General features: G+C 47.4%; 2 protein-coding genes across 9 annotated transcripts; both read left to right on the forward strand.

Moving 5' to 3' along the window:
- The first annotated feature begins 1484 nt into the window (after positions 1-1484).
- On the forward strand, positions 1485-16691 carry KCND1 (potassium voltage-gated channel subfamily D member 1). Of its 5 annotated transcripts, none has more exons than XM_084790614.1 (7): positions 1485-1534; positions 1640-4348; positions 9931-10093; positions 10191-10274; positions 10366-10464; positions 11069-11319; positions 15254-16691. In XM_084790614.1, the coding sequence occupies exons 2-7, from the start codon at positions 3228-3230 to the stop codon at positions 15495-15497; spliced, it is 1962 nt and encodes a 653-aa protein (XP_084646740.1). In that variant the 5' UTR covers positions 1485-1534; positions 1640-3227; the 3' UTR covers positions 15498-16691. The 5 variants fall into 5 exon arrangements, with proteins under 5 accessions (XP_084646740.1, XP_084646743.1, XP_084646741.1 ...); XM_084790617.1 differs by adding an exon at positions 11942-12071 and having other exon boundaries at positions 1496-4348; positions 15254-15389; XM_084790615.1 differs by having other exon boundaries at positions 1498-1771; positions 1985-4348.
- A 3322-nt stretch (positions 16692-20013) lies between these two features.
- Positions 20014-53737, forward strand: OTUD5 (OTU deubiquitinase 5). 4 transcript variants are annotated; one of them, XM_084790608.1, is made up of 10 exons: positions 20016-21064; positions 21194-21306; positions 34877-34970; positions 45608-45672; positions 45762-45918; positions 46017-46165; positions 50511-50714; positions 52011-52212; positions 52289-52402; positions 52674-53737. In XM_084790608.1, exons 1-10 carry the CDS (start codon positions 20713-20715, stop codon positions 52796-52798), a joined length of 1575 nt encoding a protein of 524 aa, XP_084646734.1. In that variant the 5' UTR covers positions 20016-20712; the 3' UTR covers positions 52799-53737. The 4 variants fall into 4 exon arrangements, with proteins under 4 accessions (XP_084646732.1, XP_084646734.1, XP_084646733.1 ...); XM_084790609.1 differs by having other exon boundaries at positions 20022-21064; positions 52677-53737; XM_084790606.1 differs by having other exon boundaries at positions 20014-21306.
- Positions 53738-54518: the final 781 nt, after the last annotated feature.

The raw sequence follows: 54518 nt of genomic DNA on the forward strand, positions 1-54518 counted from the left end.
AAGGGATGTGCTGGGAGCGGGGTGGTCACTGCACTGGATTGGGAAGGTGACCTCTGCCTGTCACTTTTCTCCTTCTACCCTCACCTCACCTGTTTCCTGACAGACCTCTCAAAGAGAGTAGAGCAGAAATATCTACAGATATGTATGGGGGTGGATATGGATTGAGGGTGTAGATGAATCAACAGATAGGAGGGTGGGTAAGTGGTTAGATGGACTGAGGGACAAATAAGTGGGTGGTTGTGCAGCTGGGAAATAAATGCATAGGTAGATGGATGCGGGGCTGGATGAAGAAATGCGTAGATGAATCAGTAAGTGGATAGAGTATGGAGAGATGGAGGGATAAATGCACAGATGGCTATCTAGAGGGGTGGACAAATGGATAAATGGATGAATTAGCTCTGTGGGTAGGTTGATGATTTATGGATAGGTTGGGAGGAAACTGAAAATGCCTAGAGTGGAATTATGCATGTATAAGGGACTGAAAGGGGAGGGGTCAAGTCAGGTGCATACATGATAGGCGACGCTAAGGAGGGGTTGGCAGAGCATAGATAGGGATAGGTTGGCAAAGGGTCAGAAGAAGAGATGGGTAGGTGAATAAATGGGCAGATGGACATGTAGAGGAACGGGTAGACTCATTGGGTATGTGGGTAGAAGGATGGGTACGTGACAGAATGAACAAATCAGGAGTATGAAAAGTAAGCAGGTGAACAGCACGTGTGGGTAAATGGCTCAAAAGGCTAGGCAGTTCTACTGCGCTGCACTCTCACCACACACCTTTAGTTACTTAAGACTAAGCACCCTTGGCTGCGCCAACCCCACTCGCATCACTTCGGTTAATGCTCGAAAGGACACTATCAAGTTGGGATAAGCCTATCTGACAACTGGGAAAACAAGTCACCTGATCAGCGACACAAGAAACCTGGCAAAACTGGGATTAGAACTCATAGACTTAACCCAGAGGCCGTCAGTACTCAGAAGCAAATTCCACTATGGAGAGAGGTGTGACTTGAGGGCATTGGATACAGGCAAATGAGAAGCCTGCTCTTTTTGGCAAGGGGCCCACGGGTAGGGGGTGGTGCCTGGTTTGTCCTCATCTGCACTACCCTTGCCCCAAACTGGAAGACTGTATACTGGAGCCGCACAAGCAAAGTCTGGTTTAGAAGTTAGTCTCTGACCTATGCCCTCCCTCCAGAGTAGATCTAGGAAGCCTGGTCATCCAGAGAAACATCTCCACCAGGCCCCCCCTCCCCCACATCTCCCCGCCCTTCCACAGTCTGGGGGCAGGGAGGGGACACAGCACTGCATCATTCCCCATGGCACTCCGCTCTGGGGCCATTAACAGACGCCTCCCCATCGATTGGTTCTGCTAAGTGCTGCTGATTCAGACGGGTGGGGGTGAGGGCCCCTGGGGGCAGTGGGGGTAGGAGCTGGGCAGAAAGAAGGGGGAGTCCAGGAAGCAGGAGGTGGGGAGAACTGGCAAAGTTCCCTGCCACCCCCATTTTCCAGATGACGCGACTGAGGCCCAACCAGCTTTGTAAGGAGGCGGAGTTTCCCCAGGGTCCCTCTCAAGCTGTCCTAGGGGAGGGGGCTCTGGGAACCACGTGGCCCCTCCCTACCTCCCGTTTCATCTCCCGACAAGCTCCAGAGGGGCGGGGAGAGAGCGCTGGAGGAGGAGGAACTCCGGCAGCTCTGCAGAAGGGGCCAGGAGCTCCCGGTGTTTGGTACCCCCAACCCTAACGCTGTTGCTGCTGCTGCTGCAGCGGGGACACAGGTGAGGGGACAGCCCTGTGGGGAGTGGGAGGGGACCATCAATAGCTCCGTCCTTGTCTTTTCCTGATCCGGTCCCCATGCCCTAGTCCATCCTGGAACAGTCCCCAGGGGTCCCACTGGACCTTGTCCTTCCAGAGCCTCCTTCCAAGGACCCAGCAGCCTCCTCCCTCTGTCTCCCACCCCGCCCCCCGCTTGTGCCACCTTTCCCTCCTAGGCCTGGCTGTGGCTGCTCTCTTCCTTCTCGTCCTGCTGCTGCCACTGCTGCTGTTGCTGCTGCTGCTCCCACTGCTGCTACTGCCGTTGCTGAGCGCACGCCGCCAGCTCCTCGGGGTGTGTTTTCCTCAGACCTGCCCCCAACGGTGGGACCCAGCGTTCTCCACGTCTTTCCTTCTAGCAAGGTTCACCAGCCCCTCTCCCGGAAGACACACCCAACTTTCTTCCAATACCCCGCCCCCTCTCCAACCTATTTTGAGGGAATCCCCTTCCTCTTAGCGTAGTCTTTTGAGTTTCCCTTGCGTGCTTAGGGGGCTATACCCAACTTTAGTACAGTTGAGTATCGGCCCTTTGGGATTCACCAGACTGCCTCTTTCTCACCCAGAACTCTTCAGATATGGACCAGGAGGCTTCTTAAGCCCCTTTAGGTAACCTCTTTGCCGGATATCTCCCAGCCTCTTTAAAAAAGTCAGTCCCGTATACCATTTCAGCTCCCCTCCTCCTTTTCAATCCTCACTAGAGCTCCCTCACCTCTCTGTCTTCCCCCAGAACTCCTGTAGATTGTAGACAGCATCCTCCAGGCTATTCTTGGCAGCGCTCGTCACTCCTGAGGTGCTTTGTAGCATCTTTACAACCTCCTGGCTCTTTAGCTACCTACCCTTGAAATGCTCCAGTCCCCTTTCCTGATCTCCACGGGGGCTCCAACCCAGGGATATTTTCCTGTAAGTCTTCTGGGTGTGGACAGCCCTTCAGCCTCTTTCAAAGAGCTCTGGTCCCATCCCCACCTCTCCGAATGCCCCTATCTGTCTATTCTCCAACCCAACTGAAGGCTTACAGGCTCTCCTTTCCTGGGAACTCTTGAGAGTGAACAAATCCCAACCTATTTCTTGGCCCCTCTGGACACCCTTAAACGTCTCTCAGGAATGTGCTGACTCCTCTAGAATCATCTCCGTCTTTCTAGACCTGAGGATCCTTCTTACTTCCTCTAGCACTTCAACCCCCGCTCAGTCCCTTAGAAAAATCCCCAAATACCCGTCAAGATCCTGTCTGTCTCTCTAATTCCTCCTCTTGGTTCCCCCCCTCTCTACACACACACACACACACACACACACACACACACACACACACACACACACACACACACACACTGGTTTCCTTGTCTGGGTAGCTCCACCATCCTAGAGGTAGCCACGTTCTCCTAAACACCACACCCCCAAGTCTCCGTGGGCCCAGGGAGCTGCAGGATGGCGGCAGGTGTGGCCACATGGCTACCATTTGCAAGGGCTGCAGCAGTGGGCTGGCTGCCCTTAGCCCAGCAGCCCCTGCCCCCTGCACCAGAAGTGAAGGCATCCAGAGGGGACGAGGTTCTGGTGGTGAACGTGAGTGGTCGGCGCTTTGAGACCTGGAAAAACACGCTGGATCGCTACCCAGACACATTGCTGGGCAGCTCAGAGAAGGAATTCTTCTATGATGCTGAATCAGGCGAGTACTTCTTTGATCGGGACCCAGACATGTTCCGGCACGTGCTGAACTTCTATCGCACAGGCCGGTTACACTGCCCCAGGCAGGAATGCATCCAAGCCTTTGATGAGGAGCTGGCCTTCTATGGCTTAGTCCCAGAGCTCGTGGGTGACTGCTGTCTTGAAGAGTACAGGGACCGCAAGAAGGAGAACGCAGAGCGCCTGGCAGAAGATGAGGAGGCTGAGCAGGCCGGGGAGGGTCCAGCCCTTCCATCAGGCAGCTCCCTGCGACAGCGACTCTGGAGGGCCTTTGAAAACCCACACACGAGCACCGCAGCACTCGTTTTCTACTATGTGACTGGTTTTTTCATAGCTGTCTCAGTCATCGCCAATGTAGTGGAGACCATCCCATGCCGAAGCCCTGCACGGCGGCCCACAAAAGAGCAGCCCTGCGGTGAACGCTTCCCGGTGGCCTTTTTCTGTATGGACACAGCCTGTGTACTCATATTCACCGGGGAATACCTTCTGCGGCTCTTTGCAGCTCCCAGCCGTTGCCGCTTCCTGCGCAGTGTGATGAGCCTCATCGATGTGGTGGCCATCTTGCCCTACTACATTGGGCTTTTTGTGCCCAGAAATGATGATGTCTCTGGTGCCTTTGTCACCCTACGTGTGTTTCGAGTTTTCCGAATCTTCAAGTTCTCCAGGCACTCCCAGGGTTTGCGGATTCTGGGCTACACCCTAAAGAGCTGTGCCTCTGAGCTGGGCTTTCTCCTCTTCTCCCTGACCATGGCCATCATCATCTTTGCCACTGTCATGTTCTATGCTGAGAAGGGCACCAGCAAGACCAACTTTACAAGCATCCCTGCTGCCTTCTGGTATACCATTGTCACCATGACCACACTTGGGTAAGTATAAACCTTGAATTGGGCAACAGAGCCTTTCTGAAACATCAGGAAAGTTAGAACATGGTCTCTATGTCTCTATGGTGATGGACATCGAACCCAGAGTCTCACATGGAGGCGTCACACAAGCAAAATACATGCCCTGCCTCTGCTGCTACTCCCCATTTTGAGACAAGGTTGTCATTCTACGTAGTATAGCCCAGGCTAGGTTCAAACACATTATCTGGCTGCCTCTACTTCCCCAGTGCTGGGATCACACATACATATCAGCAAGCTTGGCTTTTTTTTTTTTTTTTTGGTTTGTTTGTTGTTTTTTTGTTTGGTTGGATTTTCGAGACAGGGATTCTCTGTGTTAGCCTTGGCTATCCTGGACTCGCTTTGTAGACCAGGCTGGCTTCGAACTCACAGCCATCCGCCTGCCTCTGCCTCCTGAGTACCAGAATTAAAGGTGTGTGCCACCACGCCCAGCTTAGTTTTCAGTTTTTGGAAACAGAATTTCACCATGCAGTGGACCTAGACCCTCTGCTCAGATGTACTAGATAGGCAGCACAGTCTCTTTGTGGGTCCCCTCCCTCCCCCAAAAGAGAATTTCACCGTGCAACCTTGGCTGGCCTGGGACTTGTTATATAGACCAGGCTGGCCTTGAACCCATAGAAATCTGCCTGCCTCTGCTTCCAAAGTGCTGGGATTAAAGGTATGTGCCCCTATGCCTCTTAGAATAAAATCTAAATTAAATCTTTTAGAGTAAAATTTAGGGGTTATAGAGATGGCTCACTGGTTAAGAGCACTCGCTACTCTTGCAGAGGATCCAATTTTGGTTCCCAGCACCCACATGCCAAGCAACAGCTATCTGAAATTCCAGTTTCAGAGGATCCAAATGCCCTCTTTTGTCCTCCTCAGGCACTGAATGCATGTGGTGCACAAACGTGGATGCAGGCAAAACACTCACACATGTAAAGTAAAATAAATCAACATAAAAAATAAAATTTAGCTTGGTCGGTAGAGCACATCTTTAATCCCACCACTCCAGAAGCAGAAGCAGGTGGATCTCTGTAAGTTCAAGGCTAGCCCGGGCTACCTATCTAGTTCCAGGCCAACTAGAGCTATACAGTAAGACCCTGTCTAAAAAAAAAAATTAGAGAATTCAGATGTGGTGGCACGTCTTTAATCCCAGCATTTAGGAGGCAGAGACTGGCAGATCTCTGTCAGTTTGAGGCCAGCCTGGACTATATAGCAAGCACTAGAGCATGAATCTACATAGCATGACCCTACCTTAAAAAATATGTGGAGAGTTATACTTCAATTTTCTAATTAATCTCCCTCAGCTCTAAACATATCTTAACTTTTCTGGGTCAGATTTTAAGAGCTGTCTTTTAAAAATTTTTTTATTTATTTTTATTTTATGTGCATTGGTGCTTTGCCTGCATGTATATCTGTGGGTGTCAGATTTTGAAGTTACAGACAGTTGTGTGTTGCCATGTAGGTGCTGGGACTTGAACTTGGGTCGTCCAGAAGACCAGTCAGTGCTCCCAACCGCTGAGCCATCTCTCCAGCCCTCAAGAGCTGTCTTTGTTATGCTCTTTTTCTTCGTACTTTCTCAGGGTCCAAGTTTCCTTCTCTTTTCTTTAAGACAGTTTTATACTATGTAGCCCAGGCTTGCTTGGATTCACTGTATAGTTCAACTGGCCTCAGACTCAAAAGCAATCTTCTTACCTCAGCCTCCCAACTATTTGAATTATGGGCAGGGGCTAACATATTAGGCTTATTAGTTTCCCTCTTTTTTTTTCTGAGACAAGGTTTCTCTGTGTAAAAGTCCTGGCTGTTCTGGACTCGCTTTGCAGACCAGGCTGGCCTCGAACTCACAGCAATCCGCCTGCCTCTGCCTCCCGAGTGCTGGGATTACAGGTGTGCACCACCACCACCTGGCCAGTTTCCCTCTTTGTGAGGTGGGAACTGATCACTTAAGAGGATTCAGTGATGCCATGTGAGTTCTCTGAATGCTCCTTGGCACAGGGTACATAGGTATTGGCTTCCTATCACCATTTTTGTACATTCTGCGGATTCATGTCATGTCTCTCAACCTTCTAGAATTGTCTTCTGTGCGGGCACTGCCTCTGGGACTTTCTGATTCCTTGGTGTTTTCCAGAGGCTAGTGTCCACATTTTTTTTGAGATAGATTCTTACTAAGAAGGCCAAGCTGGCCTTGAACTTGCCATCCTCCTGCCTCTGCTTCCTGAATGCTGGGCCTCTGGGCCTATGGCACCCACCTGGCTATATCAGTATTAGTTTTTTACTGCCCATCCCTGAGAGGAAGCAGCAAATGGAATCACCAAGCTCTTGATGATCTTTTCTTGTTTGAGCAGGAGTATTATTGGAGACTGAACCTAGAGTCTGCCCAGCTCCCAGAGCATTTTGTTTTGTTGTGGAATCTCTTTTTGTCTTTTCTTTTCTTTCTTTCTTTCTTTCTTTTTTCTTTCTTTCTTTCTTTATTTTTGGCTTTTCAAGACAGGGTTTCTCTGTGTAGCCCTGGCTGTCCTGGATTCACTTTGTAGACCAGGCTGGCCTCGAACCCACATGGATCTGCCTGCTCCTGCCTCCTGAGTGCTGGGATTAAAGGCGTGTGCCACCACCGCCCGGCTTGTGTCAGAATCTCAATGTGTACACAAGCTAACCTCATATTTATAGTAATCTTTTTTTTTCCCTTTATCTCCCAAATGCTTGGAGTATAGGTTTGTGCCACAATTCAGTTTCCACTTTGTCTTTTTTTCATGATGTGATGTGTGTATGTGTGTGTCTGTGTACTTGTATATATTTGTACATTTTATTGTATGTGTGTCTGGTGTAATAGCATGTGTATGGAGGTTATAGGACAACTTTGTAGAGTTGGATCTCTTCTTTTCACCTCTACCTGGATTCCACAGATTCAATTCAGGTTGTCAACCTTGAATGACAACAGCTCTTTAAGGCTAGGACATTTTTTTTTATGTATACAGTGCTCTGTACTCATGTACACCTGCAGGCCAGAAGAGGGCATCAGATCACATAATAGATGGCTCGGAGCCACCATGTGGTTTCTGGGAATTGAACTCAGGACCTCTGTAAGAGCAGTCAGTGCTCTTATCCACTGAGCCGTCTCTCTAGCCCCCAAGGCCGGGACATCTTGTTGGCCTGGGTCGTAGGTATTTTTTTACATAAGTTCTCACTGGGTAGCCTTGACTGTGCTGGAACTTTCTATATAGACCATGCTGGTCTTGAACTTACAGAGATTCACATGCTTCCACCTAAGTGCTCCGATTAAAGGTGTGTGCCACCGCACTCTCACTGAGCCAGAGGCACATCCATTTACCTAGATTAGTGACAGGTAAGCTCCATGGCTATGCCTATCTCTGTCCTCCAGGGCCAGGATTATAAGCACATGCCACTGATACAGCTTTTTACGTGAGTCATGAAGATTTGAACTCAGGTCCTCACGCTTGCATGCACAGCAGGTATTTTACTGACTAAGCCATCACCCCAACCCCCTTACAGTATTTTTTGGGGGGTTTGTTTTTCAAGACAGGGATTCTCTGTGTAGCCTTGGCTGTCCTAGACTCGCTTTGTAAACCAGGCTGGCCTCAAACTCACAGCGATGCGTCTGCCTCTGCCTCCTGAGTGCTGGGATTAAAGGCGTGCGCCACCATGCCCAGTCCACCCCTTACAGTATTTTTAAGACATCGTGCAGGGCAGGTGCTATGATTCTTCTCTAAATTTCCATCACTAGAATTAGGTAGCCTGTTGCTAGTCAGTATCTGTCGAATGAATGGCTGAATTTGTTCAGTGCCTTAATAGGAGCACAACGGTTTCTAAGAGGTAGAGAATAATTCTGGTTGGAAGTTCATGATCGAATCAAATCAATAAATACTGAGTCCTAACAGTGAGTTAGCCGTAGATATCTTGATGCCTCTTGCCAAATACAGTGTTCAGAACAACTGGGGCAGTAGATGCTCATGCCTCCTAGTGACACATAGTCTGAGGTGACCTACCATGTAGCTGGAGATGGCTAAGTTATAGAGTCTCTGGAGCAGAGTCCCGAATGTGTAGAAGAAATGAAAAGGTCTGGAGAGAAAGCTCAACGGATGGTATTCATAGAGCTCTGGCTTCAATCTCCAGCACCACACAGTGGAGCAAGATTGTAGACACCTTTCTGTCTACAATCCTAGTACCTGGGAGGTAGAAGCAAGAGGGTCAGAAGTTCAAGGCCATCCTCAGATACATAGCAATAGCAAGTTTGAGATCTGCCTGGGATACACGCAAGGCCCTGTCTCACCAAAGCAAAAACAATAGCAACAGCGCTACAAAGCACAGGGATAAGAAACCGCCATCTTAGGGTACAGCCTAAGCCAAAGCCTAGAAGCTGCAGATCGCAGAGGGTGAATTTCTCAAAGGAGTTCCAAATGGTCTTGTGGTTAGAAAAAGAAAAAAAGTGTGCTGTAGGTTCCTGGGCAAATCAACTATGGTGACTCTCTGAGCTTTGTTTTCCCCCTTTGAGAAACAAGCCAGGAGTTGCTTCTGCACCATCTCCACAGGAGCGAGTGGCTTGGAGAAGGCAGGGTAATTTTGAGGCTCCTAATGTTTTATTGGAGGATGCTTTTAAGGCTTCTTCTGGGGGGCGGGGGGAATCAAAAGGGATCCTTCCTAGAGAGTGTAGAGAAGCCAGCAAAGCCAACAGAATACTCCCGGAGTTCGGAGCCTCTCAACTGCCCTGCGGTGGTGGGACTCTTCCCAGCAGCCTGTATTTATTCCTTGCCTTCCTTTCTGCTTGGTATTAGTAGACTTCCAGCTGACAGTGGTGCCCAATGCACAGCTTAGATGGGAGCAGCAGACATAGAAACTGAGGGCAGTCCCATTTCTCATTTGACCCCTATTGCTGGGGGCCAGAGAGGTCATTCTCCACAGTTTGTCCTTTGTTTGTTTTGGTTTTGTGTTTTGCTTTTGTTTATTTGAGACAGGGTTTCTCTGTGTAGCTTTGGCTGTCCTGGACTGGCTTTTGAGACCAGGCTGGCCTCGAACTCGCAGAGATCCGACTACCCCTGCCTTTTGAGTGCTGGGATTAAAGGCATGCACCACCATGTCTGGCCATTCTCCACATTTTTTTGTTGTTTTTTTGAGACAGGGTTTCTCTGTGTAGCCTTGGCTGTCCTGGACTCACTTTGTAGACCAGGCTGGCTTCAAACTCACAGCAATCCACCTGACTCTGCCTCCCAAGTGCTGGGATTAAAGGCGTGCGCCACCACGCTCAGCCATTCTCCACATTTTGAAGATTTATTTTTTATACTTTTAAAATGATAGGTCTAGTGTGTGTCTAGTGTCTAGCGTATTATGCATACAGTGTGTGGGTGTGTGCACATGAGTCCAGGTGTCCCTGGGGTCCAGCAGTGGGTGTTGGATCCTCTGGAGCTGGAGTTTCTAATAGTTGTGAACTGGCTGACAGGGGTGCTTGGCCAAGTTTGCAGAGCACATCAGGAGTCAGTGGGTAGAATGGAGGTGGGGGGGTGGGGATGACTAAACCCCTCTTCTAAGCCTGGCCTACTTTCTGTCTTTTTCAGGTATGGAGACATGGTGCCTAGCACCATTGCTGGCAAAATATTTGGGTCCATCTGTTCACTTAGTGGTGTCTTGGTCATTGCCTTGCCTGTGCCAGTCATTGTGTCCAACTTTAGCCGCATCTACCACCAGAACCAGCGTGCTGACAAGCGCCGAGCCCAGCAGGTAACCGTATCTCTCTTCTGCACCCCGGCACTCCTTCCACACTAAGCCTGTGTGCACCCGGACTCGCCTGTCTAACCATTTTGTCTCCTCTCTGTAGAAAGTGCGCCTGGCAAGAATCCGGTTGGCAAAGAGTGGCACCACCAACGCCTTCCTGCAGTATAAGCAAAACGGGGGCCTTGAGGTGGGGAGGGGCCTTTATTGGGGTGAAGGGGGAGCAGGGATAGGAGGGGGGAAGGGTGCTCATCATCTGTTTTCGGCTCCATCTGTTCCAGGACGGTGGCAGTGGAGACGGCCAGGCGTTGTGTATTAGGAGCCATTCTGCTTTTGAACAGCAGCATCACCATTTGCTACACTGTCTAGAAAAGACAACGGTGAGGCCAAACAAGATGCTATATTGGCAGGAGGGAGCGGGTCTTCCTGACACCAAGCTTCCTGCCCCCTCACTGAGATGGAAGCCTTATCATTTAATTGTAGAGATCACATGATGCTTGTGTGTGTGTGTGTGTGTATGTGTGTGTGTGTGTGTGTGTGTGTGTGTGTGTGTGTGTAGACAGAGTTTCTCTGGGTAGACAGGGTGTGTCTCTGTGTAGCCCTGGCCATCCTGGAACTTACTCTGTAAACCAGGCTGGCCTAGAACTCACAGAGATCCACCTGCCTCTGCCTCCCTGAGTGCTGGGATTACAGGTGTACGCCACCACGCCCAGCTCACACACATAATATTTCTTCTAAGAGGCTGAGTCTTGTGGCAGAGGTAGATAATGATCTCTCTATCTCTATGGGTTCCAGGCCAGCCCAATCTATAGAGTGAATTTCAGGCCATCCAAGGCTAAACAAGCTGCACTTTGTCTCAAAAGAAGAAAACAAAACAAAACAACAAAAAAGAGGCTTCTAGGATGAGCAAGGAAAAGGGGCGGAAAGTGGCTTTGCTTAAGCAAAGGCCCGGTAATTGTGACCCCACTTCCCTTCTGCCCCCAGTGTCATGAGTTCACAGATGAGCTAACCTTCAGTGAGGCCCTTGGAGCTGTCTCACTAGGTGGGCGTACCAGCCGGAGTACCTCAGTATCCTCCCAGCCAATGGGGCCTGGTAGCCTGCTGTCATCCTGTTGCCATAGAAGGGCCAAGCGCCGAGCCATCCGCCTTGCCAACTCTACTGCCTCCGTCAGCCGTGGCAGCATGCAGGAGCTAGACACGCTGGCAGGGCTTCGGAGGAGTCCTGCCCCTCAGAGGTAAGGACCTAGCTTGCCCGTTTGCCCGACGCTGTGAAGTGCAGAATTTGGACTGTGGGTTTGAGATTTCAGGATTGGAAGCCTAGCAAGACAAGCCCAACCCCAAATTCCTCTGGACAAGGAAACAAACTTTTAGTTTGTCTCGGAAACTCTTCCTTTTTCAAAAATGTAACCCAGGGTCTTGCTTTGTTTATAGATCAAGTTGGCCTCAAACTCATGATAATTCTGCCTTGTCCATCAAGTGCTAGAGTGCGCATAACACTGCTGCTCTTCATTTACTCTTTCAGAGACTGGGTAGCAATAGTGGCATATTCCTTCAGTCCTAGCCATTCATGAAACTAAGGCAGGGGATCACTTGAGCTGGGGATGTCGCTCAATGATGGAATATTTGCTTAGTATGCAGGAACACACACACACACACACACACACACACACACAGGCTTAGGGGTTGGGGTGGGGTGGGGTGGATCTTTGTGTCTTGAAACTTACATTCTAATAGGAAAAGACAATTGACAGAGAAGTACACAGACTATATGCTGGTTCAAACATTTGGGTTTGTTGTTGTTTTGTTTTGTTTTGTTTGTTTGTTGTTTTTCTGAGACAAGGTTTCTCTGTATAACAGAGCCTGGATGTCCTGGACTCGCTTTGCAGACCAGGCTGGCCTTGAACTCACAGAGATCTGCTTGCCTCTGCCTCCTGTGGGCTGGGACTAAAGGTGTGAACCACCACACCCGGCACTGGGTCAAACATTTGTAAGTAGCAAGATGAAAACTAAATCGGGAACAGTAGCCAGAACATACCCAGCAGATGATGATACTGCGTTATCTATTTTTATATTTATTTTAATTATGTATCTGTGTGTGTGTGTGTGTGTGTGTGTGTGCACACGCGCGCGCGCATGCGTGCAGGTGTCCATGGAAGCCCTAGGGTTCAGATCCCCAGGAGCTAAAGTTACAGCCTGGTGTGAATGCTAGGAACCAAATGTGCATTGTCTGGGAGAGCAGTACTCAACCACTGAGACATCCCTCTAGCCTCAGCTTTTTTCTCAAAAAAAAAAAAATATTTTCAGGTTGGGCATGGTGGCACAGACCTTTAGTCCAAGCCCTCAGGAGTCAGAGGCAACCTAATCTCTGTGAGTTAAAAGCCAGCCTGGTCCACATAGTGAGCTTCAGGCCAGCCAGAACTATATGGTGAGAGCCTGTCTCAAATAGATATATATATATGGCTGTAGAGATGGCTCAGAGGTTCAGAGCACTGTCTCCCCTTCCCGAGGTTCTGAGTTCAATTCCCAGCAATCACATAGTGGCTCACAAACATCTAAAATGAGATCTGCTGCCCTCTTCTTGCATGCAGGTGTACATGCAAATAAAGCATTCTTCTATATAAAATAAAATTTTAAAAAGAAACTCCAAAAAGTTAAAAATTTCCTTGTTAGCTGGCCATGGTGATGCTCGCCTTTAATTCCAGCACATGGGAGGCAGAGGCAGGTGGATTACTGTGACTTTGAGGCCAGCCGGGTCTACAAAGCTCTCCAAGACAGCCAGGGCTACACAGAGAAACCCTGTCTCGAAAAACAACAAAAAACAAACAAGCAAAAAAATTTCCCTTGTTTAGTACTGGGAACGGAGCCTAGGGTCTCACAAATGTTAGTTAAATACTGTGTAACTGAGCTATGTGCAGTCAGATGCAGTTTTAGTAGTGTGGTCGCGAAAAGCTTTTCTAACCAGGCAGTGGTGGTGCACACCTGTAATCCCAACACTCGGGAGGCAGAGGCAGGTGGATCGCTGTGAGTTCGAGGCCAGGCTGGTCTACAAAGAGAGTCTAGGACAGCCAAGACTAACACAGAGAGACCCTGTCTCGAAAAACCAAAAACAAACAAACAAACAAACAACAACCAAAAGAAGAAGAAGAAGAAGAAGAAGAAGAAGAAGAAGAAGAAGAAGAAGAAGAAGAAGAAGAAGAAAGAAAAGCTTTTCTGGGGCTGGAGAGATGGCTCAGTTGCTGAGAGCACTTGATGCTCTTGAAGAGGATCTGAGTTTGCTTCTCAGAACCCATGTATAGTAGTTCTCAACCACCCGTACCTCCGGCTCCATGGACTCCAATGCCCTCTTCTGACCTCCATGGGCACCAGGCATGCATGCGGTGCACATGCAGAAAAAACACATACAACAACTACAGGAAGAGCTTTTCAGGCAGTGTTGAGCCCACGCAAAGGCCATGAGGCCTTTGTACATTGGCCACCTGACAAGGAAACTGCTATGAGCAAGTGGGGGACAAACAAGGTAGACAATCAGAAAGGAATGAGGACTCAGTTTTATTCTCACTGGTGCTCCCCCATCCCCCCACCCTCCCCGCCAACCTCTGAGGCAAGGTTTCTCTGTGTAGCCCTGGCTGTCCTGGACTCACTTTGTAGACCAGGCTGGCCTCGAACTCACAGCGATCCACCTGCCTCTGCCTCTGCCTCCTGAGTGCTGGGATTAAAGTTGTTTTTTCTTTTTTCTTTTTGTTTTTTCGAGACAGGGTTTCTCTGTGTAGCTCTGGCTGTCCTAGACTCACTTTGTAGACCAGGCTGGCCTCGAACTCACAGCCATCCCTTGCCTCTGTCTCCCGAGTACTGGGATTAAAAGTGTGTGCCACCGTGCTGGGCTCTTCTTGTGTAGATTTTTAACTTTTTTGTTTTGTTTTGTTTTGTTTTTGAGACAGAGTTTCTCTGTGTAGCCTTGACTGTTCTAGACTCTGTAGACCAGGCTGGCCTCAACTCACAGATATCCACCTGCCTCTGCCTCCAAAGTGCTGGGATTAAAGGTGTGCGCCACCATGACTGACTGATTTTTAACTTTTTGTTTGGTTTGTTTTTGAAGTAGAGTCTCACTAGACTGGCCTCAGACTCATGGTCTGCCTGCCTTACCCTGGTGAGTGCCAGAATTACTGGCGTTTGCCACCAGTACCTGTTCCTAGTATAGACTCTTAAAGTAAGTTTGGCATCATTAAGGATAACAATAGAGGGACTGGGGAGATGTCTTTGTGCCTAACAGTACTTATTTCAAGGGGCAGTGGTGGTGCATGCCTCTGATCACAGTCACTATTTGGGAAGCAGAGGCAGGCAGATCTTTGTGAGTTTGAGGCCAGCCTGGTCTACAGAGTGAGTTTCAGAACAGCTAAGGCTACACAGAGAAACCCTGTCTAGAAAAAAAAAATAAACCGAAAACCAAAACCAAAACCAACAACAAAAGAGTACTTATTGCTCTTGCTGAGGCTCTGGGTTCAATTCCCAACACCCACAACCACCCATAACTACAGTTTCAGGTGATTTTATGCGCTGTCCTGGTATCCTTGGGGTACACAGACAAACATGACAAGGCTCTGGATTTAATCCCCAGCATCACACAAAAACTGAGTGTGTGTGTGTGTGTGTGTGTGTGTGTGTGTGTGTGTGTGTGTAATATGTTCAGGCACTTTGTATCATTTATTATTTCATTTGGTCTCTACCACAACCCTATGAGGTAAGGAATTTTTTTGTTTTGTTTTGTTTCGTTTTTCGAGACAAGGTTTCTCTGTGTAACGGCTCTGGCTATCCTGGAACTCACTTTGTAGCCCAGGCTGGCCTCAAACTCATGGAGATCCACCTGCCTCTGCCTCCCAAGTGCTGGGATTAAAGGCATGCGCCACCACCGCCCGGCAAGGTAAGGAATATTTTTATTTCCATGCTACAAATAAAAGAGGGTTTTAGTGTGGTAAAGATGGGATCATGGTTTGACCCTAAGACCAGCTGACTGCAGAATGCACCTCCCTTGCCATAACTGAGGATGCAGGGAGAGCTTATAGCACAGAGCAGGGGACCCAGGAAGTGCTTACTTAATGTGAGGACTGGCATGGCAATTATCGCGATGACTTTTTAAAGAGAGTATTCCATCTTTCCCACCCCTGTTCACAGCCGCTCGAGTCTCAATGCCAAGCCCCATGACAGCCTTGACCTGAACTGTGACAGCCGGGACTTTGTGGCTGCCTTCATCAGTATCCCCACCCCTCCTGTCAACACGCCAGATGAGAGTCAACCTTCCTCCCCTGGGGGCGGGGGTAGTGGCGGCACTGATGGTAGAACCAACACCACCCTCAGGAACTCCAGCTTGGGGACCCCCTGCCTCCTCCCTGAGACTGTCAAGATCTCTTCCCTGTGAGGAGGAATGGGCATGCCCACTCAGAGGGCCTTCTTTCTTCTTGGGAACTCCTTTCCAAAGCCATATTTTTGGGGAGGCAGAGAGGGGCAGACTTGGGGACCCCTTATGCCCCCTGCCAAGAACTATGCAATGGAGTCTCATGGCATGGCCCATCTGGTGGGGAAGAAGCTAGCCAATGGGAAACGTCCCCTGGTCCGGACGGTTTTCCTAATGGGAGCCGAAGCACTAAGATGCCAGAGGCTCCTGGTCTCCTTGCCCCAGCATGCTGGGACTGGCCTCTCTCTCCTAGCTGGCCTCTTGCATGCTTTTCCCCCTTGGGCCCTCAGAGGCAGGTTCAAGCTTTCTGTAGTCTGCCATTTGAGGTCTGGCCTGACATGAAGAGTTGAGAGTTGCTCTTCTCTTTTGGTCGTGCTGTGCTAGTTTGGGGGGGGGTGGTGGTGGTGGTTCAGAGACGAGACCCCCCTCAATTCTCATTTTGCCCTTCCACAGGGCCAGCAATTGCCAGATTTGGAAGCTTGGAATGCAACCATGGGCTGGCTTAATGGCCTGAGGCCTCTGTAATGACCTGCTTCCCTCAACGGCTGAGGGGAGGGGTCAGGCCGCTTCTCCTAACACAGAGATAGCACAAACATTACCACCCTCCTTCCCCTGGCTGCTGGGAGTCCCTGCCTCCTGTCCTCTGCTGGGCCTCCAGCAAACTCTAGCAATAGCAGCCGCTGCTGTTAACAATATGCAAAAGCCTCAGACCAATTTGCTGCAGCATCTACATCTGCTCTGACCAGATGGGCCACATCGAATTACTCTCTTCTCACGTGGTTTTCTCCTTGGGTTGGTCTAGCGTCTGGGCCTGCTGAGATAAGAGCCAAGCATCCAGCAAGAGATGGGCTGGGGGTTGAGATCATGGGCTGATGTCATATATTCCTGGGCAGGAGTCCAGAAGTGTTGTGGGCAGAGAGACCTGGGTGGTTCCTGAACCCTGGGAGGGCAAGAAGGGACGTCTCCATGGCCTCTCCGCTGTAACTCCTTTCCACCTTTGGTCTTCTCCTCCCTTGTGGCGTCACCTTCTGGATCTGTGCTTGCAGAGGGAAATCTTGCGTCATCTCAGGTTCCCCGTCTCCAGCTCTGTCCCTCTGAAGCTGGCAGCTGACACAGATGAAGTTTTCATCAGTAATAAAACCTAAGAGGAGAGATGTGGATGGAGGCTGTGCTGACTCTGTGGATTGACTTTGAGGGCTGGGATTGGCTGCGGGGTTAAGAAAACGCTTGCTCTCAGCAGTGAAGGGACTGGTATAAGGAGAGGTATGGGAGGTGGCTGGCCATGTATTCTGTTTTGTTTTGTCTTGTCTTGTTTTGTTTTTCAAGACCCCAGTTCTCTATATAGTCCTGGAACTTACTCTGTAGACCAGGCTGGCTTTGAACTCGGAGACCGCCTACCTCTGCCTTCTAAGTGCTGGGATTAAAGGCGTGCGTCACAACCACCCTTCAAGATGTATGACGATGAGGAATGTAGAGAAGGGAAGGGCGTGGGTTGAAGAGTTGGTCTCTGTAGGCAGTGAAGCAGGCCGGAGGGTACGAACACTGATACACCTTGGATTTTTTTTTTTTTTTTTTGGTCTTTCGACACAGGGTTTCTCTGTGTAGCCTTGGCTGTCCTGAACTCACTTTGTAGACCAGGCTGGCCTCGAACTCACAATGATCTGCCTGCCTCTGCCTCCGAGTGCTGGGATTAAAGGCGTGCGCCACCACGTCCAGCGTATACCTGGGATATTAATGTGTTCCAGGGCCTTCATTCACAGAGAAACCAAGATCTAGAGCTGAATGTGGTTACTTTGAGGAGGAACTTAAGCCCATATGCTTCCTGGTCGCAAAAACCTACACATTTAACCCTAATAAATGATTTACGTGTTTGCTATATCTCCCTATATCCTGGATATCCCCTGCATTCTCTTCTGATATCCTGGATATCCCCTGCATTCTCTTCTGGATACTGTTTACACCAGGCGTGTGTGTGTGTGTGTGTGTGTGTGTGTGTGTGTGTGTGTGTGTGTGAGTGTGTGAGACTGGGCTGTGTAGGGCACTGAAAAGACAGACCTTGGATTCAGATCGACACATTTCAGTCCATGGGTGACAGAATCACCTTCTTTTGTATCAAGATGCAAATTTGAAATAGAGACAGTCCTTTTCTTTTTTTAATTTATCAAATATTTGTGAACTGTCCATCATGTACTAGCACTAAGGTACAATGATGGGCAAAGTAGCATTATTACATCCTATGTACAGAATTGCACATGAAAGGCAGACAAGCAACTCCCATACAGTGTGCTAGAACTAAGTAAGATTGACGAATTAGAGAAACATAAAGATGGACACCTAAGAAAGATACAGATGGTAACCTAAACTGGCCAGCATACAAGGAAAGAGTTGGAGGTAGGCTGGCAAGAGATGGAAGGCTAAAAAGGTGCGTGGAGAGCAAAGTGTGCGCAATGATCTGGCGGTTAGAGAGCGGGCTTAAGGCCTTTGGGGGACCTGAGAGTAGTTTCATCTAGCTGGGAAGGCCAGTGCAAGGCTGAAGGGAGGGAAGTAGAGAATACAGGCTTCAAAAAGCTTTGGAAGCTGGGAAATGGATTTGTAGTATAAGCGGGGGACCACCAAACACTCGGAAACAGGCAGCTCATTCCGTTTGCATTGCGGAAGGATACTTTTGACTATGGGGAATAAGCTATGGAGACAAAGCCTTGGATGAAGGCGGCTCAGTCAAGGGTTTTTGTGGTAGTCCACTTGGTGCTGGTGGTGGGGGTGGGGGTGGGTGGCTTGGCTAGGTTGGTAGCTGCAGAATTGGAAAGTCATGAAGTTCCCAAAGATAGGATGAGCGAGACTTGGGATTGTCAGGCAGGCGGGAGTTGGAGACGAGGAAGCAGTCAAATTTGACTCTGAGGTTTCGTGTTTGGGCAATGATTGGCCGGGGGTGCTTTTTGCTGTTAAAGGAAACATCAAAGCTACTCCTACAGCACCAGATACATAAAGTATGGGGTGAAGGCTAGTCATGACTTCCGTTTTAGATGGGGAGTGCTGAACAGATAGCCAATAGGGAATGAGATACACGGATGTGCAGACAACCGCAAGACCACTCATTGCCATGTTTACAGGCATTTGGCAGAAATCCCTGAGCACAGGAGTCCCAATAGATATGAGTCCCCTCCTCCCGTAAAGTCTCAGGAACAGAATATCACTAGGACCCATATTTACCCACGTATTACTGATGCCTATTAGGGAAAAGCAGCATCATGGCGGGAGGAGGTTGAGTGGTCTTTCTGTTTTGCCTAAAATATCTTTTGTTGGTGACAGTTCCAACATGTAGTGGCTGGTCTAGGATCAATCTCTCTCTCTCTCTCTCTGTCATCCCTGGGACTGGAGTTACAGAAGGTTGTGAGCCACCATGTGGGTGCTGGAAACTGAACCTGGGTCCTCTAGAAGAGCAAATACACTTAAATCACCAAGTCTTCTCTTCAGCCCCTGGCTTTGAGCTCTTGATCCACTTGCCCAATCCTCTAGGGTGATGATAACCCCAGTTTTGATATTCGCTTATGATAGGTAATATCAAACGAGACAGTGACTTGCCCAAGGTGATACGGTTCATAGATTTCTTCCTGATATGGAATCAAGGTCCAGGATCCTTCTGTAGTACCATAGGTCTCAATTTATACAGCGCTTACTATGTGCCATGCACAGACCCAGGATATTTATTGACATTAATTTCTTTCTTTCTTTTTATTTTGGTTTTGTTGTTGTTGTTGGGCTGTTTGTTTCTTTGGTTGGTTTGGGTTTTTCGAGACAGTGTTTCGCTGTGTAGTCTTGACTGTGCTAGCCTCATTTTGTGGACCAGGCTGGCCTCGAACTCACAACGATCTGCCTGCCTCTGCCTTCCAAATGCTGGGATTAAAGGCGTGCACCACCACTGCCCGGCAACATTAATTTCTAACACATAGAGATTATTGCTAATTTATAGAGAGGTAGAAAGAGGACAGATTGGGTGTTAACTGACTTGTTCCAAACACTCAGACTTTTAGGGCCAAGCTAGAGCTAGTAGCGTTTTAGCTACTCACTATCAAGGGTTTTGCCAACACCCCTGGAAGACAGCAGCTGCTGACAGTGTTAGTTTGTAAATATTCTCTTCCAGAGTAAACTAAGGGTTTTTCTTTTGGGGGGCGGGGGAGGGGGATAAAGACTGTACTGCGCCTGCGCAATAGCCATGGGCTTGAAGAGGTCAAAGTGAGGGTACAGGGCTGAGGTGACAGAAAAGGCGCGTCTTTCCGCCAAACACTCGTCTGGCTCATGTCTGTCTAGCGGTTGGTCCATCTTAAGTGATGGACAGCATCGTTGAACCAATCACCGTAAGAGTACCTTTGTTGCCGGGGTGAAGTAGGGCCCGGACTCTCGAGTTTACAGATAGGTGGAACCGGAACTGACGCCATTGAGGGCAAACGCTCTGGGAATGTTGATATTTTCCTGTGAGTCTGAATGAGTTCCAAGTGGAATCCTTAAGGAATCGAGTTTTATTTTACGCAAGACAGAGTATTCTGTTTATTGATAGTACCGATGCCTGTGGGTCAGAACCTTGGGGAAAGTAAAGAACAGAACGGAACCAAAGAGAAAAGCTGGAGCCAAGACTGAAGACTTTGAAATTTGAGACGGAGGGCGCAAGAAAGCGAGCGCTCATCCCTGATTGGCTAGTGGGTGTTGTCGAGGCTTTACGCTGCTTCTTTGATTGGTTACTGTCTGCCACAGCGACGATTTTGCCCACGTACTTCCGAGCAAGAGGCGGGACTTGTGTCCTAGTGCGCATGCGTACAGCCCCGGGAGGCCCCACCCGGTAGTTCAAGAACCTGCGAAGGGGCGGGGCGAAGAGGTGCTTGTTTTGGTTGTGTTTCCTTTGAAGCAGAATCCCGGAACAAGGTAGCAGAAAGCTTGGCCGGACTTGGAGGGAGAAACGGCTACGACAAATTTGCCTTGGTGCCATCGTATTGGACTTCACATCCGGGATCTCCTCCGGGCGTGACCTGCGTACTGCCTACGGCTCTCGAACCGGTGCCCTGATCTCTTTATCCAGGCCTCGCTCTTCCCATCGTGCTTCGCGCACAACTGTAGCCCCCTCATCCGGGTTTTCTCCCGGCGTTCTCCGCGTCTGGTTTGCTGTGGGGTACTTGGCGGTGCCGCCATGACTATTCTCCCCAAAAAGAAGCCGCCACCTCCCGACGCCGACCCGGCCAACGAGCCGCCGCCGCCCGGGCCACTGCCCCCTGCGCCTCGGCGCGGTGGGGGGGTGGGCGTGGGCGGCGGCGGCACGGGCGTGGGTGGAGGAGAGCGCGACCGTGACTCCGGCGTCGTGGGGACCCGTCCCCGGGCTTCACCACCACCTCAGGGCCCGCTACAGGGGCCGCCTGGTGCTCTTCATCGTTGGGCACTAGCCGTGCCGCCTGGCGCAGTGGCGGGCCCTCGGCCACAGCAGGCTTCTCCACCACCTTGTGGGGGCCCTGGTGGCCCCGGCGGCGGTCCTGGTGACGCTCTTGGTGCGACAACTGCGGGGGTGGGCGCGGCAGGGGTGGTGGTGGGCGTGGGTGGTACCGTGGGCGTGGGCGGCTGCTGCTCGGGGCCTGGGCACAGCAAGCGGCGGCGTCAAGCTCCCGGCGTTGGCGCAGTTGGCGGGGCCAGTCCGGAGCGCGAAGAGGTCGGAGCAGGCTACAACAGTGAAGACGAATATGAAGCTGCAGCAGCACGTATCGAGGCCATGGACCCTGCCACTGTAGAGCAGGTAAGGACTGCAAGGTGAGGGGCAGCAAGACACAGCAAGTGGGTCCCCCACACTGAAAAGGAACCCACGGGAATGTTGTTTGAGATTGGTCCAAGAAACCTAGGTCTTGGTGGTGGGCCTGATGAAACCCTCTTTTTCCTCTCCCTCTCAAGGCCTTAGTTTCAGGAGCCCTAAGTAAGCTAATTCAAGATGAGGTTTGGGAGCTCTTTTGCAACCTTTATTTGTCAGGCCTGGTCCCGAGGTCTCATCTGCATGACTGGCTTTTGGGAATTCCTCAAGAGTTACAGGTAGATTGGAGCCCTACCTGAGAGGGAAGCTCTTGGGTCTATGGAAAGGACTTTGGTTCCTTTAAAAACAAGTGTGAGATTTTCTCTCCAAAGATTTCAACTAAGGTAGTGTGCTCAGAGATAGGCTTTAAGCATACCTAAGACATTTAAACCCTTAAAGAATCTGACATTCTTCATGTAGGGAGGGTCCTTGGCTCCTTCGCAGACGTGACAAGTCTGTCATGCATGCGGTCTCCTGGAGTGTCCTAAGCCTCTATTTGGAAACCTAGACCTCTCTGGGAGGTAAAATTCTTTACCTCTTAGGGGCAAAGAGCAAAACCAACGCCAAGGACCAGAGTTGATATCTCTCTCTCTCTCTCTCTCTCTCTCTCTCTCTCTCTCTCTCTCTTTCTCTCTCTTTCTCTCTTTCTCTCTTTCTTTCTGAGTGACGTAAGCTTGTGTTTTCTATCAGTGGCCTGAGACCTGCACCCTTGGACAGCAGGGTCCTAGGTTTCTCCTCAGAGATGGTGTCTTTGCCTCCAACCCTACCTTTCAGTCAGGGACCTGAGCCTTTCTTCAAATGCATGAGAGTCAGAACTGTGGGTCATAGTTAATGTTGATGGAAAGACCTCTTTGCTTTGGACTAGGGTTTTATAGGCTGGGACCTCTTCAGGAGCACAGCACTTACAAGTGTTCCAGGCAAGAAGGGTTTTTTTTGGGGGGGGGGTCATAAATTCCCCTAAGGATATGTGTCTTGCCAATCGAAACTGACTTCAGGGGTGGTGCAACATCTCGATTTTTTCCCCCTTCAGTGCATCTGGACTTCTCTGATTCCTAAGGGGCTGAGCTGTTACTGTCGTTGGAAAAGAACTCTCAAGTCACTAAACACAGGTTAAGTTCCTTGGAGGAAAAAAACCTGCGACTCTGTCAGGAAGCGCTCCATCTCTCCTGGAGAGCTCCCGCCTATTGACTTTCCAGATGAGGTCCCCATGCCTGGCACGAGAACTAGACCCCTGTCCAATCCCTGCCTTGTAAACTCGGGCCTCAGGATGTGAGCAGTGTGGAGACCCAGAGGTGATGTTAGAATCCCCCCCTCTACTTGAGGAACTTGAGGTGCTCTGATAAGAGTCCCTGTACCTTGCTTTTGGGACAGAATTCTAAGGGTCCTGAGGATGCAGTCTTAGTTACTGTCATCCCTTTCCAAGGCCTTTCAACATCACATCACTTGTTTGAGGAATTGATCTATACCTTAGGGTCTGACACCTGAATCTTTTGAGGCTGCCACTTGAGAGACAACTCTCTTCATTAGGAATCTTTTAGGAGCATAAGTCTCTTTGTGGGGGTGGGGGGTGTTCTTGAGCCTCAGAAACATGGGCAGGATACAATTCTGAGGGAAATAGTTTGGGCCTCTTTGGAGGTGGGGTCTGGATCATTTCCCTCTGGGACAAGAGATTCTTTGCCTTGGGGTCTGAGGCCTGAGTCCTTGCTTAAGCATGCAGCTCCTCCCACCACACCAGGTGATTCTTTCTCACCAGGGACAGGACATGAAGTCATCTTGAGTGTGGCCAGAGGCTTCTTTCTTTGGACAGATAGCTTGGGCATTCTGGTGTAACACTTCCTTCCCCTCAGGTCAGAGCCAAGAAGATTGTCAGGGCCTAGGACTAGAAGCCTGAGGCATCCCTTAAACCCAGAGAGGTTCTGACCCTATTTCAGTTGGTTCTTCCTACTTCTCTGGTTCTGGAAATTTCTCTCATATCCCATTTCCTTTTGTCTCAAGTTCTTCTATTTTACAGGGGGCAGAGTATGGTCTCAAATCCACTGTTATTGTTCCTTTCCTATCATTTCTGACAGCTATTCAGTCTAGGAGATTTTTTTTTCTTTTTTGTCTTTTTTTCTTCAAGACAGAGTTTCTCTGTGTAGCCTTGGCTGTCCTGGACTCACTCTGTAGACCAGGCTGGCCTCAAACTCAGTGATCTGCCTGCCTCTGCCTCCCAAGTGCTGGGATTAAAGGGGTGCGCCACCACCGCCTAGCTGGGTCCAGGAGTTATGAATCCCAGGTTCTTGTAAAGTTTCTTTGCCCCTTACAGAGCTATGTATCCTGGTCCCAGGGAAAGAGAAGGTGTGTTGTTTATAGAGATGCAAAAGGCCGCATTCTTACACCCCCTTGTAGTACTGCCCTTATATTTGTCATAAGAAGTTGGAAGTAAGGTCTGATGGACTGATGGAACCTGCTCTTCCCTATGTTGGGGGAAGCTTTCTGTTCTACTGTAGAGACAGGGGGAAGAAGGAGCCACTCCTATTCTCCCTGCCTCACCTGCCCCAACTTTGAGCCTTTTGAGGATGAGAAGAAGGGAGATTGGTTCTGCTGCCACAGTCTTGGTCCACAACTGTTTGAAGATGTTTATAACCTGGAGGCTGGATTGGTACTGACAGGTTTGATGATTAGTCTGAATAGTGAATCTGGTTGCAGGTCTATGAACATGTCTTCCTGTTCTCTTTCAGATTCTCCAGGAACCTTGGGTTGGGGTTCTGGGGAGATGATGTCAGAGGGTTCCTTTCCCAGGCCAGTTCTATGAAAATGTCCTCCTGTTCTTTTTCGGATTCTCCAGGAACCTTGGGTTGGGGTTCTGGGGAGATGATGTCAGAGGGTTCCTTTCCCAGGCCAGTTCTATGAAAATGTCCTCCTGTTCTTTTTCGGATTCTCCAGGAACCTTGGGTTGGAGTTCTGGGGAGATGATGTCAGAGGGTTCCTTTCCCAGGCCAGTTCTATGAAAATGTCCTCCTGTTCTTTTTTGGATTCTCCAGGAACCTTGGGTTGGGGTTCTGGGGAGATGATGTCAGGGGGTCCCTTTCTCAGGCATGGTCGCCTTTCTGAGAGTCAGTCCACTGAAAACAATGGCTTATAAGCATCCTGAGCTAGGAGACCTCACAGAGAGAGATGTTGGAGAAAGAGGCATGCACAGTAAGATAGTGGAAGATGCTAGGCTTAGCAGTGCAGTCACTATGTGGATTCTACGTCTCAGTATGTCACATTTTGCAGAATGAAACTACTATAGCTTCTGCTCTTTGTTCCTCACGTTCCTAACTCTCTTGGTAATATGAAATGAGGTGTCAGTTACCTTTGGGTTTTAGGGATTTCAAAGCCCCCGATACCTGAAGTTGATAGTCGAGTGAGTGTCTTTTGAAGAACTGGGTTCCTTCTCTTTCTTCCTTGCTTCTTCCCCAGCCATAGAGGTTTGGTGGGTAGGACAAAGCCTGTTTGGTAAAAGGCTTAAGAATGGCAGCGTTATAGCCAGCTATCAAGATCTACGGTTATATGTGGAAAGAAGTTGGCGTTTGGAGCTGGGCAAGCTAGAGTTCAAACTCCAGTGTTGAACTGTTTTGTTTTGTTTTGTTTTTCGAGACAGGGTTTCTCTGTGTAGCCTTGCCTGTCCTGGAGTCTCTTTATAGACTAGACTGGCCTCAAACTCACAGCGATCTGCCTGCCTCTGCCTCCGTGTTGAACTGTTTCATGATTGTAGAACTCTTATTTTAGAGTAAAAATACATCGGGGTTACTAGAGTGTAATTGTCAAGCCTTGCCTACTTTGTCCTTTTTGCTCAGGATGAGTAATTTGCCCCAAGACCATCTTATTTTCTTCCCAAGACTCGTTGTCCATTCATAGTACCTATCTCTTGGCATCTAGAAGCTTGCCCATCTGGAATCGAGTGGTTGACTGGTAAGGAAACATTACATGGTCCCTGCCCTGGCAACATGGATTTTAGTCCTTTTTCTACAGTAAACTTTGTGTGGTCTTTGGGCGGTTCCCTTTTCTGGGTCGCGGTTTTTAGTTTGTTTGTTTATTTTGGAGTGTTTATTTTTGGGGTGTTTTTTTTTTGAAACAGGGTTTCTCTGTGTAGCCTTGGCTGTCCTGGACTCACTTTGTAGATCAGGCTGGCCTCGAACTCACAGCGATCCGCCTGCCTCTACCTCCCGAGCACTGGGATTAAAGGTGTGCGCCACCACGCCTGGCTAGTTTGTTTGTTTTTTAAGACAGGGTTTCACTGTGTAGCTCTGGTTGTCCTGGAACTCACTCTATACATGAGACTGGCCTTGGAACTCAGAGATCCACCTGCATCTGCCTCTGAGTGCTGGGATTACAGGCGTGCATCACCACTGCCCAGCTTTGGTCTTGATTTTTCTACTTACTAAATGTATAATGTTGAAGAGGGTGATTGAACTCATTACCCTAAGAAAAAGTGTAATCTCATCTTTAATTTTCTGTTTTACACTCTTCCTGTCCTTTATGGAAGTTTATGTGGGACCCTTGGAACTGGGGATGTTACCTCTTCCACCTTTCTTGTTGTTTGTTTTTGAGACAGGGTTTCTCTATGTGATAGTCCTGCTGTCTTGGAACTTGCTCTGAAGACTAGACTGTCCTCAAACTCAGAGGTCCACCAGCCTCTGCCTCCTGAGTGCTGGGATCAAAGGTTTGCAGCAGCACCGCCCAGCTAGAAGATGCTCTGTGACGTTTCAGCCAGTGTAGCATTTCTCTCTTCCTCGGAGATTCTATAGGTTCTTCGGTGGTTTTGTTTTTGTTTTATTTATTTATTTGTTTGTTTGTTTGTTTGTTTTTTGAGACAGGGTTTCTCTGTGTAGCCTTGCCTGTCCTGGAGTCTCTTTATAGACCAGACTGGCCTCAAACTCACAGAGATCCGCCTGCCTCTGCCTCCCAAGTGCTGGGACTAAAGGTGTGCGCCACCATGCTGGGCTTTTGTTTAACAGTTTTATTGTGATGAAACTCAGGTGCACAATTATATGGATGTGATGGCTCAAGCCTATAATCACATCGTTTGGGAGGTTGAGGCAAGAAGATTGCCAAAAATTTGAGGCCAGTCTGGGCCAGTGTTGGGAGACTGTGTAAAATAACCAAAATAAAAAGTGTACAATTCAGTGGCTGTCAACATCGCCATCGAATTGTACTTTTGTCATCAGTTTTACAATGTTTGTAACATCATAGAAAGACCTTTTATACCTTTTAACATTCCCACCCCCATTCCTTCATCCCTTTCCAGCCCCTGGCAACCTACTAATTTGTCTGGATTGAACTATTATGAAGCAAATAGAATCATATAATAACGTAGGCCTTTATAACTTCGATTGTGTTGGTTACCATGTGTTCGGAGCACATCCATGGTATAGCATGTACTTTAGTTGTTCTTATTGCCAAATAATAGGATCTTGGTTTTTAATCCTCTGGTGGCCCAGAAATAGTTTTTGTTTTGTTTTGTTTTTTGTTTTAGAGGGGGTCTTGCTTCTCTTTCTTCTTTTCTGGTAGGTTTGCTTGGAGAAGCAGCTTGTCTGTGTTTCCCATTGGATGGATTGCCTGTGTTTATTACCCCTGGATCAGAGCCAATGTTCCTGGGTGTTTTGGGTGAGGGGGTGGTGTTGGCTCCAGGCTTGCTGGGACAAAGCTGTGAGCCCTAGAATACTAAACACCTCTTGGCCATGGCCTCTAAGAAGACATCTGTCCGATGCTGTTGCCATCCTTGCCTGCACCCTCCCCCCTTTATTGGCAGCTCTTTTACCCTCAGGCTGGGTCAGCAACTTCCCAGGCTGAGAGGAAGGATTCCAGGCCCCTACTGCCTTTTAATTCTAGTCCTCTCTAGGGAAGTGGATTGTACTGAATGGGAGCCATGCTGTGAGTTTCACAGCCACAAAGCCCTAGAGCTCACATACTAAAGGAGTGCTACAAGGGATATATTAATTTCCTATGGCTGTTGTGACAAATAACCATAGACTGTTTGGCTTAGAACAATGGATATATTCTGTTTTAGTTTTGGTGGTCAGAAGTTCAAAATAGGTTTCACTAGGCCAAAATCAAGGGTTTGGCACCTACTGGATGTGCTCCAGGGCAGCTAGGAGAGATTCAGCTTCTGATGGCTGCATCACTCCAGTCTCTGTCTCTGTCTTCACATTGGCTTTCGCTTTGTGTATGTGGATGGTTCCCTGTTTTGTATTAAATGGTCTCTCTCTATGAAGACAGTTGTCTTAGTTACTTTTCTTGTGACAAAAGCAACTTAAGGAAGGGAAGGGTTTGTTGTTACTTACAGTTTGAGGGGATACAGTCCATCATGGTGGGGAAGCCTGGTGGCAGGAGTGTGAGGCAGCTGTTCAGATTATGTCTACAGTCAGGAAGCAGAGAGATGGATGCTGGTACTCAGTTCTCTTTCTCCCCTCCTATTATTCAGCACAGGACCCCAGCCCATGGGATGATGGCATGTTTAGGGTGGGCCTTCACTCGTGTTAATGCTCTTGAAACTCCCTAAAAGGCACATCAAGATGTCTATTTCCTAGGTAATTTCAAATCTAATCGAGTTAACTGAGGATTATCCATTACAAGTCCACCCATTCGCAACTTGCCATCCAAATCTATTATGTCTAAATATTAATATTTTACTCATGGCCCTCAACATCTCATAGCAATCTTAAGGTAGATAACACATTTAGTTCATCTGTAAGCATAGTCAAATTCTTAGCAGTTCTAACGTTGTCCAAAATCCTGTGTTCAAGGCCTGGTGAGATGGTATATACCATTAATCCCAGCACATGGGAGGTAGAGGCAAGTAGATCTCTGAGTCCTAAGCCAGTCAGGGTTACATTGTGAGACTTAACTGTGAGCCTCTGTAAAATAACAAATAAAGCATGTTGCGTTATCTAATATAAGGTGACACAGAGCAAACATTCCCATTCCAGAAGAGAGGAATGGGAACATTAGCCAAGAAAGAGTAGATGAAAGTAAGACTGAGCTCAGTGAGGAAAACACTAAACCCTGCAATTCCTGTCCAACACCTGAACTTTTGATAGCATCATCTGTGTTCCAGCAAGCTGGATAGTTGTACCCCTCAGCTCTGTTGCTTTGAGCATACAGCTTTGTTTGTTTGTTTGATTTGAGACAGGGTCTCTCTGTGTAGCCTTGGCTATTCTGGACTCGATTTGTGGACTAGGCTGGCCTCAAATTCACAGTGATCCACCTGCTTCTGCCTCCCAAGTGCTGGGATTAAAGGCATGCGCCACCATGCCCGCCTCTACAGCTTCTATCTTGAATCAGCTTCACTCAGTGCCTAAGACAGCGGTCCTCAACCTGTAGGCTGAACCCTTTCCCAGGGTCAACTAAGACCATCCAAAACCACAAATATTTACATTACAATTCATAACAGCGAAATTACAGCTATGAAGTAGCAATGAGGTCACCACAACATGAAGAACTGTATTAAAGGGTCGCAGCATTAGGAAGGTTGGGAACCACTGTTCTAAAGTTTTCCTTGGCAGATGTTTTTGGCATCTCCAATACCCTTGAGGCCACCATTGCAAAAAGCATCACCTTTACAGCTTCATAAAATGGCCTCTTCGGGTGGGTGTGCTGGTGCACACCTTTAATTCCAGCACTCAGGAGGCAGACGTAGGTGGATCTCTGTGAGTTTGAGGCCAGCCTGGTCTACAAAGAGAATCCAGACCAACCAAGGCTACACAGAGAGACCCTGTCTCAGAAAAAAAAACCCAATAAAATAAAATGGCTTCTTAGAGCCTTATTGCAGAAAATCTGACCCTGCTACATGTTACCTGATCTCTATGGCTTTCTGAAACATTGGTGCAAGGCTGTTTGGTCACCTCATTGTTGAATTCTGTGTGTTTGAAAAACCAAGCTGATGTGGATGATGTCAAGTTATACTACTAGCTCAAAATATAGCCTAGTCCCCTTGGACTGCAGGTGCTGTGGTCGCTGTGCCTTGTTGACTGAAACTGAGGAAAACATTTCTCTATGGTGTTTTCTGCATTTTACTCTAGAAGCTCTGCTTTTTACGGGTTGTATGTTCTTCAGCTAAGTTTTCACTTTTATAGCCTGGAACCATTCATTCCTGGTAGGGTCTTATCCTCAAGGGTGGATGGATATGTGTGTGTGTGTGTGTGTGTGTGTGTGTGTGTGTGTGTATTTGGGAGTTAGGGTTTTTCTTTTTTCTTTTCTTGGTTTTTCAAGGCAGGGTATTTTTATGTAGCCTTGGCTGTTCTGGACTCACTCAGCAGACCAGGTTGGCCTTGAGCTCACAGTGATCCACCTGCCTCTGTCTCCTGAGGGCTGGGATTATAAGTGTGTGCCACCAAGCCTGGCTTAGGGTTTTTCTAACTTGCATAAATTTCATCACACTTGTAGCCACTTTATCCAAACCTGACTGCCTTCAGCTTTAAGGCAGTCAACTCTTTGCCTTGTCAAACTGCATATTTCTGTCCATAACTTTTTTTGAGTCGGGATCTCACATAACCCATCTCTATGTAGCTGAGGCTAACTTTGAACTCCTGATCCTCTTGTCTCTACCTCCCAAGTGTTAGGATCATAAACATAACCACCATAGCCAACTGGTTGATGCTCTTTTCTTCACGAACCTATACATTTTCCACATCTTGTATGTTTTGTGCACTCTCAATGGATTAATGCAGTAAACCACAGTGATAACTATACTAAGGCCTAGAGCTTATACTGACTTCAATTTTTTTATAAGTCACTTTATCTATTACTTAGGAGTTCAGCCTCACTCAAATGATCAGGCAGGCAGAAACGAGCCAGATTACTTTGCCAGACTACAAAACAAATGGCGTCTAGTCCTTGTACCTACCTGAGATCTCCTCAACCAGGACTTCATTGTTCACATTTCTGTCTGTATATTCTTTTATTCCACATTCCTGCCAGAATATACTTAAGCTCTACTTAAGCACTCTTCTCTAGCACACAGAACCAACCCCTTCCAAATTCTTCCTGCAAACCACCTCCAAATGCCTACAAATGGTATAATCAGGTATTCACAGCAGTGACCCCCACTTCTGGGTACCAACTTTATCACTTTTTTCTTGTTGCTATAACAGAATACCTGACAAAAGCAACGTGAGAGATTTATTTGGGGGATGCAGTCCATTCCAGTGGGCAAGACATGGCAGTAGGAATGTGAGACAGCTAGTCACGTCAGACCAGGGGAGAAGTGAACACTAATGAAACTCATTTGCCTTTTCCCATTTTTATTGAGCCTGAGACCCCAGCCTATGTTATGTGATGATATCACCCACATTCAAGTGATGAGTTAGACCTATCTGGAAACTTCCTAAAGGACACATCTCGAGGTGTCTGTCTGTCTGTCTGTCTGTCTGTCTGTCTCCCCTCTCTGAGACAGGGTTTCTCTGTGTAGCCTTGGCTATCCTGGACTCACTTTATAGACCAGACTGGCCTCGAACTCACAGTGATCTGCCTGCCTCTGCCTCCTGAGTTCTGGGATTAAAGGCATACCCACCACGCCTGGCGTTAGAGGTGTCTCTTAAGTTATTCCAAGTCCAGTCAAGTTGAAAAAAATGAAGCCCCACACTTGATTGCACTCAGGCCCCACTCAGTGTTCCAGGTGACTTCCCTATCTCAAGATTTTCAACATAATTGCTTCTGCAAATATCCTTTAAAAAATATTACACATAGGGCTAGAGCACTGTCTGCTCTTCCAGAGGTCCTGAGTTCAATTCCCAGCAACCACATGGTGGCTCACAGCCATCTATAATGAGATCTGATGCCCTCTTCTGGCCTGCAGGAGTACACCTTGGAAGATATATATACATTATATATATTTTATTGGGAAGATTATATACATATAATACATGAAAAAGTATTACACATACAGGCTCTAGGCATTAGGTCTGATATTTCCAGGTACACGTGATTCAACCTAATCCAGATCAGGGAGAGGATCTCCTACTGCAGGGTGTAGTGCATACCCTGGTCTTACCATGTTTCTCACTGCCCTGAAGCAACTGGTTTGATAGTACTTTGTAAAGACAGTTATAGCCAAGTGTGGTGGTAGACTCCTTTAACTCTGGAGACATAAGTTTGAGGACATCCTGGTCAACATAGTGAGTTTGAGGATAGCCAGTGGCACTTAGACCTTGTCTCACCACCCCTCCTCCAATCTACTGGCCAAAGTACTGCCTACCATCCCACTTACTAGGAATCTTGTGTTCCATTTCACAGATTGGAATATTGTGTCTCAATGCAGTTCATCACTTGGCTTTTATTTGGGCGAGCTGCACTACAACCTAAATCAATTGGGTTCCCCAGCCTGTTCAAACTTCTCTTAGGCCTTTAAACCAGGAGATTGTAGGGTCCTGTCTCAGCTCCTGGGATTCGATGCCATGGTGTTCAGAGAGCTTTGTCCAGTCCCTTTGCAAAGGCTTAAGAGTTAGGGAGAAGTTCTGCTCCAGGCTTGGCCTTGAGCTTGCAAAGTTTGGGGCTGGGACTTGATCTTTTTGGGTCAGATCACAAATACAGAATAAACCTATAGATTGTTGGACTATTCTCCAGCCCTCCAGCACTTCCTAAACATTTTCTTCTCAAAGTGGGAGAGGGAGGGAAAGAGAGGAAGAAGCTAGAGCCATAGCTTTTCAAACTGGGGTGCCAAACCCAGGGGACGTGTAGCGATCCATCCTCTAGATGCACCCTAGTTGCCACTCAGTGACCTAGGACCCACACCCTGCTTGTGAAAAGGTCTGTCTATTCAGACTTCCTTTATTTTTAGAGACAAGCCAGACTGTCCCCAGGACTTGCTGCCAGGTATGTGTCACTGCTCATGGCACATTGTGTATTGCGTCTATACTACCAGGCTTTGCTAGTACCCAAATTGCAGCTCCTTTTTGCTTTTGTAAAATGGGGATAACACTTCCTGCCACTTGGGTTGTGGTGAGGAAAATTAAATGAGGTCACTTTTGTATCTGGCACCTGGCATGGGACAAAGCACTCAGCTAATATGAGTTCATCCTCCTTCCTGGCTTTTCCCTGCTTTGCTGCCTAGTCTTGCTTGTGTCTTTGCTCTACTGTACACATTGTCAGGCTCTGAGCATCTCTGGTGCTTAGTGGCGAGGAATGACTATTTCTATGTTTGCTTGGTTGGTTTTTTGAGACAGGGTTTCTCTGTGTAGCCCTGGCTGTCCTGGACTTGCGTTGTAGACAGACCAGACTCACCTCGAACTCATAGCGATCCACCTGCCTCTGCCTCCTGAGTGCTGGGATTAAAGGCTGCGCCACCACACCCGGCTGCAGCCCCACTCTTACTGTGAGTAGTCATTGCTTATTTCTCTACCCCTCCCCTAGAAGTTTATCATGGTAGAGACCAAGTCTGATTCATTTTGCTGTCTTCACTGTCCAGCCCAGGATGACTCATATATGGGGAGATGATTAGTTAGGAACACCCCCCCCCTTTTCTCTTCTTATCCCTTCTTGTATTTTCCTCCTATACATGAGAGAATGCTGTTCTGTCTCTTGTGAATCTCCCTTTTGTCGGGTGTGTAGTAAAGTTAAAAGTTTCTTTTTTCTGGACATCCCCTTCATGGGCTAGGCCTTGTGGTTCTGGGAGATGGCTGATGACGTGGGCAAGGATGAATTTGGAGTAACTAGCTGGTGTGCTGGTGCACAGCCTCCAGGGCAGGAGGAGCACCTGCGCTGCTGGGAGGTTGTGCACAAACAGGTGTGTTTGTGCTGCCCAGAGACGCACATTAAAGGCTTACAGGTGTGTTTGTCATCTCTGCAAACGAAACCACACGTTCCTGATGTGGTAGGCCCTGAGGGTGGGGCTGGCTAGGTTTTCCCTTGTCCCTCTTCATCCTCTGTCTGGTCACTCACCTAGGACTTTTTGAGGGTATCTCCTTTGTGTGTGTGTGGGGGGGATGGGGGGCTGGCCTCATCTCTGCCTCCTGAGTGCTGGATTAAAGGCGTGTGCCACCATGCCTGGCTTGTATGTCTTTTTATGCTGGTCTCTTCTCCTTTTATGTTTAGTGACCACCTCACCAGTATGCTATTACAGAACCTCTTTAGGTCCTGACAGAATTCCTGATCTCTTGGCAAATGTGTCAAGTAGACCAAATGCTTCCCATTTTTGTAACTGGTATGACAAGTTTAGGCAGCTTACCTACAACCAGGAAAACAGTACAGTAATGGAGCTGGCTGGCTTGAAAAGCAAGGATTTAGACCTCTAGACACTATGCTCACTCTGCCAGAGATCTCTCTTGCTTTTTCAAGGACATGGGCTCTACCTATTTCCTGTGGTGGAGTACAAAAATGGCCCTTTGTGGTCATCTTTAGCTGGGAGTCTGTAAGTTCCTAGGCAGGGTAATGTCCCTTAGGAACAGGCTTCCTATTTTGTAGTACAGTCCTGTTGCCAGGTCAAGCTGTGTGCTTCTGGCAGCCAGCAGAGGGCGTGAGGGGCCTGAGAAAGATCTGCTTCTTCTTGTTTTGAAATGGAAATGTCTTAAGCTGTCAAGGTCATCATCTATTATTATTATTATATTTTAATCTGGAAGCATGAGCTTGTATATGTCCACTTAAGCAAACCTTTGGAATCACATGTAATTTGAAATTTAGAAAATGCTCAGAATTTGGAAAAGTTCTCTGTTTAGACTTTGTATTATGTAATACTTTAACAGAGGCTGGAGTGGCACCTCGTGATCATGTGTCTAAATATTTTTGCATGGAAATGTTTGAATCTTCACCCTCAAGTAGGGTATTTTGGTATATTCTATTCGGGTTAGGTGGGACATGAATTAGATTAAGACTTTGGGTTTGGGTTTTCAATATTTTTTCAAGTCTCTTGATGTTCAAAACATTTAGGGATTGGAATTTTAGATGAAGAATTGTATATCTTATTGGGAAGAAAGTTAAGAAAAATCATCACTAGCATGAATACTTCGGGATTATATTTTATTGTCTACTTTTTTCAATTTTGTGCTATATATATGCTTGTATACATATGTAAATGCTCATTTAAATATATATGTAAATGTGTCTGGACACCCTTGAGATCATACTTGGCTCACTTTCTGCCTTACACAATATATCTTAGAGAATTTCCCAGATGTTTATAGGGTCAAGATCCAGGGTCTAGCTAGTTACTCTCCTCAGCATCTTCCCTGGGTGAAACCTGATGATAGAGAACCACATTCTCTATATAGGCACTTATGGGGTCTAGGCCTCTGGCTGACTGGGCCAGGTCTTACATGATTGAGAGCAGGGATCTGAAGCAGATGAAGATCCTGTTTTCAGTGGGTCTGGGACCTCTCTGGGATTAATTTTGTTCTTGTCCACTGACTAAGTCTCCTGGTTTGTGGCCACAGAGTAGTTAAGAAGGGTTGTGAATTTCCCAGTATCCTTTTGGCTAATCTTTTGGTCCTCTCAGGAACTTGAGGGCAGGACCCTGGGGAGGGGGTACAGGTTTCCCTGTTGCTGATCCTTCCACTCTTTCCTACAGCAGGAACACTGGTTTGAAAAGGCCTTACGGGACAAGAAAGGCTTCATCATCAAGCAGATGAAGGAGGATGGTGCCTGTCTATTTCGGGCTGTAGGTGAGTCTGTATCAGCTCTGAGGGCTAAGGGCTTAAGGCTTCTGGGCTGTGTGCCAGTAATCAGTAGCAGCCCCTGAGACAGGAGTGAGGCAGAGGTACTTGGCCTCTGTTCTTGGACTGTGTTGAGTCAGTAATAATAACAGCAATAGTAATGATAAAGTGACATCATTCAGGGACGTATTGCTCTGTTAAGACTACAGGAAACTCTTTCTTTGGTTAGTTTTTCTTTTGTTGTTTTGTTTTGTTCTTTGAGACAGGATTTCTCTATGTAGCCCTGGCTGTTCTGGAACTTACTCTGCGGATCACATCGAACTCACAGTGATACCCCCTGCCTCTGCCTCCCAAGTGCTGGGATTAAAGGTATGTCTCAGAAGTGGCGAGTGACTTGCTCAGGGTTACACCAGAAGTATGTAGTAGTCAAGATTTATTTATTTATTTTTGTTTTTGAACAGGGTTTCTCTCTGTATCCCTGACTGTCCTGTACTCACTCTGTAGACCATGCTGGCCTCAAACTCACAGAGATCTGCCTACCTCTGCCTCCCAAGTGCTGGGATGATAGGTGTGCACCACCACTGCCTGGCTGGTAGTCAAGACTTTTGTATGTGGGATAACCATATCATATTGTTGATGCTTTGGTATGTAAGAATTAGTGCCTAGAGTTTTCTCTGGTGTGGTGTATTGGGGATGGCCTCTGTTATATGCCTATACATGTGCTATGTATGTGAAATTGGGCGTGGGTGAAGCACTTGAATCCAAGCAGTTAGAAGGCAGAAGCAGGTTGGATCTCTGAGTTTAATCCTGGACTAAATACCAGGTTCCATGACAGCCAAGGCTATATTTGTCTTGTCTCAAAACAAAACAAAAAACCCTAGATCTTTACAAGTTTCTACATTAGTTTATTTTTTTCTTTTACCTTCACAAAAATAGAAAAAAATAGTGAATTCTTTGAGACTCAGTGATCTAGGAACAAAAGTGATTAACCCATGGATAGCCTTACTTTATAAACTACCCTGCCCGCTCTTTCTCACTCTCCTGAAACAGTATTTTTATGTATAACTTTTGACACTGGGTTATTTCTTTTCATAAGCATTTCTGTAGGTTTCTTTTCTTTTCTTTTTTTTTTTTTTTTTTTGTTTTTGTTTGTTTGTTTGTTTTTCAAGACAAGGTTTCTCTGTAGCCTTGGCTGTCCTGGATTCCCTTTGTAGGCCAGGCTGGCTTCGAACTCAGAGAGATCCACCTGCCTCCAGAGTGCTGGGATTAAAGGTGTGTACCACCACGCCCAGCACTGAGATTATAGGTGTGAGCCATTATGCATAGCTAAGAATTAGTAAATTTTTTTGTTTTTTTGTTTTTTCGAGACAGGGTCTCTCTCTGTGTAGCCTTGGCTATCCTGGACTCCCTTTGTAGGCCAGGCTGGCCTCGAACTCAGAGAGATCCACCTGCCTCCAGAGTGCTGGGATTAAAGGTGTGTGCCACCACGCCCAGCACTGAGATTATAGGTGTGAGCCATTATACATAGCTAAGAATTAGTAAATTTTTTTTTTTTTTTGGTTTTTTGAGACAGGGTCTCTCTGTGTAGCCCTGGCTGTCCTGGACTCCCTTTGTAGACCAGGCTGGCCTCAAACTCACAGTGATCTGCCTGCCTCTGCCTCCTGAGTGCTGGGATTAAAGGTGTGTGCCACCATGTGCTGCTGGATTAGTAAATTTTTGAGACTCTATTAGTCTTGGCTGCTCTGGAACTTTCTGCATAAACCAGGCTGGCCTCATACTCTCAGAGATCCACCTGCCTCTGCCTCCCAAGTGCATTAAAGGCATGCACCACCAAGCTTGGCTTAGAATTTCTGAATACTAAGCCTGAGCTAGATCTTCGAGTGCCTTGTGGCTATGAATCTGACTGAACAGGTAGTTGTGAAACTCCATATAGACATGTAGGGAGAATAGTGTGGCCTATTCTTCTCCCATACCAGTGGTTCTGCTGTCTTCCAAGGAAAATTGTTCCTTGGCATCTTTGAGAAGATCTGGCTTTTAGTGCTAGCCTGAGTTTATAACTGCTATGTGACTCTTAGGCTGTTTCCCCATCTGTGAAATGGTGGTGCTCCCTGGGGCTCCATCAGTTCTTTCTGGATCTGGTCTTAGTTTCTTGTGACCCCCATGTCTGTTACAAGCTGGATTGGTTTAAGGTACCACTCCTGAGCAAGTGACACTTCCTTCTGGACCCTCTTTCATTAGTTGAAGAATGGCTTAAAAGACTCTACTGTTGTTATAGTTTGATTTTTTTGTTAATGGTTTGATTTACTTTGGCAAATCCCTTTAATGCTTGATACATAGTAGGTCATCATGGAACAGTAACACTGGTAAAGCCTAGCTTTTTTTCTCAGTTGTGTCTCAGAGCCAGAAAGGTTTGTGGAATGGGTGGGACAAATGGCCACTTAACCCCCTTCTACCAAGCAGAAGGTATTCAGGTAATGGTTTCTGTTGATTTGGAGAAAAATCCCAACCCTTCTACCCATCTAGCTTGAAGTTATGTCCTCCTTCGGTTTTTTGTTTGTTTAGTTGCTTGGGTTTTCAAGACAGAGTCTCAAGCCAGGCATGGTGGAACACGCCTTTATTCCCAGCATTTGGGAGGCAGAGGCAGGTGGATCACTGTGAATTCGAGGCCAGCCTGGCCTACAAAGTGAGTCCAGGACAGTCAAGGCTACACAGAGAAACCTGTCTCGAAAAACAAAAAACAAAACAAAACAAAAGGCATGGTCTCTGTGTGTTAGCCTTGGCTGTTCTGGACTGACTTTGTAGACCAGGCTGGCCTCGAACTCACAGAGATCCACCTGCCTCTGCCTCCCGAGTGCTGGGATTACAAAAATGTGCCACCACATCTGGGGTTTTTACTAAAGAGAGAACTGAGTTTGAAGGTACCTTGGGGATAAAAGGAAAGCAGAGAATGAAAAGGTGAGGACCTATTAGTTTCTGGGCCCTGCATTAGCCTCAGGCTGCGCATAGAAGAAGCAAGACTTCTGTTGAGCATCTGGGCTCAGATGTTCACTGAGGCAGCGTGGGGCTATTGAGGACCTGGTATGAAAAATAACCCACATCAAGAGCAGCTTTTGTACGCCTGTGTCTATTTAGCTACCTCTCCACCCCCCCCCCCGCCCCATTTGGGGCCTTCCAGTAAGGGGCCCAAGCATACAGGAAAAGCTGACCACAGCAGGTTTAAGGCCTTTCCTTATCAGCACTATGGCTGCACATTTCCCCTGACTGGGCTGCCCTCAGCTTTTCTCTGTAAAACCTCAGAGGTCCTATGGCCTCTCCCCTGAAGTACATGGATGGCCCCTGGTCTCTAGGCCACCTCTAGAGGTTTCCCTGGTGCAGAGTACACAATACATGTGCCGGGGAAGGGGACTTTGTCCCCAGGCTTTCTGTTGTCCCCCTGTTTCTAGCCTAGCTTGTATAGGGACAGATGGCCATTACCTTAGGCTGTCCACAAAGGCCTGCAGGCGTTATCTTCTTACCATATATGGAATAGTAGAGGGGGCATGGAACTGACAGCTGGAATTGAGTGAATTGCTTACATATATCTCACTTGGTTGTTTTTCTGACCCTGCTGTGTGCCACACATTCAGCTGGGTGCTTCAGAGCTTCCTGAAGATTTTGGATCATTATCTTATGAAATAGAATTGGTTGAAACTCTGAAAAGAAGGGCAGAAGCTATAGCTCAGTAGTGGAGTTCTTGTTTAGCATTCAGGAGACCCTGGATTTGATGCCCAGCACTGCCAAAGATAGAAAGGGAAATGGCAGTGATAGAGTTTGTATGGAAACACTTAGATGTCCAAAGATCCTACGAACTCCTAGCTGGGCAGTTCTCAGTGTGTGGGTTGCAACCCCTTTGGGGTCAAAGGACCATTTCACAGGCGTCGCCTAAGACCATTGGAAAACAGATATCTACATTACAATCCATAACAGCAGCAAAATTGCAGTTATGAAGGAACAACGAAAATAGTTTTGTGGTCGGGATTACCATGGCATGAGGAACTGCACTAAAAGGGTCACAGCATTAGAGTCGCTGTTCTAGCTTCTTAGTTTGTCTGCTCTTTGACTTCTCTGGACCTTCCTTTTTCCAACTAGAACCATTTATTCTTCCATTGTTGAGAATCCTACGCAGGTGGTTTTCTGTCTTTTGTTTTGCCTCTGACATCCTGACAGCACTTTTGAGCCAGTATCAATTGCTTGTACCCATTTCTCCCTGGCACCTCCTCCTAGATATTTTTGAGCATCGCTGAACTCTTGGGTGGAGGTGGGTATCCTGTGGCCCACCCTGCCCCTGCTGGCCTCAGATAACCACCTCCTAGAAACACGAACTTCAATCCCTTTCCCTCCATTTGCCTTTGACTCAGCAGAAATGTCTAGCTCTGGCTGGCCATGGCAGCGGTGCTGGCCTTTGAGCCAAGTGGAAGCCACATAGATGTGTCTGCATGGGCTTCAGAAGAGAGTAGCTGGGGCTGTGTATTATGGCCCAGAAGCATTAACCAGGCCCACTTCTCTTTGGTCTTGGAACAGGGATCATCAGTATTGGGAAGGATAGCTCTTAGATCATTTTTGAAATTTCACTTTTTATTGTTTGTTTGTTTGTTTGTTTTTGAGACAGGGTCTCACTCTAGCCCAGTTTAACCTGGAACTCCTTTGGTAGACCAGGTGCCCTTGGGCCTTGAACATATGACACTCTTCATGTCTCAGCCTCCTGAGTATTGGGATTACAAACCTATTGGCACCATGCTTTAACAGTTTGTTTGTTTGTTTGTTTGTTTGTTTTGAGACAGGGTTTCTTTGTGTAGCCCTACCTGATCGAGAATTTGCTCTGTAGACGAGACTGGCATCCAACTCAGAGATCTTCTTGCTTCTGCCTCCCAAATGCTGGGATTAAAAGTGTACACCAACAACCTTAGATTTGACAACAACTTTATAAAATGAGAAACTGAGGCCTTGAGAAAAAGCCAGGACCCTGTCTTACCTAGATCGTTGAGCCAATGTCAGAACAGCAGTATTTGAGATTGTATCAAGACATAGGAGATTTCTATGTGCTATTTTCTATACACCTGTCTCCTTTGAATTCTCTGTGCTCAGCATCATTGTATTTTCCCAGTTTTACCATGGGAATCCTCAAGCAGAAAAGCATATACCTCAGATTGGGGGTGGGGATGGGACTGCCCAAATGTCTGAGGTTGTGTGTCTTGCTCATAATCTGTGCCCCAGTGGGACAGTTGGCTGTGCATGCCCTGTCATACTGTGACTACTTGATAGGTGGGTGGAACTTTTCCTGGCTTCTTTTTCCACAGTGAGGCCAGGGTTCTCACAGGAGCAAGAGAGCAGTGGAGAGCAGCCGAAGTTGCTGTTGCCCCTTGCTGCTATATCTCCCTGCATTTGTGTGGTTTGTTTTTAGGTTCTCCACAAAAGCCAAGCTTCCTTTCTTAAACATGTACATGCCATATTATGTATATATGGAGGTCAGAGAAGAATGTGTGGGAGTCTGTTCTCTCTTTCTTTCCACCAGGCAGGTTGTAGGGATTGAACTCTGGTTGTCAGTCTTGGCAGCAGGTGCCTTTACTTCTTGAGCCATCTGCATAGCTCCTGAGTTTCCTTTTCTGTTTTTAGCAGAACTTAATGGTAGGGAAATAGTCAGGGAGCAACCTGAGGAGTCGGTGCTCCCCAGGTCCCTCTAAAGCATTTATAGCCCTTTAGAAATAATTTGAACTTGAGGCGGTGAAGTGAAATGGGTCAGCCAGTAATGGTGCTTGTGCCGAGCCTGGCAACCAGAGTTCAGTCCCTAGGACTCAAGTGCTGGGAGGAGAGAACTGACTCTCAAGATTGTCCTCTGAACTGTACATGGGCTGAAGCATGCAGACACACAAAATAGATAAATGTAATAATAAAATAATAACAATAAAGAATTGGGGCTGGAAAGATGGCTCAGTGGTTAAGAGCACTTGCTGCGATGGTGCACACCTGTTTTTGGATTTTTGGGACATTGTTTTCCTGTATAACCAACTGCCCTGGCTGTCCTGGACTCACTCTGTAGACCAGGCTGGCCTCGAACTCACAGAGATCTGCCTGCCTCTGCCTCCCAAGTGCTGGGATTAAAGGCGTGCACCACTGCACCAGCTGTGAGTAGCTTTGTATGTTCAGGGAAAGCAAAGTAGTGTGGTACATGGGAGGAAGGTTCATGCCGAATCTAGGGACCTGTGCAGCCCCTGATACTTGTCATCTCTGCTCAGTCCCAGGCCCTTCCTTTGTTCCAACTATTCCCTTGTACTACCAGGGGAACTGAAGTAGACAGGATCAGGCCTAGCCCTAGGGAAGGAGGTGAGGTGGGGGAACGTCACTTGGGACCAGCCATTGACTCCTTTCTACCTTTGGTGCCAAATATGTAATAAGTATGTGATCCTGAGCCAGCTGTGCTATTTGCACCAGGCGCTCCCCCCAGTCTAGCCCAGATGACTTTGTTTTTGGTTTTTGTTTTATGGTGAGAATCAAATGAGTTGTTTCAAAAGTCTGTAGTAAAACTAATGATAGTACTGTGCTGAGAATTGTGAGCCCTACTTAGAAAGGGAACAGAGGTGGAATATAGTAGGGGGATCCCCTTCCAGCTGGACCCTGGAAGAAAACAGGTGCATATGACCAAGTGCAATGTTAGTAAGAGGAGGAGTTTCAGTTTCTTTCAAAACATTTTTCTCTGAATTCCCCCTGCTTTTGTGGGTCTAGTGGGCCACTCGTCCTCCCATCTTGCAGCAGGGAAGTGCATCCCAGCCTCCACTTGCTAACTTGGGAGGACCTTTCCTAAGGACAGAACTGGCGGAGCTAGGAAAATTAGAAAACTAATTCGTATTGTTATGGTGTGCTTTGCTTGTAACATTGAAGGTTTTTCCTCTCTTTGTGGGGAAGTACTATTTGTAGTTCCTTGGTCTAGAAATGCATATTTTATTTTATATTACTACTACTACTACTACTACTACTATTGTTTTATTTTGCTTTTTCGAGACAGCTTTTCTCTATGTAGCCCTGGCTGTCCTGGATTCACTTTGTAGACCAGGCTGGCCTCTAACTCACAGTGATCCACCTGCCTCTGCCTCCCAAGTGCTGGGATTAAAGGTATGCGCCACACCACCCAGCTGAGACGTGTATTTTATTCCATGTTAATGATTACAAAAGTAAGGTATATGCTTGGTATGATGTTGTACACCTGTAATCCCAGCACTTAGGAGCCTAAAGGAGAAGGATTGTTGTGATGTTGAGGCCAGGCTGCACTACATAGAGAGTACTATTCCCACCAAGTGTCTAAAACTTAAAAAAAAAATAAGTAAGTAAAAATTAACAAACAGCTTATAATCAGTGTGAGGTTGTTTGTTACAGAAGCTGGGATGAGCCTATATTACTATAATGTTCAATACCTAAGACCCTACACAGAAAGCTAGTGTTACTACTTCGATAGGAGTCTGGTTGTCAAAGTTATGAACGAAGGTACAGAAGAAGGTCTGCTCTTGGAACTTTGAATTCTGTAAAGAAAGCTAGAAATGCCTGTAATAGGAGGCTAGTCCTCCTTGCTGCCTTTGGGGCTTTCCTCTGGTAGAGGAAGTGCAACAGAAATGAGGAAGGGCCTAATAAGCAGTGTCGCCGCCGCATTCTGGCTGACTAGTGGCTTGCTAGCAATGGGTAGGAGCTGCTGTCCTCATGACAAATGGAATGCTTGGGGTTTGGTTTGGGCTTTTTGAGACAGGGTCTCTATATAGCTCTAGGTGTCCTGGAACTCTCTGTGTAGACCAGGCTGTTCTCAAAATCACAGAAATCCACATGCCTCTGCCTCCTGAGTACAGCATTATCTGGCCTGGAGTGCCTGGTTTTGACTAATCTTACGCTTTAAGTACTTGACAACCTTCTCTTGTAGTCCTGTCCCCATGCTGAAGACTGAAGCTAGCACTCCATGCTCTCCCACACAGTATATCCCTAGGCCTTTTCCATAGTCTTCACAATACCACTTTAAGTGGAAGAAAAGTTACTGCCCCCATTTTATGGATGAGGGCATTTCAACACAGGGATGAAAGGCCTTCTCCAGTGCCATGCAGCTAAATGGTGGCACGAACTTTCTGCCAGACAAAAGCAAGATAGAGGATTCTGTCTACCCCCTTGCCCCAAATCTGGCACGGAGCTCTGTCAAATAGAAATCCCAGGCCTGTAAGTTACCTTCTGTAGGAAGTACATGCTTCCTATTATCTCTGGGCCAGCTCACTGAGCCTGATAGCCTGCCCCTGTTTAACCCTTTCACTGCTGTCAGTTCCTGTTTATGGCAGCTGTAGACTGCACTGCCTCCAAGCTCAGCCTACAGAAATGGCTTCTCCAGCAGCCTCTGTGGTCCTGGCTTCTAAGAAAGGCAGCGGCAGCCCCCCACCCCACCCCCAGCTTGTATGCAGGACATGTGACTTACTGGAAGTGCTTAGAGGGGGAGTGTGGCCACAGAAGCCACATCCTTGTTTACATCGGTAAGGGGCTACCCCTTCCTGCCTTCACAGCCCCTGCTCCTCCACCCCTCAGGTATCTTCACCTCTAGGATCACTTGAGGCTGTGGCTCCCCACTTTCTGTCTCATTCCAGCCTTTGGTTCCTCTATCATACATAACCCTCATGGAGGGAATCAGAGGGCAGTGAAGACCTTCTGGCAAATTTCTGAGAAGCTGACTGGCAGGCCTGGCTGCTGGGCATGTTCCCGTTCCTAGCATCCCCTGCCCCTGTGCCCCAGGGGGATCCCGTCAGAGCAGTGAGCCTCAGGGGAAACACAGGGAAATTCCCTTTTCAAGACAGCCAGTGAAAGTCAGGCTTGCCTAATCTTCAAGCCTTAATGAAGGGAAAAGAGACTCCTGCTTCCGTGCTTAGCAAATTGTACTCTATGGCTTTGCTCTATCAGATCCTGAGTTGGTGGTGGGCTTAGGTGTGAGCTGCCCTTTATCTTCAGTGGAGACTTGTGTAATCCCTTTGTGTTCACCTTTAGATGATCGAGGGGTTCTACCACTTTATCCACACTGTCTAAAAGAAACCTGCCAGGTTATACCTGTTTGGTTTTCATTTCATAGAGGAGGCATAGACTCACTTCTCTCTGGCTACTTACCCCACTAGTTACTATTTCCTTTCTTTCCTTCTGTTTAAGATTCTAATCATAGCCAAGTATGGTGGTGTACCTCTTTAATCCCAGCACTGGGAAGCAGAGCCAGGCCTCTGAGTTCGAGGCCAACCTGGTCTACAGAGCAAGTTCCAGGACAGTCAGGGCTACACAGGGAAACCTTGTCTCAAAACAACAACAACAAAAAAGATTCTAATCATGATGAAACATGGTGGTGCACACCTTTAATCCCAGCACTCAGAAGGCAGAGGCAGACAGATCTCTGTGAGTTTGAGCCCATCCTGATCTACATAGCAAGTACCAGACCATCCAGAGCTACCTACTGAGACCCTGTCTCAAAAAAACAACAACAACAACAACGTAAGTTCAAATCTTTTTTGGTGGTGCTGGTGGTTTGGTTTGGTTTGAAATGGAGTCTCACTATGTGATCTAGGCTGTCTTTGTACATGGCAATTCTCTTTACTCAGCCTTGATTATAGGTATATACTACCCTCTTTTTTTTTTTCCAAGACAGAATTTCAGAAGACCTGCCAGGTCATTCTCAGCCCTGCCTGTCCTGGACTCACTCATAGACCAGGCTGGCCTCAAACTCACAGAGATCTGCCTGTCTCTTTCTCCTAGAGTGCTGGGAATGCAGGCATGCACCACCACACCCGGCTTGTCATTACCTTTTTTTTTTTTTCTTTTTTCTTTTTGGTTTTTCGAGATAGGGTCTCTCTGTTAGACTTGGCTGCTGTTCTGGACTCACTTTGTAGACCAGGCTGGCCTCGAACTCACAGCGATCCGCCTGCCTCTGCCTCCCGAGTGCTGGGATTAAAGGCGTGCGCCACCACACCTGGCTGTCATTACCTTTTTATTAGTGGGTATGGAGATAAGAGTGGTATGCCATAGGCCATGTGTAGAGGTCAGAGGACAATTTAAGGGAGGGATTTAGGTTCTATCCTTCAACAAGTCGAGTCTTGGGGCTTGAACTCGGCATCAGGCTTGGCAGGAAGTGCCTTTATCCACTGAGCCATCTTACTGGCCCTTGACTATACTACTCGTACCTCTATACCCTCTCATTCTTCAGTTGTTCAACGCTGCTGCTGCTGCTGCTTTCTTCTTTTTCTTCTTCTTTTCTTTTTTTCGGAGACAGGGTCTCCAGTAGCCTAGGCTGGCCTTGAACTCGCTGCGGCTGAAGCTAGAGAAGGATAGTCTTCTGACCATCCATCCCATTTTATACCCCAGGGCTGGGATGATGGGTGTGTACCACTATACCTGGCTTAGATGTGCATGCTGCGCACCTCTTCAGCCCTTGCTTGCTATTTACAACCACCTCATTACAACACACAAATGAAGTCTCTGGGCCTTGGAGTGGAAAAGGGAGTTTCCCTAGTCTTTCAGCCCATCTTCCCCATAAAGAATGATGTTCTGTGACTCAGAGGTCTTGTGCTGACAGGTCTGACCCCATCCTCTCCTTTCTTTTGTCCCCACACTCGCAGCTGACCAGGTATATGGAGACCAAGACATGCATGAGGTTGTGCGAAAGCATTGCATGGACTATCTGGTAAGATCCTGGGGGAGGCCTTGGGGCAGCAGGAGAATAGAGGGAATCTCCTTTGCACACAGACTTTAACTCTCCAATCTATTCCATAGATGAAGAATGCTGACTACTTCTCCAACTATGTAACAGAAGACTTCACCACCTATATCAATCGGAAACGAAAAAATAATTGCCATGGCAACCACATTGAGATGCAGGCTATGGCAGAGATGTACAACCGTCCTGTGGAGGTCTATCAATATAGCACAGGTACTTCTGTAGTGGGTAGGTGAGGGGCTAATGGTGTCTCATCAGAGCCAACCATACTGGGCCCTCTGTGGATGCTCCCTCTTTCTCTTTCTCTACAGAACCTATCAACACATTCCATGGGATCCATCAAAATGAAGATGAACCCATCCGTGTCAGCTACCACCGGAATATCCACTATAATTCAGTGGTGAATCCTAACAAGGCCACTATTGGTGTGGGGCTAGGCCTACCATCATTTAAACCAGGGGTAAGTGGGTTCCTGTGTCAAGGGTATTTGCTAGACATGGAGTGTTGGTTCTGCCCTTAGCCCACAAACTGTCCTCTCTACTCCTTGAGTCTCGCCTGTATTTAAAATTAGAGTTACTGTTGACCAGAACTCATTGTGTAGTTTTGATTTGCCTGTCCATGAGCTGGTTCACTCATCTTATGCTTTTTGAACGTGACTTTATGATATAGAGTTCAATTAGAAATAGTGAGCAAAAAAAAAAAAAAAAAGAAAGAAAGAAAGAAATAGTGAGCCATGCTGGGCAGTGGTGGCGCACACTTTTAATCCCAGCACTCAGGAGGCAGAGGCAGGCTGTGAGTTCGAGAACAGCCTGGTCCACAGAGCGAGTCCCGGACAGCCAAGACTACACAGAGAGATCCTATTTCCAAACAACAACAACAACAACAAAAGAAATAGTGAGCCAGACCTTGGACTGGATATCTAGGCTTCCACATGGATCTTCTCCAGCTTCACAGCAGTTCCAGTTGGGGTCACAGACAACTCACTGTAATGGTCCCTAGGGTCAGATTGTATAGGTTGGGCCTGTTTTGAAAGTACTTCCCGCTGGGCGTGGTGGCGCACGCCTTTAGGATCACTGTGAGTTTGAGGCCAGCCTGGTCTACAGAGTGAGTCCAGGACAGCCAAGGCTACACAGAGAAACCCTGTCTCAAAAAACCAAAAAAAGAAAAAAAAAAAGAAAGTACTTCCCACAGGGCCAAGACCTGGTAGGTGTCAGACAGTTGCAGTGCATTTTCCCAGTATCCACTGGCTGATAATCATTGTCTTAGCCTCTCTCGTCTCCCCCTCCCTATTCTGTCCTCCCTCCTTTCATCCTGTACCTGATCCTCACTTTCCCCTTCCTCCTAGGCTGCTTCCTTTCCTCCCCACCCCCTCTCCTCACTCTTGTCATCTTTCCTTCACCCCCTCCTGGGGATTTTGAAGTCTTCTATTCAGGTTTCACTTCCTACAAACAAAAGGTGGTCCTGCCTCATCTTAAGAAACATGCTAACCAACAGACCCTCCAAACTTGGAAGAGGGGCTTGTTTTTTATTAAACTTTAGAAAACTTTTAGGCTTGCAGAATGACTGTTAGAATATTAGCATTTCCATATGCCCCACTGTGGTTACCATTAACGAATCAGTGTAGATACATTTCCTCAGCTTCCTCTTGGTGAGCCTTTTCTGTTCCAGGATCTCATCCAGGATGCTGTCTCACATGTAATTGACTCTTTTGACTTTGGCATATTCTGAAGAATTTTACTGTTTTTGTTTTGATCTGTTGATCCACTTTTACTACCTTTTCTAGAATGTCATATAATGGGAATTGTGCAGTGTGTATGTAGCTTTTCCAGAATGGCTCCCCCCACCAATACCATTTTAGATTGATCTGTAGCTTTTTCTGGCTTGACTGTTTATTTCCCCTTTCTTGAAAATTCTGAATGATTAAGGGCAGCCTGGTCTACAAAGCGAGTCCAGGACAGCCATGGCTACACAGAGAAACCCTGTCTCGAAAAATAAAACAAAACAAAACAAAACAAAACAAAAAATTTCTCTAATTAATAGACTTAATTGTTCAAAAAATGTGTTAAATTTGTCTTATCTTGGGGAGGCTGTGTGTGGAGGTCAGTGCTCTATGGGGATCATACCCGAGTCATTAGGCTTGGCACAAGCTCCCTTGCTCCCTGAGCTGTTTTGCTAAACCTTCAGAATAGTTTTCTCAGTATACAGTTTGCATCTAGTCTCTTCCACTCAAGGCACAGAGACTCTGCTACATTTGTTACCAAGTGTGACCAGTGTTAACACATTCCTAATTAAATTCAAGTTCCTGCTTCTTGTTTTAATGACCTCAAGAATTTTAAGGAGTACCACTCAAAAGAACTGCAGGGAAATTCCCTTTCTCGGTGTTGTTTTTTATTTAAACCTGGATTTTGGGTTTGGGAGGGAGAGAGAGAACAGAAGTTAGGTGCTGTTTTGGGCACGTTATGTGGAGAGTGTATTAGGGATATGATTATGACTGGCGATGTTGCCTTTGATCATCTGGCAGAAGTAGTGTGAAGTTTCCCACCTTCTGAATGCAGAATTGTTAAGAAGGAAGTCACACTTAGGCAGTGGTGATTGTATCTGTCTCCCTGAATTTATGTTAACACAAACTCAGTCATTGCTGGTGTTTCCAGTTAAAATCCCTTGACCACTTGTCACAGTCTTTCCTCCTTTACTTTTTCAAGAGTGAATTCCCACTTTAAAGTTGAGAAAACTGTCCCCAGCACATTTACATGACTGTTATTTACATATACAAGCATAAGCTGGGGCAGACTCATTAAGTGGACCCCCTGGAGTCCAGTGAGATGCACAGGTCTTTTTATGTTTGCTGTTACTGACTCTATTCATTTCCTAAGTGCCCGGAGGCCACCACCTGCTTATCCTTGCATACATTTGTAAATCATTTAGGTGGTTTGTCACTGGGAGCCTTACTTCTTAACTGATCTTTAAAAGCGATTAGCATACATTAAGGATTAGTCTTTGTTTTGTAAAGTTCCTTGGGTTTTGACAGATGCATAACAACAAGTGCATCTATCTTAGGCACCTAATCATTCAGGAAATTTAAGCCCCTAAAGGTTCCCCACTTTCTCCTGCCACCACTGATCCTTTATTGACTCTCTTTTGCCTATTGCAGAAAGTCACGTAATTGGAATCATGGTATGTAGGCTTTTCAAAGCTGCTGTCAGGTAGCAGTATGCATTAAGGTTCTTCCATGGTTTTTCATGGCTTGTTAGCTATTCTCTTATCGCTTACTGTTCCATTTGTGGAGGCACACTGTTTGTTTAATCATTCACCTATTGAAAGATATCCTTGGTTGCTTCCAGGTTTTGATGATGATGATGAATAAAGCTTCTGTAAACTGCTGTGTTCAGGTTTTTGTAGGAACTTAAAATTTACAATTAGTTGTTTTAATATCTGGAAGCAAGATGGTGGGATCATAAAACCATGCTGTGATTTATAAGTAACTGCCAGACTGTTGTGTGAAGTGGCCTGATCCCCGCCCCCATCCTCCCATCTCCCGATCCCCATCACAATGAATGAAAGTTCCATTTCTTTCCTAGCAATTGCTCTTCCTACTGTTTTGTATTTTCACCATTCAGTTTTTTGTAAGCTTACTTGATTGATAACAAGGTGTTGAGTGAGCATTGTTTTAATGCTCTACCACTGAGTATCTTTTACATATGTCCATTTACCATCTCTGCATCTTTACTTGTGTGGTAAGATTGCTTACCTGCTTTCATTTTGCAGTACCGGGAATTGAACCCAATATTTGCACTCTTTATCACTGAGCTGGCCCATATATACCTAGTTTTAAATTGGCTTGATCTAACATTTGTATACATACATTTCCCCTGTGTGCTCCAGGATAGAAAATTATGTTGTACATCATTATTTAGCACACATGCATTTATGTATGTTATATATGTGTATGTGAAAATGATGTTAACTTGCTGGTGTCGTGGTGGTACATGTCTGTAATCCTAGTATTCTGGAAGCAGAAGAAGGGAAATTTTGAGTTTATAGCTAACCTGGGCTGTATACCACACAATTGGTTATTTATTTATTTACCTTTATTTTATGTGCATTTGTGTTTTGCCTGCATGTATGTCTATGTGAAAGTGTCAGGTCTTGGAGTTACAGACAGTTGTGATCTGCCGTGTGGGTACTGGGATTTGAACCCAGGTCCTCTGGAAGAGCAGTCGGTGCTCTTAACTACCAAGTCATCTCCAGCCCCCACACCATTGTTTTTGAAAAACAAAAGATACAAAATTAACCAAAACTTTATGAAGCAGTATTTGCATTTAATCCCTGAAATATACTTCGATGTTCTCTATTTTTTCATTAGTGTCATATCTCTGGATGTGGTGGCTCACACCTATAATCCCAGCACTTTGGGAGGCTGAAGTAGGAAGATTGCCATTAATTCCAGGCCAGCTCGGCCTACATAGTGAGTTCAAGATCAGACTGGGCCAATACCCTGTCTCAGGAAACAGACAATGCTGTACTATCTTACAACTTGGCGTGAAGTTCTCTCATACAGTGTCCTAGCACCCACACCATGCCAATACTGACTATAGGAATTCAGAATGCCAGGTCTTGTAAACTAGGCCTGCTTCCTTCCAGTTACGAACCTATCTGTACACAATCTGCTGGGGAGTACTTTGTAAGAATAGCTTCCTGTGTTGTCTCTGCTAACTAAGGCCTGTAGGCCTGCCTTCCTAAGCGCATTCAGGCTCTTGCCCAGGTTCCAAGCATCACCGCACATCCCTGTTCTTTCCTCCTGGCAGTTTGCAGAACAGTCCCTGATGAAGAATGCCATAAAGACTTCAGAGGAGTCATGGATTGAACAGCAAATGTTGGAAGACAAGAAACGAGCCACAGACTGGGAGGCCACAAATGAGGCCATAGAGGAGCAGGTGGCTCGAGAATCCTACCTGCAGTGGCTGAGGGATCAGGAGAAACAGGCCCGCCAGGTCCGGGGACCCAGCCAGGTGGGTCATGGACTCTGTCACTGCCCTGACCAAGACCTGTTACTTCTTATCTTTTGGCCCCTAATGAACAGGGATAAAATAATGGGATTTTGACATCTGGGAGCAAGGGAACCATCCAGCCCCATCTTTAACTCATCTCGTCTTTAGTCTTGGCCATCGTACCTTGGAACTCTCAACACTTGCTTTGTTGTGAAGTGAAGGAGAGCCGCTTTTATGAAACGAAGGAGAGCAGCCACCACTGCTGGTGGTAACAAGCAATGGATAGCAACAAAGAGACAAAACTTCTTTGGAATCCCTTTGCATGCTACATTCTGTACTGAGGATACGTTATCTTTAGTGATCCTGTCTGTTGAGGGAGACAAGGCATTGATGGGGCCTGGAACCTTGCCTGTGCAAGACCAGTAGGGGTGGGGTTCCAGTCACTTGCAACTGTAAGTAGGGATGGGAGGGGAGGCAGGCATCTGAGGAGTCACGAAGGAGTTTGGAATGATTAGTTGTTTACAAGACCTAAATAATCTGTTCAGTGATTATTTATTGTCAGCCTGGGGCAGGAAGCAGGAGGTCCTGTTGGTAGTGTAGCATGGTACATAATGAACCTAGCAGGCCATCCCTGTCCCTAGGCTACGAACAGTTTTGCAAAGTGAAATAGAATACTCAAAATGAATAAATTAGTTGGGGGTATGGTGGGTGACAAATGGACAGTTGGTACAGGTGATGAATGAGACTTGAGTCAGGATAGTTTGAGTTCACAGTATCAAGCAGTCATCAGGTGAGAAAAAGCTCACAGAAAGAGGATGTGTTTGCTGAGTGCATGGGCAGAGCAAGGCCTGGGTTGAGGGCAGCATACTTGCTATATGTAACTCCGCCATAGTCTGTAGCTGAACAGAATGAGGGGCTAGATTGGATACTGGCTTGTGTTGAACTCTGGAGAGGACTTCTGTTTTGCTCTGAATGAGGCAGGAACAGTGGGAGGGCTCTGAGCAGAAAAAGGATGCGAGTTAAGCCTTTCCAGGGGCATTCTGCCTGCTGCTTACAGCATAGAATCTAAGGTGGAAAGCAAGGGTTGAAGTAGAGGATTGAGGAGGAGGAGGAGGCCGCCAAGGAAGACCCAGTGGCAGGTGAAGGTACTGTGCTCATGGCGTGGACAGATAGGAGCATGGTTAGGAATCTTTCCCTGCACTCCGTTGTGACAGCAAAGCTAGACTGTAGCCAGGATTCTGCACAGGATCCAAGCACTCAGGCACAGGAGGGTTGTAGCTTGTGTAGGTCCTTACACTTTTTCCTTCCCCACTGCAGCCCCGGAAAGCCAGTGCCACATGCAGTTCAGCCACAGCAGCAGCCTCCAGTGGCCTGGAGGAATGGACTAGCCGGTCCCCACGGCAACGAAGTTCAGCCTCATCACCTGAGCACCCTGAACTACATGCCGAGCTAGGCATTAAGCCCCCTTCCCCAGGCACTGTGTTAGCTCTTGCCAAACCGCCTTCACCCTGTGCACCAGGTCAGTGGCTTGTTTTCAGGGTGCCTGCTTGGGCTCCGCTTGGTAGGCCCTACCTCTGACTGTCCATCTGCCTCAGGTACAAGCAGTCAGTTCTCGGCAGGGGCTGACCGGGCCACCTCTCCTCTTGTGTCCCTCTACCCTGCTCTGGAGTGCCGGGCCCTCATCCAGCAGATGTCCCCCTCAGCCTTTGGTAAGCCTCCTTAGGGGATGGGCCAGCTGGAAGTTGGGAGAGCCTGGAGGATCCGACGCTCCTGGCCATCTCTCCAAGTCAGAGGCGTGAGAGAAAATTTCAGGCCAAAAGGTTTTCCCCAAGGGATCTGGTGGGACTTCACAGAGTTAAGGGAGCCAACGAGTGAATGGGACCTGGATGGATTCTTTTTCAGACCCAGGGATCAGAGAAAAATGAGGGATTGTGGGCAGAGGACCCCCATCATCGTTTTCCTCTTTTCTCTCCTGCCCAGCAGGTCTGAATGATTGGGATGATGATGAAATCCTAGCATCGGTGCTGGCAGTGTCCCAACAGGAATACCTAGACAGTATGAAGAAAAACAAAGTGCACAGAGACCCACCCCCAGACAAGAGTTGATGGAGACCCAGGGACTGGACACCATCCCCCGACCCCCCACTCCTGCCCTTCGATGCCACCCAACCAACCTCCTTTGGCTTTTTTCCCTCTTGGCTTCCCTCCTTCGTTTCCTCTTTTCCTTTTCCACTTCCCTCTGGCTGGCCCACCCATGAGCTCCATCCATCTCATCCCTGCCACCACCATTGGTCTCTGCCAGCTGATGTGCCCTATTGCCCCCTGCACAGCACCATCTCAGCATTCCACGGGGGACTCTGCAAAGAGTGCCGAAGGTAGGCGAGAGGCACACAAACAGACCATCTGGCAGCCAGGCAGACCCAGAAGAGACAGACACTCAGACAAAGGAAGTCTTCTGCTCGCCCATCCTTACAGATCAGACAAACTTGTCACCCCTCCCCTACAATGATGACCAGAAAGGTGGAAATGGGAATTTTTCCTTTCGAGTACCCTAAGAATCTGAGCCTTCAATGTTAACCTTTTCTTTATTAAATGTACTTTTATCAAATCAACAAATCAAAAACGATGTACATGGCAACATTGGCTCTGTGAAGACGGCATCTCTGGTTTGGAGACAGGCAGGCTGGGCAGCCATGAGGGTATGGAGGGCAGGCAAAGAGATGAATTTCTTCTGTCGTTTGGCCTCCAGCTCCTTGGAGGGGCCAAGGATATGAGCCAGAGGGAGGTGGCAGGGGGTACAGGTGACAGACTGGCTTTGGACAATGAGACCCTGACCTTGCTGCATTCCTTTTGCTTCCACCACCATTAGTCTGTTGGAATTCTTGAGGTGGGGCTGTCTTTGGAGATCATGGCCGCTACCCAAGATTTGAGTTTAGGGAGTGGGAGCAGCCTCGGCAGATGGGGCAACCGTGCCCTGCAGGTGTTGACAAGATCCACCATCTGTAATGTCCTTGGCACAATAAAACCAAATGTCAGTTTCCCTGAGCAACTCTGTTCTGTGTGGGGCAGGGGTGGATGGGCTTCTGGGAAGCCCAGGATTTGGCCTGACCTGAGGTCTTCCTGTTCTCCAGTAGGTGCTGTCTGTGTGCTGGGGTTCATCTCTGATCTTTGTTTATTAAGTTACCCTCTTGCTGGGTGCAGGGTAGGTGGTCTTAAGACTGAGGGCATAGCCTCCAGAGCCCCGAAGGTTGAGACTAACCTGGACCACATGATCAAGATTCTGTTTCTTAAAAGAACAAAACCAACCACCACCAACAAAACTCTTGGAGAACTAGGTTACGCCTTTCATCCCAGCACTGAGGAGGGCAGAGGCAGGTGGCTCTCTGGAGTCTCAGGCCAAGCCTGGTCTACATAGTAGAGTGACCAGAGGTGAACCCTGCCTGCCTGGGTTTTAGAAGTTGGAAAGAAATGGCTGAATCCTTTTGTTGTCGTTTTGTTTCTAACTTCTGTTGACATCTATGCCCATACTCCTCCTCTCAGGTTTTCTCAGAACAGTATTCCCCCTCCCCCATGCCTCAGTGGGGGTGCCTTCAGAAGGCTCTGTGTGGTGGCCCTATAGCAGGTGAGGGTATGGTTTACCCAGTAGGTGACTACAGGGTGACTGAAATACATGGTCAAGCATGAGCACGCCCAGAGGGTTGAATTACAATCTATCTGCATTTTCTAGCTGTGTGGCTTTGGGCTCTCTTTTGAGTTTAAAGTGTCCCATCTGCAACTACAGGGGTGACTAATGTCTGCTACCTCATGCTCTCTGATTTGTGAGTAC

This window comes from Acomys minous, assembly GCF_964271855.1.
Source record: "Acomys minous genome assembly, chromosome: 7".
Taxonomy (NCBI): domain Eukaryota; kingdom Metazoa; phylum Chordata; class Mammalia; order Rodentia; family Muridae; genus Acomys; species Acomys minous.

Bases quoted from the DNA above. Each gene is read 5' to 3' on its own strand.
- KCND1 (XM_084790614.1), top strand. From the start codon at position 3,228: ATGGCGGCAGGTGTGGCCACATGGCTACCATTTGCAAGGGCTGCAGCA. The intron at 10,094-10,190 runs GTAACCGTATCT...TCCTCTCTGTAG, and splicing joins ACAAGCGCCGAGCCCAGCAG to AAAGTGCGCCTGGCAAGAAT. The intron at 11,320-15,253 runs GTAAGGACCTAG...CCCTGTTCACAG, and splicing joins AGGAGTCCTGCCCCTCAGAG to CCGCTCGAGTCTCAATGCCA.
- OTUD5 (XM_084790606.1), top strand. From the start codon at position 20,713: ATGACTATTCTCCCCAAAAAGAAGCCGCCACCTCCCGACGCCGACCCG. The intron at 21,307-34,876 runs GTAAGGACTGCA...TCTTTCCTACAG, and splicing joins ACCCTGCCACTGTAGAGCAG to CAGGAACACTGGTTTGAAAA. The intron at 50,715-52,010 runs GTGGGTCATGGA...TCCCCACTGCAG, and splicing joins AGGTCCGGGGACCCAGCCAG to CCCCGGAAAGCCAGTGCCAC.